The sequence below is a fragment of the Lactuca virosa genome, chromosome 2 (genome assembly GCF_052849685.1).
Source record: "Lactuca virosa cultivar CGN04683 chromosome 2, Lactuca_virosa_CGN04683_v6, whole genome shotgun sequence".
NCBI lineage: Eukaryota > Viridiplantae > Streptophyta > Magnoliopsida > Asterales > Asteraceae > Lactuca > Lactuca virosa.
This window is the reverse complement of record NC_136427.1, coordinates 14,542,845-14,614,933: the sequence shown is the minus strand read 5'-3', so window position 1 is coordinate 14,614,933 and position 72,089 is coordinate 14,542,845. Positions and strand designations below refer to the sequence as shown.

Here is a 72,089-nt window from a genome sequence, read left to right as displayed (position 1 = left end):
ATTCACTTTGAAAAGTTGTTTTCTTATAATTAAGGGAGAGGATTTTATACTTCATTCCAATTCTACAAGCTTAGATTGAGATTTTAATCAACTTTAGTCAAGAATATATATGAATGTTATGCTGGAATGGTTCAACATAAGGAAATTCTATATATGTTGCGTTCTCAAAATTCGTTTATGATTACGGCATCCTCAATTTCACGGCCAGAAAAGACCGATTTGTTTATGCTTTGTTTTTAAAATCAGAGTAATCTTTTATAGAAAACAGATGCGGAATTTGTTCCCAAAACAAAATATGATAAGAATTTATCAAATCATTTCTTTAAAGAAATGTATTTTCATTATATAACAAAATCTCGGGATGTCATGTTCAATACAGACCAAAAGCATAAACGGATCAAAATAGACCTTACAACAGTTATTTATAACTACTGGCCTATAATCCATTATCTCTCGTCATGTCAACCAACTTATGCCCTTGCGCCACTACCTGTAATACAAAGAAACTGAGTGGGTCAGGCTTGGGAGCCTGGTGAGCATATAGGGTTTTCAACCCACAATAATATAATTATTATATTTAATCATCAAACAATCAACCCAATTACCCATCCCCATTATCTTCTTTATTTCTTAAGGTTTTACCCTAAGAATCAAATATCCTTCATTCATCCATTCCTAAGGATTGACCTAAGGAATTGGCACAAAATCCATTGCTACATAAGGCACATCTACCAACTTTATCCTTTAAGCGCCTCTGCCAGGATTACAACATTCACTATTAGGCGCCACTGCCTGGATTACGACATACACTATTAGGCGCATCTGCCAACATTACGACATACACTATTAGGCGCATCTGCCAACATTATCCTTTAAGTGCATCTGCCAGGATTACGACATTCTCTATTTGGCGCATCTGCCGACCTTATCCTATAAGCGCATCTGCCAGGATTATCCTATAAGCGCATCTGCTAGTATTATGACATTTACTATTTAGCGCATATGCTAAGATTATCTATAACATCTTTCATACCACATCACTTATCTACCCATGTTTTACCCGACATATTCGTAGATATAAATTACATATATGGTTTAGTTCATTTAAAAACCTGTATAAAACATTCATTCCAACAACCATCTCAAGTAAACAAACAACGTATAAACACATAGCACGTATTTCATAGCAAATACTTCATATCTATGCGGTAGAAGAAAGTAACTACACACTCACACAAAACATATACTTAATACCTCCAAACAATACTTGTATTAAAATCGTATTTTGAAAGGGACTATACACTCACACATATAAACAACAATATATATAAACACATATCACGTATTTCATAGCAAATACTTAATATTTATGTGTTAGAAGAAAATAACCACACACTCACTTGATCAGAAGATGATCGGGCAGCACTACGGCTCTAAGAGTAGTATTTCTTCGGTGAAACTAGAAGATCTTCACACACCGGGCTTCTCGCGAGCAGAGCTTCGGCTCGGAAACTCTTTTCTTCTCGGGATCTTCGGGCTCCGGGACTTGCTTCGGGTCTCGGGATGATACCGGGGCTTCGGGGGGTTAAAATAGGGCTTAGAGAGGGTATCGGGAGTGGGAGAGAAGAGATAGAGCAACCAAAATCGGCTGACCCACGATTTCTATTTATAGGGTGAATTTTTTGAGTTCACCTCGTGAGTTTCTAATATTCACCTCGTGAACTGGCTCACCTCGTGAGCTCGATACGTCATTGCGTTCGTCACGGCCACGTACCCTGGAAGACGTCCATCATCTGTTCACCTCGTGAGTCACTAATGCTCACCTCGTGAACTGACTCACCTCGTGAGCCACATATGCTCACCTCGTGAGCTCTGACACAGCCTTGGGGTTCACGCCCCGAACTTCAGAAATTCATAACTTTCGCATACGAGCTCCGTTTTCGACGTTCTTTATATCCACACGTAGGTGAGATTATGCTCTACAACTCTCGTTTAGACTTCGTCGGCTAATTTTGACTTTATTTTTAATATATTTTATTATATTATTTTTAGTAGGTCGGGACAGGAAAACTCAGTAAGAAATCCATAACTTCTTCGTCTGACGTCTGTTTTCGTCTGTCTTTTTACCGTTGGACTAATATCAACGAGATCTTCAATTCTCGTTTAGATTGTTTCGGCTAAATCTCGCTCGATCTCATATTCGAACTTCGGGCTGTACACTGCTAAGCCGAAACTTCGAAAAATCATAACTTCCTCATACGAAGTCAGATTTGGGCGTTCTTTTCACGCACGCTCTCGGTTTAACGTATTCTACGACTTTCGTTTAGATCGCTAAGGCCAAATATCGCTCTAACGTAAATTCACTATTTACGTCGCGCTCTATCGTACCGGTTTTGTCGCGAAACTTCGACATGTCATAACTTCTTCGTTATAACTCGGATTTCGGCATTCTTTATATTTTCGGAAACCTTGAGACATATACTACAACTTGGTTAAGATTAATCCTTCTAAATAATCTTCCATCAAAAGTCATTTTTGATGCTTATCGTCTCTAAATTGACTAGCCCGGATCTACGGGCGTTACACATATTGACATATTTTAGAAAAAAGGCAACTCTTGTTCAGAAGTGATGGTCAAAATGGTAATATGGAATTGTTTCCATAGGTGGATGTTATTCTTTGAATCTGTGTAAGATTAGAGAACTTAATGCAAGAAGGATGTTCAAAGGAATGTACTTTGAATTTGAGACTTCGTTTCCATGGAATTGATCTCCATTGGAATTCTTTGTAATGTTTGTTGCCAAGTCTTTGTGACTTTTGGGTATAGTCATTACACGAGGATCAGTGCATATAAGTTTAGAATCTAACATATTACAGTAAATGACAAGAGGATTGGGATTGTGAAATGAGCATCATTGAAATGTTGTCAATCGGTCTGTTTCACAAAGAGAGGACCACATGTAAACATAGTGTGCATATTTGGAGTATGGCATAGCTATTGTTTGGACGAACATAGTGTGCATGCTTGGAGCATGTCATGACTATTGTTTCAATTCAAGTATTAAGTTGATTAATCGAAACATGAATAATGAGTAGGGCTGTAAACGAACTGAACGTTCAGCGAACTGTTCATGAACCGTTCGGCGGGAAGTTCGTTTACGTTCGTTTATTTAATAAACAAACGAACATGAACACAAATTATCGTTCGTTTAGTTAAACGAACGAACATGAACAATGGTCTCGCTCGTTCAATTATGTTCGTGAACGTTCGTTTATGTTGTCTGTTTACGTTCGTTTATGTTCGTTCATATAAGTTCATTTTTTGTTCACATATGTTTAATTGTGTTTGATTACATTAGTGTATTATATGTTAATTTATGTTTATATATCTTCAGTTATGTTTTTTTTTATCTCTGTTCATTTATGTTTGTTTGTTTATGTTCGTTTAGCATGTTCACGAACATAAACGAACGAACATGAACAATGTAATTTGTTAAACGAACGAACATGAACAAGAAAACTCGTTCGTTTATCCGTTCGTGTTCGTTTATTTGTTCGGCTAACTTAAACGAATGAACATGAACAAGCCCCGTTCCTGTTCGTTCGGTTCGTTTACATCCCTAATAATGAGTAATCAATATGGTGCTTAGATAAAAGGTGTTTTTATTTACACTCAAAGTGTTGGGGCCATACAGGATTAGTATTATTTTTGTGTTTCACTTTGCATGCTTTGACTTCCAGAATAACTAGGACATTCTTCCCGAATGACTAAGTTATTCAAACCATCCACAGTCGGTCATATGTTGGAAGTAGATATGAATCAAGATTGTCATGAATTTGGCTTGTATGATTTGTCTAATGTGCATTAGACATAGCAGTGGTTGCTGCAACATTCATGAGTGCTTATAAGGCCTGAGTATTGGATTCAACCCACGCTCATTTGGATTCACTTCATGGATTTTATCACGAGTGAATCCTGAGACGATAATATCTAATATTCTTCAAACCTAGAGATATGAGTTGTTGACTATGAGTTGGTTATACATTTATTGCACGAAAACGCATTGGTAACTCGATGTTATAAAACGTGCCTTTGTGTATGATTCAACAAGTAGTCAGTACAAGCATATGAGTCGAAGTTTATCCATTCCTTTTACCCTCAAAGGGATAAAAACGATATTTGTGGGCCCCTCGATGATTTAGTGATGACAAAATGTAAGTGCTCGGTCGGGCCTGGACTGATTTGATTTGTTCAATTAGTCAGTCGTCATAAATCGGAAATCGGGAAAACAACAAATGGACAGAGAGAATGATTATAATCCATGTCTCAGTCCATATGATATCTAGAATGGAGGACTATATGATCACTTATCTAATGGACGCGTCATTGATTTGTTCAGAGTTCGGCAACAGCTTTTAAGAGCAACGACTGCTGGTCAGGTTATGAAGGCGTACTTGCAATAATGTTATTAGACTTATCCAAGTGGGAGACTGTTGGATTAGTGTCTAAGTCCATAACTATAATTGGCATATTCTTGACCCGACCCGGCATGGTCCATTTGGGTTGTATGGCATCATGCATTTGGATAGACTAAAATGAGAGAAATAACACTTAAGGTTTATTAATATATTATAAGTTCTAATATATTAATAAGATTATTTAATTAGTATTGATCAAGAATTAATCTAGAATTAATTAAGTGATCAAAAGAAGACTAATTAAATATATGGGTTGATTGTGTAAATTATCCATACTTATATAGTGGGCTAATGCTCCATGGATTATCAAGTTGGGCTAAAGCCCATAGGATGCTCCATGGATGCTCCATGGTGTATTTAAACCCATGGATCCAAGGAAATGGAAAGCCATGACAATTAGGGTTTACCCTAATTGTGACTAACTATATAATGATCTTATTATTGAAGAAATCGGGCACTAGAAAAACAAGTGAGGGCAAACCAATTTTAGAAGTGTTCTACTTTCTCTCAAGTTATTCCAAGTGTTCATGATGTTGTGTGAACCATTTGAGGTGTCACACTTGGGGAACTAGGCTCTTGTGCTCCATCGAATCAAGCACCAAACAAGAGGTATGTAATTCTACTAGAATTTATATTATATGTACTTTATATTATGCTAGTTAGAACAATACCTTGGAAAATTGATATTTGCATGTATAATAGAGAAAACATAGATCCAAGGTATTTAGGGTTGCATGTACACCATAGGAGTGTTAGAATGATCAAAACCCAACAGTGGTATCAGAGCCAGGTTTGTTTTCAATTATACTTGATGTTATTTGCAAGAAAAATCGTTTTTTTGGAATCTGACCGTTCACCACGAGGTGGTAAATTTTACCACGAGGTGGTCACTGTTCACCGAAAAAAAATTAGTTTTTGGCCTGTTTTGGATTAGAATCATTACCACAAAGTGTTTTATTCTTAAAACTTGATTTTGATGTTATGGTAATGTTTATTCTTATCCAAATAAATGGTTATTATCAAAATTTCAAGTTTAATATGGTTTATTTATGATTTTTGAAATTGTTGATATGCATGTTCATGAACTTATGAGTTTAGAAGATCATAGGAATTATTTGTAACTTGTTTGTTTGTATAATTCTTTATCTCAATGAAATTGTCTGGACTCCATAACTTGTCCTCAAGTTATGGATTACCAAAAGTTTTTTGTGTTTCCTTGGTTTATGAGTTAGTTTAGATTAAAAAAAATTGTGTTTTATTTGTTTTCAATCCAAATTAATCTAAAAGGAGTTCATAAAATGTGTTTTTGTAACTTTTCCACAAGTTACATAAAAGTTCACATTTATGTATCTTAAACTCATAAAAGGTGTCATAGGTTACACACAATTGAAGAGTCTTTTTCATTAAATTGTTTTATGACTCCATAACTTGTCCTCAGGTTATGGATGTTTAAGAGTCACTTCTTTAAAAGTGTTATTAAAGAATAAGAGGTTACATAAAAGTGAAGAGTCTTCATTTTAATGAACCATTAAACTCATAAGTTATGAAATTAAAAGTCTTGAATAGTTTCAAAACTTGCCCTCAAGTTTCAGAATTTGTAAAGTTACCCCTCATGTATACTTTAATTCCAAATTGAACCTTAGAATTTTAAAACTTTAAAATTCAACACTTATACTATTATTATAATTTTAATTATATAGATATGTATAAGATAAAGTCAGTCTTTCCGTTAGTAGGCCTCATTCACGAAGTCGGTCTATAAGGGGGGTATAAGGTTACTGCCTATAAAATGGCAGTTTAATGGGTATCCACTCTCACCCACCGCTTCCTTGACTGGTGGAGGGTTGTTAGCCGAACGGGTAAGAAAGGACTATAATTCTCCCTTCATTAAAATTATAATGATAAATACTAAGTAACTAAACACTTATTAATTCCCAATCTTAGTTACTTAGGAAAATGTGAAATAGGTGGTAACCCATGAAATTACACTTTGTACCTTACCAAGTCGTTAGTGGAGCGTGTGTGGTTAATCGGCACACTAATAAGGACTAGTAAGAGTGGCAAAGGGTAACTTGACTTTATTATAGATCGGTGAAGCGTGTGTAGTTAACCGTCACATCGATTAGGTGATAAAGTTAAGGGTACCAAGTCAATTTGCATGGTTATTCACAGCTTGTTTGTGATCCTCGGCATCCCAGTCACAAACTTGAGAGGGCACAATCGAGATTCAAACATGCCATTGAAAGTTCAATGTATCTCAAACGATCTAGGAGTTTCATATCCAATTAAAACTTAATTATATTTCGTTTTTCATGGTGGAAATTCGTAAATCGTCATTTACCTACCTTCAACTATTTTATAACTCGGATTACGGCATCCCTCTTCCAGTTATAAATAGGTTGTTGGATCCTAGCCTTAATATTTCATATTGGGTGTTATATTAAGGACTTTAAATAAACTAACTTGAATTTCTCCCTTATAGATGTCTCCTTCAGACAACTATGGTCTTCCCAAATCTTTAGGAACAAGCTATCCTAATGAAGATGATATCCCAAATGGCAATCAAGGTGAAAGATCAATCCCTTTGTTGTGCATTAGTGGGACTGGAAATCATACTTCACTTCCTCCACCTCCTCCAATAAATCTCCCTATCCCACAAGTTTCAAGACTTGATAAGTTCTAAGTCACTCAATCCCTATTGGCAAACAAAGTCTATATGTGCTTAGGTCTTGGAGATTAAGTCACATATTGACAAGTCGGGAGAGTCGGGTGTCGAAGTCTCGAGGTAGCTGGTTGTTGACTTGGTTCTTCAGTCACTCCCTGATGACAGATCACGACATGACCCTTTAATGATCTTATCTATTTGCTTGGTGCTGCTGAATCAGCAATGATTTGGAACACTGGTAAAGCAAATTTGATTAGAAGATCGACTTCCCAAAACTTCATGGACATTGACAATGGTAACACTGGAAATCCAGAAAAACTTTCTCTTCCCAATGGAAAGGGATCGGCCATAGTCAACTCGGTTGACAAAATGGTAAAGAGAAAGGCTAAGTCTGAGATAGTCCCATGTACCATTCCCAAAGAGTCCATATGTGCCTATTGCCAAAGGAAAGGGGCATTGGTTGCAAAGCTGGCGAATTTACTTGAAACCTCATAAGGATGGTAAAGTTAAAAGCTTGACTCTACTTCAGGTAAAGTCCGTTATCTAACTCTATTAAGTCACTTTTGGAGATTCTTAATACATGATGTAATGTAATCACATTTTGATGTTTTGGAAGAATCAAAGGAAGCTTATAGTATGATTATGCTGATTCTGATCGCGAAGTTGGATTTCAATCGCATGGTCCGATGATCAGAATTTTAAGCTGTTGCATAAGAGTTATGATATATATTGCTTAGGAATAGACAACAAAATGTTTTTCATATGTATTTGCATTGTAAGGATATGTTTTTCCGCAAGTTTTTAAAATAAAAAAAATGGTTTTATTTATTTTAAGTATCCTTACAATGGAATTTGGGGAAAAAATTGTTGTTTATATGTTTCCATTGATAAGCAATATTGGTAAATGGGTTTGATTCTTTCATTTGTGGTAGTGTCATAATTTACCAAATAAGGAAAGATTCTCATCACCCGAGTTTCAATTGGATAGAAACTTGGAATCATGCAAGTTGTATTGTGTGATGAATGAGAATTTTCATCTTTGGGAAATTAAGACTAAGACCTTGTTCACATGTATGTGTGAGTCAAGTGAAGGACTAAAGGATTGGGTACACTTGGTTGTGTGCTGGTCAGGTCCACCACAAAGGTTGATAAGATTATTCGTTATGATTTACTAAAGTTTAAGTGTAATTCTGAAACATTGGAAAGGTTTCAATGTATGACAGAACGGATAAGAAGAATCAAATAAGGCAGGAAGATAAAAGTTTCTCCAATCTGAAGAGATGGGAGAGTACTTGAGTATCTTGTTTTATGATTATCTTAGTGATTATGAAACCATATCACAATTGATCCTCTAAAGACACCTTAGTTCATTTGTTTGGCTAAGGAGAGGAATCATGATCAGATTGAATGTAACTGTGTCCATCATTTTGCTGTAGGAAGTAGTGGAACCATGGACAGCCAAGACATCGGAACCTCAAACGAACTAAACCTTACATTCGACAATACTGAATGTTTCAGAGCAATAATCAACATCTTGAGTTCTTCTGGATAAACAGAGACATCACCATCAACTTGATAATTTGTACTTTGGATCTTCATGATGGGTTGAGAAGATACTGTTGGGTTTCGAGCAATACATCATTCCTATGGTGTACATGCAAACCCTAATAGCTTTTGGATCTAGTTTGTCTAATGAAGATGCAATTGAATATCCAAAGCTATAAACCCACAGCTATCATATAAGAACTGAAATAAGGGTTTAGTAATTACCTTTGATTGTTATACAATAATAACAATCAATTCCTTGCTTTGATTGGCTTCAGAAAGCTTAGTGCCTCAAGTGTTGCACCTCTAATGGAGTCACAAACACCACTAAGCAATTAGATGAAGGAGAGAAGAGAGGGGAGGCACCAAAAACGGCTAGAAACCCTAAAGGAACACTTAGCCACGTTTTTGGGGCATAGGGGTCCTTTATATACGTGTAGGCTATTAGGGTTTGCAACTAGGAAACCCTAATCTGACTGCTTAGGCCCTAAGCAGCCCATGGACTCTTTTAACATATCCCTTGGACGAATTCCTTATGGGCTTCCCATAGAATTCGTCCAACCTATATATTATTAGGTGATCCATAGCCCAATTGTAATTATCTTATAATTACAACTCCAGTCCCCTAAGTTTAATTAATCTCTTTTGGTCACAAAATTAATTCTTGACTAATATTAATTAAACAATATGATTTCTCCTTTAATATATTATTCTTATAATATATTAATAAATCATAATTAAACCTTTCTCTCCTTAATTCATCCTACATATTGCTATGGTGAAGGCAACCCAAAAGGACCATGCTCACAATCGGGTCAAGTACATACCAAAATAGTTATGGGCTTAGACACTAATCCAACAGTCTCCCACTTGGATAAGTCTAATAACTATTTTGCATAACTTCAGAACCTGATCAGCAATCGTAGCTTTCAAAAGCCGCTGTCAACTCTGATCTTATCAGATATGCTTGTCCTTTAGATAAGGGATCATATATTTCTCCATTCTACAAGATATCGTATAGACATGAGACATGGATTTAAATCATTCTCTCTGTCTATGTATTGTTTCCCGACATCTGATTTATGACGACTGACAACAGACTACAATTGAACACATCAACTTAGTCCCGGCTTGGCCAAGCGCTTTGGGTGTCATCACTAAATCATCGAGGGGCCCACAGATATCGCTTTTATCCCACTTTGGGTAAAAGGAATGGATAAACTTCGACTCAAATGCTTGCTTGCACCTACTAATCGAATCACACACAACAGTAAGTTTTATAACACCAAGTTACTGGTGCGTTTAGTTATCATCAATGTGCAACCGACCAGCAAATAACAACTTACACGTCTCGGTTTCAAGAATATACAATGTTATCATCTCACTAATCACCTATGATAAATCCATGAAGTGATTCAAGTAAGCGTGGGTTTAATCTAATACTTTAATCTTATCAAAGCACTCATGAACTCTGCAGCAAACTTGTGCTATGTCTAAACACTTTAGACAATCTACAGACAAATTCATGACAGTCTTCCTTCATACCTACTTCCAACGTATGACCGACTGTGGAGGTTTGAATAACCCAGTTATTCTGGAAGTCAAAACATGCAAAGTGAAACGCAATAATAATATTAATCCTATATGGCCCCAAAACTTTTGAGCGTAAATAAAAACACTTTTATTTAAACATCATATTGATTACTCATTATTCATTGCTTACTGTTTCAGAAAATCAACTTATTACTCGAATTATAACCACAATTGTCCCATGCTCCAAGCATGCACACTTTGGTTTCCTATGGTCCATACTTTGTGAAATAGATCAATTGAAAAACTTTTCCAATGAAACTCATTTCACAATCCCCAATCCTTATTATTAGTATAAGAATACCAAATTCTTGCCACATTTAGAATATGTCAGATTCTAACATTTTATGCAATGATTCTTGCGTAATGTCATATCACAAAAGTCACCAAGACCCGACTAATGAAATTACAAGGTATTCTATCGGAAATTGTTACAAGACAATTCCATAGACGTGAAGTCTCACATTCAAAGTACATTCCTTTGAACATCTTTCTCGCATAAAAGTTTCTAATCTAGACATATTTCTTAATATCCAAATCCCATTAATGGAAACATTTCCATATTTGCCATATGACAACTCATTCTTAATAGAATCTTATCTATTCATAATAATGTCAATATAGTCCATCCAGTACTATACTTCCAACTACTCACAAGCGACAAATCCTCAGTGAACCTCAGATCGTCCTTTGATAGTTGTTTAATTATTTTAGTCAAAACCGAATCTAGTCCTTTTTCCCTCTTAATGCCCTAGGCATTTGGAAAATTTTAGAATGGTCAAATATTATAGCATATGCAATCGATCCTATACCCGAAGCGTATTGGACACGATGCATAATGTCTCACATAAAGATGTGATACTTTATCAGCCTTCTGCCATAATATTTTATGTGCCCTGTTCCCACAATTCGAACTATGAAGAGTGATGCCATAATCATAATCGAATTTTAAGAATGCACTATGTATCCTTGACTAAATTTATTAACGTTTCTCGATCTAAGCTTTAGAATTTTGAAACGAAGTATAATATTCTCTCCCTTAATTATAACAAAACAACTTTTCAACCCTTGCAACTTTGCAAAGTGAATCTTTGTTTTCTATAACTAATATTGCTAACTTGCAATACTTACCATAATAATCATGCTCCCACTAACATGATGATTATTTTCTTACCAGCATAACACTTATGCTCCCACTAGCTTTGATCAGAAAACAATTGAACTTCTAGAAAACAATGCTTATTGAATTTCTCAAGTTCATATTTCTAATACCTAATGCTTTGATAAGTTTTTATCTAAGATTTTTAAGCTCATACACCTTTGCCTTAGATAGCTCACATGTGTGTCTAAACAATTCAAAATTTATGTTACTAAGTCCCAAATGTTCAAACTAATTGCCAAATCTCACAATTCGAACTATGAAGAGGGATGTCGTAATCATAATCGAATTTGAGAATACAATTTTCACAATTGCTGTCTTCTTAAAATCTCTCTTAGTGAAAGCATTTCCTCACAATCATTTTCATGAAGGAGGGAGACCTTATGACACTTAGATTCTAAAGTGTATGTGTTCCTATCCATTTGAATTTGTCATGACAATAATCGTAAGACAATGTTCGTGACAAATCTAACTCATATGGACTGAACTTGTTCAATCTCGATTTCCTGCCTCATGGTAGCACGAATGCCCAACATTGCTTCCAGGACGTTGAGTAGTTCACCCTTTCCTATCAATGTACTTTCCATTGATTAGGGTGCCTTGCCTTTATGCAATCAATTCATAGAACTCATATTGCATAGTTGACTTCATCTGGAATGGCGCAGAAACAAAATTATGTCAACACGATAGGTTGCCAACCTCAAGTCGTGTGCTAGTGATTAACTATCGGTTTATTCTTGATTTGTTCTTGAAACTTTTCAAGACAATTGAGACTCCCACTGACCTCTTGACATATATGATTCTCTTGTCAGGAACCTTTCCTAGACAAAACAAATATTTAAGAGTTAGTGTAGTTCTTATCAAGACAAAACACTTTACATAATTGGTCCTAGTTGGTCTTTGTCTTATCCAAGATAGCACAACTTACCAATTTCAAATGTGCAAGAATAAGAAAGGCTTTTCCAAACTCCACATTTGATGAGTGTTATAAACCTACTTAAGACTTGTCACTCAATTCACAATCTTGGAATATAACTCTAAGACTTGATATTGGAACGAACTATGATTGACTTCTTGATTTTATCCATTTCTACAATTCTCGATTCCTCTTCTTAGACATACAAATGCACTAAGACTCACTTGGAGGATCAATTGAGATATGGTTCTTAATCATTAAGACTTACCATAAAACACAATAAAAGGTACTCTCCCTTCTTCTTAGAATAGAGAAACTTTTATCTTTCTGCCTACTTGATTCTTCTTATTCGTTCTGCTATTGATTGAAACTCTTTCAATCAACTCAGAATTATACTTAATCTTATAAGTATAACCATATTTACTAAACTTTAGTAAATCATGACGAATATCTTTATCACTCTTGTGATGGACTTGATCAACGCACAACCTAGTGTACTTGATCTCCTAGTCCTTTTCTTGACACTTTGTCAAAAATAGTCTAATTTCCAAATATGAATTTTCTCATTCATCACGCAACCTAGTTGTATGATTCCAAGTTTATGTCCAATTGAAACTTGGGCGATGAGAATCTTCCCTTATTTGGCAAATTCTCGACATTTCCACAAATAACATAATTAAGAATCAAATCCGTTATTGCTAATAATAGAAACAATTAAACATCAATTTTTCATACACACCATTGCAAGGATAAATAAATAAGACAAAATCAAAATTTATTTTATTGCGGAAAAATTTGTCCTTACAATGCAATTCAACTGAAAAACTATGATATTTCATATTTCTTATCATTCTGTCCTAACTCTAGAGTAGCAGCTCAAAAAATCTGATCTTCGAATCCATGCGATCGAAATCCATTTCTTCATGATCAGATTCAGCACGCTTCTTCCTTAAGCTTCTTTTCTTTTCTTCGATCCTACAAAACATCAAAATGTAATCTTATCACATCATGTATCAAGAATCAAAAAAATAGGAACTTACATAGTTAGTTAGTGGATTTTACCTAAAGTAGAGCCATACGTCTTGACTCTCCCATTTCTTAGATCTCTCAGGTAAACAGGGCAGCTTCATCTCCAATGCCCCTTCTCTTGGCAGTAGAAGCAAATGGACTCTTTTGGAATGGCACAAGGAACTATCTCAGAATTTACCTTTTCTGGATTTCCAATGTCACCATTTTCAATGTCCGTCGAAGTTTGGGAGTTTGATTCACCAGACAAATTTGCTTGATCAGTATGCCAAATCATTGCTGATTCAGCAGCTATAAGCAAATAGGTCAAATCAATGAGGGTCACGTCATGGTCCATCATATAGTACTCTCTGACGAACTCACTATATGATTCAGGAAGCGACTGAAGAACCCAGTCAACAGCCAACTCACCTGAAATCTCGACACCCAACATCCTTAACCTGTCAATGTGTGACTTTATCTCCAAGACGTGTGCACACACAGGTTTCCCATCTTCGTGTTTACTTGCCAATAGGGCTTGAGTGAGCTTGAACTTTTCAAGCCTTTGAACTTGTGGGTTAGGGAGAATAATTGGAGGAGGTGGAGGAAGTGAAGCATGACTCTCATTTCCTTGATCGTATCGTGGAACGTCATCTTCATTTGGAAAGCTTGTTCCAAGGGACATGGGAAGACCATTGTAAGATTTAGACATCTACAAAACGGGAGAAAATTCAAGTTAGTTGATAAGAATCCTTGATGTAACACCCAAATGAAACATCAAGGCTAGGATCCAACACAACATTCTACAACCTAGAAGAGGGATGTCGTAATCTAGTTGCAGAATATTTGAAGGTAGGCAAATGACGATTTACCAACTCCCACCATGAAAAACAAAAATGAAGTTTAAGTTTTAAATGAATTGAAACTCCTAGATCTTTTGAGATTCATTGAACTTTTCAATGGCATGTTTAATCTCGATTATTCCCTTCTATTTGTGACTGGGATGCCGAGGATCACAAATAAGGTGTGAATAACCATGCGAATCTACGTGGTGCACTCAATGTCTCTATCACCTAATGAATGTGCCGGTTAGCCACACACGCTCCATTGATCTATGATAAACATCGAGCCACCCTTTCCCACCAATGTCAATCCCAAATTAGTGTGCCGGTTAGCCACGCACGCTCCACTAACGTTTGACAAGAGTACAAAGTGTAATTCCATGGAATAGCATCATTTTTCACATTTTACCCTAAAGTAACTAAGATTGGGAATTTGTAAAAGCATTTAGTTACTTTGTACTTCATTATACTTATAATGGAAGGTTTCGTCCTATCCTACCCGTTCGGCTAACGACCCTCCACTCGTCAAGAGTGCGGTGGGTAAGAGTGGATACCCATTCAATCGCCATTTTATAGGCAATTTCCTTAAACACCCCTTATAGACCAGCTTCGTGAATGAGCTCTACTAACGGTAAGACTGGCTGTTTACTCATACATATATATAATATTAGACTTTTAATGTTATATATAGTAGAGGGTGTATTTTACACTTTTAAAATACTAGGTGGTCTAATTTAATAAATTATACTTTTAATTTAATTAAATGTAAACCAAAACTTTATGGTTTTATTAAATCTCTTTTAATTATACACCTTAATTAATTAATAAAACCATAAGGGTGTAATTTGAACTTTTTCAAAAAATACTAGGGTTTTAGAATTTAAATATTACATAATTAAACTATTAATCAAAATTTTAAATTCCAAAACTTGAGGGCAAGTTTTGAAACATTTCAAAACATTAGGGTTTAACTATTTAAATTTCAAAAAACAAAACTTTTAAGTTCAAATTTAAACTATAAAACTTACAGGGAGTAATTTGAAACTATTCAAACTTTGTCAAGAACATTCTAGATCAACAATTCAAATAAGGCAATTATATAGTTTTGACCTAGTCTAATTTCTTGCAAGATAATACACCAAATAATTCAAATAATTAAATTTAATCATATAAGGAAGTAATTATTCAATTAATATGAAATTATCTTTTATTTTGGCAAAGATAATCACCCAATATCATAAAAATCCGATTTCTATCAATAAAAAACGTTTTGGTAATTATTCCACAGCAAAAATAGGCAAGAAACCCGAAAAATCCTCCATCTGACCCTTTGACTCGTCGAGTCAGGCTTGGACTCGTCGAGTTCACTTTGGACTCGGCGAGTCAAGTCGAAAAACCTCAAAAAAAACGATTTTCAGCCATAATTCGATCAAATAAGCATCAAATTCACTAACAAACAGCTCTAGGCTCTGATACCACTGTTGGGTTTCGAGCAATACATCATTCCTATGGTGTACATGCAAACCCTAATAGCTTTTGGATCTAGTTTGTCTAATGAACATGCAATTGAATATCCAAAGCTATAAACCCTAGATCTATCATATAAGAACTGAAATAAGGGTTTAGTAATTACCTTTGATTGTTATACAGTAATAACAATCAATTCCTTGCTTTGATTGGCTTCAGAAAGCTTAGTGCCTCAAGTGTTGCACCTCTAATGGAGTCACAAACACCACTAAGCAATTGGATGAAGGAGAGAAGAGAGGGGAGGCACCAAAAACGGCTGGAAACCCTAAAGGAACACTTAGCCACGTTTTTGGGGCATAGGGGTCCTTTATATACATGTAGGCTATTAGGGTTTGCAACTAGGAAACCCTAATCTGACTGCTTAGGCCCTAAGCAGCCCATGGACTCTTTTAACATATCCCTTGGACGAATTCCTTATGGGCTTCCCATAGAATTCGTCCAACCTATATATTATTAGGTGATCCATAGCCCAATTGTAATTATCTTATAATTACAACTCCAGTCCCCTAAGTTTAATTAATCTCTTTTAGTCACAAAATTAATTCTTAATTAATTCTTGACTAATATTAATTAAACAATATGATTTCTCCTTTAATATATTATTCTTATAATATATTAATAAATCATAATTAAACCTTTCTCTCCTTAATTCATCCTACATGTTGCTATGGTGAAGGCAACCCAAAAGGACCATGCTCACAATCGGGTCAAGTACATACCAAAATAGTTATGGACTTAGACACTAATCCAACAGATACGTATTCAGTAGTGTTAGATTGAGGAGCAGCCATTACTAGGGTTTTCTTGAAGGCTTTGAAGACCAGAGAGAAAAAGAGGGCACTGATCGTGTTTGATTAAGTTTGGAAAGCGTAAAGTTGGAATGAATACCCAATTGCCCCTTTTATATGTATCCCTAATTTGAATTTCAAACGGTTACCATCAATAAGCATAACATGTGTCCCTTGAAAATCGCACCATTAGCCGTCATATACGTCATGTCAGAAAAAGTGTGTGGCACGATATTCGACAAATGCGCACAGTTACCAAACCATCACATCAAAAGTCTCTTCGTGAGTACCCAGTAGATAAGGATCAAAACCTTTGGAATGGAGGTTTAGCTCTTTCGTTTTTGGGTTTGAAAACGAAGTCATGTGCCAGACTTTCGAAATCATCAACCTGAGTTGGTAATACTCAGAACCTCAAGGATTTCGTGAGTGCTGTGTGCCAAAGAAAAAGATAAGAAGAAAAATAAGAAAAATGTGGATCTGTGATGTCAAAAACATATTTTCGACATAAAAGTAGATAAATCCCGGGCAAAGATTGCTTCGCTAATCATCAAGAGAGATGATCAACAGCTTGTGTGGTTTCCCGTGAATTACAATCGAATACTTTATGAGAAGTATCGAAGGGCTTCTTTTAGTATGGCTTTGAAGGTAGCTTAAAATTTCGTTACAATGCACACTAAACATAAGTATGACAAGTTGTAAACAAAACTACATGTTTGACCAGTGTAGTCAGTGACAAGTAAGCTTTGAAAATTTTATCAAGTAACGAAGATTAAGAATGATACTCATACTGAAATCATATTCTTGAAACCAAAATTCGACCTAAATCGTGTTGGTTAACAAATGACGTGGGTGTCGAACATTTGATCAAGATTACTATTCAAGAAAAGAATATGATTTTGAGTATCGAAAGCAGGTACTGAAACAAAGGTTTCGTCATTTCTGGAACAAAGTTCCCCGTCAATTCCTTAAGTTGGTTCGACACTTAGGGTTTCACTTTCATCACGGTCTCATGATGTTAGATCATAAACACAGAGTTTTGATATGTCTAGATCGTGATTGGTTTTTACCAGAGATCTCTTGGACATATGTCATTGTGTGTGAATGTGTAAGAATTTTAGGATGAAAAAGATTGGGTAAAAGAAACGAATGTACCTCTGCTTTGATTTTGACCATGCAGTAAACTCTTAACTCATATGAGAAGAGTAAGGTAGCTCATGAATGAATGAGAATATATCCTTATTGGGAAGGAATTCTCAAAATGAGAAAACCATTAAGGCTTCGAAAATCATAGCATTATCGAGGCTTTGGTCAACAGGCTGCAGCATGCTTCTAGGGACATCTTAACTAGTACAAAGTTTTTGAATGTATACCTTCCCTTAAAGTAGCAAGCAAGTATGCCAAAAACTTTCCAATCTCCATGATGTTGAGTATAAACTTAGCGACATCTACACGGTGAGTGTAAAAAATATATATATACAAGATAAAGAAAATATTTTTGGTTTTTTTTTTAGAAAAAGAAAATAACAAAAACAATAAAATCTTTTTGATATTTTTGAATTTTTCAAAATGGAAACACAAACAAAAAAAATTATTTTTGGTATTTTTGGATTTTTCGGCATAAAAGTAACAAAAATAAAACACAAATATTTTTGTTGTTTTTGATTTTTTCGATAGAAAAGTAACGAAATTTTTTTTATACAAACTTAACGAAAATTTGTAATTAAGTGGTTTGTACACAATGTCAAAATCGAAGAGTGTCGAAGCGCTGAACGTGAACAGTAACCTCTGAATGACAAGATGTCTCCTCTGAACGAACACTCAGCACCTCTGAATCAACACTTTTGCACCTTTTTCTCTTGTCATTCTTTCGAAATCAATCCTGGAACCGAATTTCCTTCGATCATTCTGTAGCATCCCAATTTTCAAGTCCAAAAATTTCTTTTTAATTAACGGACTCATAAAAACATTCATAAGAAAATACTGTGAAAACACATCATCTCATAAAACAATGTATCATGTCTGAAAACCTAGGTCGTAAAATAATAACATATCAGAGTACAATCCCAGAAAACTCCATGCGGAAATCATGTGTGTGTGATGCGCTGCTACACTGCCGGCTCCTTCCCCTTAGACGAAGAGGTACCTGAAACCAAAACTAAAACTGTAAGCACAAAGCTTAGTGAGTTCCCCCATCATACCACATACCATACAGACATATCGCATTCATACTGTCGGGCAATTCTGGGGTGCCCGACCTACCCAGTACGGCCATTATGGGGTGCCGACCTACCCGTGTCAAGCCATTCTGGGGTGCTGACCTACCCATGTCAAGCCATTCTGGGGTGCTGACCTACCCTTCGGTCCTATCAACCGAACCTCGGGGACTATTCCACCCCCTACTGCTACTATCACATATATCATAACGTAAACATACTGTCAGACGTTTCTGGGGTGTCCGACTCACCCTTCGGTCCTAACAACCGATCTTGAGGACTATTCCCTCCCTACTACCACTATCACATATAACATATCATGCCAGCATATAATCATATCAGCACATACTGTCAGACATATATGGGGTGTCTGACCTACCCTCCGGTCCTAACAACCGGACTCTACTACTGTCACATATACATATCATGCTAGCATATAACATATCAGGTAGTACCAAACCTAGATGAATATCACAAAGACAATCATCCAACATACAACTCCTACTGGTGGGCTGGCATTGTGGCCGTAGACCCACCGCTACTGGAAGGTAACTCACCTCGAACAAGTAGCTGCTGATAATCTGTGCGGGAAATCTCTGTCTGCTGCTACTCCGGAAATCCTCCGGCTATAATCCCCACAAAACACTTAATCAGAGTCTGATATCTATTCTTAGGGTAAAATGACCATTTACCCCTGACCAAGTCCAAGTCAAAGTCAAAGTCAACTTCCAGTTGACCCGACTCGCCGAGTTGGGCCGCCAACTCGTCGAGTCCCTATCTCTTCAACTGTCCTCATCCACGTCTCTACTCGTCGAGTTTAGCGACGACTCGACGAGTTCCTCTTCGATATGAACATCGAATCAACCTTCATCCGACTCACCGAGTTGTATGAACAACTCGTCGAGTTCACCTTCATCTGATGAACAAGTTCTGACCTTGACTCGCCGAGTTGTATGAACAACTCGTCGAGTTCATCTTCAACCATAAGGAGATTGCCTTGGACTCGCCGAGTCTGTTCTAGCACTCGTCGATTCCCATGAACTCCAGGTCTAAGGCTAAGACCAATACATTGGGTCACTCCTTCGGACCTTCTACAACCTTTCTAACACCCAACTGAGTTCTTTTGACCCTCAACAGTCATGGGACTTTATGTCTTGGACTCGTCGAGTCCCAAGAACGGACTCGCCGAGTCGATAACGTCCACACCCTAAATCCTCGATTTCTGATGTACAACCTTTGACCAAAAGATAGATCCAAGACCCTAAGCTCGATCTATCACGTAAAGTTTCGAACTTTACGTGCATGCATGGGACTTTTGAGCCTAAAAGGCTCTAAAATGGCTCTTATGTTGCATGGGGCCTTCCTTGAGTGCAAAAGCAACCCAAATCTGCCTTGTGACCCCTCCCAAGAATTAGATCCGAAGTCTTGACCCCCAACCATGTTTGCAATCATGGTTGGCTACCTCATATGGCTTAAAAAACCCTAAATCTTCCCCAAAAAGGGATCTAAGAAACAAGCAAGCAAGGTACAGACTTTATACCTTTCAAAGACTGCAAATGATGAACCAAACTCGAATCCTTCAGTCTCCTCTTGATCCTTCTATGCTCTTCCTCCTTCCTTGAGGTCAAAACCCACAAAATTCACTCAAAAGCCTTAGATATTGCACCAAAACACTTAGGGTTTGCTATGGAGGGTTTCTGGGAGCATAAAGGGGCGATGGAGGCTGTATAAGGTTGTTTAAATAGGGTGAAAACCCTCAGATTAGGGTTTTGTCCAGTCAGAGCCTACTCGTCGAGTCCGGGACCCGACTCAACGAGTCCATCACTTAAATCTCGCGTCTCATCCCGCTTCTACTCGGCGAGTTGGGCCTTCAACTCGCCGAGTCCCAGGCCAAAAACGCAACATTACTTAAATAAAATACATACCAGGAACCAGGTGCTACAAATCTCCCCCACTTATTTTAGACTTCGTCCTCGAAGTCTGCTGCTCGATCCTGGAATAGCTCTGGGTAATGCTCCATCATCTCATCCACCGGCTCCCAGGTCCATTCCGAGCCCTTCCGGTGCTGCCATTGCACCTTCACGAGCTCCACCCTCTTTTTCCTCAGATCCTTTGACTTCCGGTCGAGAATCGCTACAGGCCGCTCAATGTAATTCAGGCTGTCATCGACCTGAATATCCTCTAATGGTACCACTGCCGAGTCGTCCACCAAACATTTCTGTAACTGGGAGACGTGAAAAGTGCTATGAATCTGACTGAGTTCGCTGGCAGATCCAACCTATATGCCACCTTACCCACCCGGGCTATAACCCTGAAGGGTCCAATATACCTGGGAACCAACTTGCCCCGCTTCCTGAGTCGGATGATGCCCTTCCATGGCGACACCTTCAGGAGAACCATATCCCCGACCTGAAACTTCAGGTCCGATCGGCGCTTGTCGGCTTAACTTTTCTGCCGACTCTGAGCAGTCTGAAGCCTGCTCCGAACCTGCTGAATCCTCTCTGTTGTCTTGAGCACCACTTCGGTGCTCCCCATGACCCTCTGGCCAACCTCACCCCAACATATCGGGGTTCTGCACTTCCTCCCGTATAACATCTCGAAGGGAGGACAGTCGATACTCGCATGATAGCTATTATCATACGAGAACTTCTCCAACGGAAGGTAGGTATCCCAGCTACCTCCAAAGTCTAAAACACATGCCCGCAGCATATCCTCTAGCGTCTGGATGGTCCGCTCGCTCTGACCATCCGTCTGCGGGTGAAAGGCGGTGCTAAAATGCAGACGAGTACCCAGCTCGTCATGAAACTTATTCCAAAACCTGGAAGTGAACCGCACATCCCTGTCGGAAATCACTGAAACTGGCACTCCGTGCCGAGCTACCACCTCTCGGATATAGATGTCGGCCAACTTTTCGGCCGAAATGCTCCCTTGTATCGGTATGAAATGGGCACTCTTGGTCAACCGATCCATGATTACCCAAATCGAATCCACTCCCCGTGCAGTCTTGGGAAGCTTGGTAATGAAATCCATGGTAATATCTTCCCATTTCCACAAGGGAATATCTAACGGCTGCATCTTGTCGTGTGGCCTCTGGTGCTCGGGCTTGACCTTCCTGCAGGTCAAGCACCGCTCCACATACCATGCTACGTCCCGCTTCATCCAGGGCCACCAATAATCATGACGAAGATCTCTATACATCTTCGTCGCTCCGGGATGGATAGAAAATCTGGATTTTTGTGCCTCCTCCATCAGGATCTGGCGCACGCCTCCATGATAAGGGACCCACACCCTACGGTGAAGAGTCAATAACCCTCGGCTATCATAGTCGAAGGAGGAAACCTGGCCCACTATACGCTCGCTCTTCCGATGTTCCTCCTTCATAGCCTCCTGTTGAGCCTCCCGGATCCGCTCCAACAGTGGAGTCACCACTGTCATCCTCAGACAGATGTCCCTGATTGGTGCTGCCTTGCGGCTAAGCGCATCGGCCACGACATTGGCCTTCCCCGGGTGGTAGAGGATCTCGCAATCATAATCCTTCACCACATCCAGCCACTGATGCTGCCTCATGTTCAGGTTCGGCTGATCCATGAGGTACCTCAAACTCTTGTGGTCTGTGTAAATGGTACAACGAACACCATAGAGGTAATGATGCCAAATCTTGAGGGCAAAAACAATAGCCCCCAGCTCCAAATCATGCGTCGGGTAATTTGTCTCGTGAGGCTTCAGCTGCCTCGAAGCGTATGCAATAACATGCCCTCTCTGCATCAGTACCGCGCCTAAACCTGAGATGGACGCATCACAATATACCACAAAATCCTCCATGCCCACTGGCAGGGCTAAGATTAGCGCCTCGCACAATCTCTGTCTCAGTGTCTCGAATGCGGCCTACTGCTCAGGCCCCCAGCGAAAGACCACAGCTTTCCTCGTCAGCCTGGTCAGGGGCACGGCTATCTTGGAGAAGTCCTGAATGAATCTCTGATAGTAGCCTGCCAATCCCAGAAAGCTCTGAATCTCAGATGGAGACCTCGGGACTTCCCACCTCATCACGGCCTCAACCTTGGCCGGGTCCACCGATATCCCGTTCTGGTTGACAAGGTGCCCGAGAAACTACACCTCGCACAACCAGAACTCACACTTGGAGAACTTAGCATACAAGCTCTCCCTTCTCAGAGTCTCCAGAACCTCTCGTAGATGCTCCTCATGCTGCTCTCGCGTCTTGGAGTAAACCAAGATATCATCAATAAACACTAATACAGACCGGCCTAACATCGGTCTACATACGCGGTTCATGAGGTCCATGAACGCGGCAGGAGCATTGGTGAGCCCGAAACGCATCACTACAAACTCATAGTGGCCATAGCGTGTCCGAAACGCAGTCTTCTATACATCCTCCTCTCTGACCCTCATCTGATGATACCCTGATCGCAAATCAATCTTGGAGAACCAAGATGCTCCCTGTAGCTGGTCAAAGAGGTCATCAATCCTTGGGAGTGGGTAACGGTTCTTCACCGTTACCTTATTCAGCTCCCTATAATCTATACACATCCGATGCGACCCGTCCTTCTTCTTCACAAATAGAATCGGGGCTCCCCAGGGTGAACTGCTCGGTCTAATGAAACCCTTGTCTAACAGCTCCTACAGCTGTGTAGACAACTCCTGCATCTCAGGAGGAGCCAACCGATACGGTGCCTTGGCTATCGGAGCCGCACCAGGGGTTAGTTTAATCTTGAACTCTACCTGCCTCTCCGAAGGTATCCCAGGCAACTCCTCGGGGAATACATCCGCAAACTCTCGTACCACGGGCACATCGCTCACTGTTGCCTTACCCATCTCCAGGGTATCCATCACATAGCCAACAAATCTTGTGCAACCCTGCTGAAGGTAACGCCTAGCTCTCGCTGCTGAACATAAAGTTGGTCCTTGGTGTGGCCTCTCGCCCTGAATCACCAGCTCTCTCCCACTTCGGGTCCTGATCCGCACCAACTGCTGCGCACAGTCAATCACTGCCCCATTGGGGCTTAGCCAATCCATACCGATAATAACCTTGTTCCCCCGTAAAGGTATGGGAACCAGATCTACCAGATAACGCTCCTCAAACAGTCGCAGGACGCAATCTCGGTAGACCTCTGATGCTCGCACTGACCGGTCGTCCGTAATCTCGACCTCTAGAGGGCAATCCAACGTGCCCGACGACTCAGGAAAGTTCTTCCTAAGCGCAAGAGAGACAAACGCTCGGGTAGCACCCGAATCAAACAACACCTGAACTGGGATACCGTTCACATGGAACGAGCCTAAACAGAGCACATACATAACATATCAAAATCACAACAGCATATCATAAAAGCATAAACAAGAAGTCGTACCCGTCACCACATCGGGTGCAGCGCGTGCCTCCTCGGCTATCAACTGAAATTCCCGGCTCCGCACCACTGGAGCCTCTGTCTTGGCCTTCCGGCCATCTGCAACCCGCGCTGTCGCTGAAACCGGCGCCACTGCTGGCGCTACTGTCAACCTCGGGCAATTGGCCTTTTGTAGCCCCTCTGATTGCAATGGAAGAAAATCAGGTCTGTCATCTGTACTGTGGGGGCGGGGGCAGTACAATCCCTGCCAAAGTGCCCCGTCTTGCCGCACTTGTAGCAGCCTGACGATCCTGCTCTACAAGCTCCCTCATGCAGCCTGCCACACTTCCTGCAGCGGCTCTGGCCCGACTGGCCTTTCGACCTAACGTCGGATCCCTTGGGTTTCTTCCTCGAAACCCCTGTAACCTGCTCAGACTCAGCTTTCCTCTTCCTCACATGCTCCAAATCGAGCTCCCTCTCCCGCGCCCTGGCAATCATGGACTCCAAGGTCGGGCAGGCTGAGTAGCTGACATGCTCCCGAATATCAGCCATCAACATATCATGGTAGCGGGTTTTCCGCATCTCCTCATCCCCCGCATACTGGGGTACCAACAATGCTCTCTCCCGGAACTTGGCGGTGATCTCCGCCACAGTCTCCATAGTCTGCCTCATATCCAAAAACTCTCTGGCCAGCTGCTGAAGCTCTACAGCCGGCGCAAACTTAGCTCTGAATCTGGTCACGAAATCTGACCACGTCATAGCCTCGACGGCTGGGGCTCCCAATGAGTCACCAATCGACTCCCACCAGTCTCTAGCTCTATCCCTCAAACATCCCGCAGCAAAGCGGACCTTCGACCCTTCCGGGCAGAAGCTCGTCAACTGCGCAGACTCAATGTCTGCGATCCATCTCCTGGCAGCGATGGGGTCTTTCACCCCGTGATAATCCGGCGCACCACTCCCACGGAAGTCCTTAAAAGACAGTATGTGCGTGCTCGTCTAGCTAGACGCCATATCACTCCTGAATGCCCGGAGGCGATCCTCCATCAGCTCAACAATCCCTTCCTTGATCGACCCGAAAATGACCGGGGTCGACTCAAGAATGCCTCTCGTGATCTCAGAAGCGATGAACTCGCGCAGCCCGTCATCAACCTGCTCGGATCCTGCACCCGAGCCTGATCCTGATCTTGATCCGGAACCTCCTGCTCCATGTCGCGTGGTCACCATGCTGAAAATACACGCATAAATGTCAGGATCATACATACTCTCGAGAGGTCTAACATACTCTCCAAGGTTCCCGGTTCTGTCTCAACCTTCCTTGATTCGAGTACGGATCCTCTGCTTCCAGTAGTACGGGCTCATACTACCTTTCACATCTATCCATACTTTCCTCAAGGACTGTCTCGACTTCACCAGGTCCCTTAACCAATATCCCTTTCAATCTAGTCTCATCCCAGGCTTTCCTGGGGCACTCTCTGACCTACTCTCCGCCATCAGCTGCACTAGGAGTCCCTACTTCCCTTCCCTAACTAGCTTGCGAGTACTGTTAAATATCCGCTCACTAGTTAGTTAAAGTTAGCCAGGACCCCTTAAGCACAAAGCAAGCAGCATTCGTGAATCGAGTAACCGCATCAGGCATAACCTAATCAGGCTATCCTACTGCTGACTAAACAGTCCTAGCATACAGCTCGTACAACAGGCATATAAGGAATCCTTCCTAGATCCTCGGCCCTACTCTAGCATCCAGTTCTCAGAATCATATACATTAGGCATACAAGGCATCCTCCTAGATCCTTAGCCCTAATCTAGCATGAAGTCCTTAGAATCATATATCATATAACTTATTATAACAGGTATGGGTATCTTGGGGAAAACTTACTTGAGCTCGGCTGGTCGCACGCATCACACACCTTGTTCTTTCTCAAAACCCTTTGACTCAGATTTTAGAAAACCATTTTCTTTGTAAAAATCTTTTAAATCCCTCGGTTTGAGTCCAGACACTCCCGAGGGTGTCCGAATCCCTCAAACCAGGGCTCTGATACCAACTTGTAACATCCCAATTTTCAAGTCCAAAAATTTCTTTTTAATTAACGGACTCATAAAAACATTCATAAGAAAATAATGTGAAAACACATCATCTCATAAAACAATGTATCATGTCTGAAAACCCAGGTCGTAAAATAATAACATATCAGAGTACAATCCCAGAAAACTCCATGCGGAAATCATGTGTGTGTGTGTGATACGCTGCTACACTGCCGGCTCCTTCCCCTTAGACGAAGAGGTACCTGAAACCAAAACTAAAACTGTAAACACAAAGCTTAGTGAGTTCCCCCATCATACCCCATACCATACAGACATATCGCATTCATACTGCCGGGCAATTCTGGGGTGCCCGACCTACCCAGTACGGCCATTCTGGGGTGCCGACCTACCCGTGTCAAGCCATTCTGGGGTGCTGACCTACCCATGTCAAGCCATTATGGGGTGCTGACCTACCCTTCGGTCCTATCAACCGAACCTCGGGGACTATTCCACCCCCTACTGCTACTATCACATATATCATAACGTAAACATACTGTCAGACGTTTCTGGGGTGTCCGACTCACCCTTCGGTCCTAACAACTGATCTTGAGGACTATTCCCTCCCTACTACCACTATCACATATAAAATATCATGCCAGCATATAATCATATCAGCACATACTATCAGACATATCTGGGGTGTCTGACCTACCCTCCAGTCCTAACAACCGGACTCTACTATTGTCACATATACATATCATGCTAGCATATAACATATCAGGTAGTAGCAAACCTAGATGAATATCACAAATACAATCATCCAACATACAACTCCTACTGGTGGGCCAGCATTGTGGCCGTAGACCCACCGCTACTGGAAGGTAACTCACCTCGAACAAGTAGTTGCTGATAATCTGTGCGGGAAATCTCTGTCTGCTGCTGCTCCGGAAATCCTCCGGCTATAATCCCCACAAAACACTTAATCAGAGTCTGATATCTATTCTTAGGGTAAAATGACCATTTACCCCTGACCAAGTCCAAGTCAAAGTCAAAGTCAACTTCCAGTTGACCCGACTCGCCGAGTTGGGCCGCCAACTCGTCGAGTCCCTATCTCTTCAACTGTCCTCATCTACGTCTCTACTCGTCGAGTTTAGCGACGACTCGACGAGTTCCTCTTCGATATGAACATCGAATGAACCTTCATCCGACTCGCCGAGTTGTATGAACAACTCGTCGAGTTCACCTTCATCTGATGAACAAGTTCTGACCTTGACTCGTCGAGTTGTATGAACAACTCGTCGAGTTCATCTTCAACCATATGGAGATTGCCTTGGACTCGCCGAGTCTGTTCTAGCACTCGTCGAGTCCGTTCTAGCACTCGTCGAGTCCCATGAACTCCAGGTCTAAGGCTAAGTCCAATACATTGGGTCACTCCTTCGGACCTTCTACAACCTTTCTAACACCCAACTGAGTTCTTTTGACCCTCAATAGTCATGGGACTTTATGCCTTGGACACGTCGAGTCCCAAGAACGGACTCGCCGAGTCGATAACGTCCACACCCTAAGTCCTCGATTTCTGATGTACAACCTTTGACCAAAAGATAGATCCAACCCCCTAAGCTCGATCTAGCACGTAAAGTTTCGAACTTTACGTGCATGCATGGGACTTTTGAGCCTAAAAGGCTCTAAAATGGCTCTTATGTTGCATGGGGCCTTCCTTGAGTGCAAAAGCAACCCAAATCTGCCTTGTGACCCCTCCCAAGACTTAGATCCGAAGTCTTGACCCCCAACCATGTTTGCAATCATGGTTGGCTACCTCATATGGCTTAAAAAGCCCTAAATCTTCCCCAAAAAGGGATCTAAAAAACAAGCAAGCAAGGTACAGAGTTTATACCTTTCAAAGACTGCAAATGATGAACCAAACTCAAATCCTTTAGTCTCCTCTTGATCCTTCTATGCTCTTCCTCCTTCCTTGAGGTCAAAACCCACAAAAATCACTCAAAAGCCTTAGATCTTGCACCAAAACACTTAAGGTTTGCTATGGAGGGTTTCTGGGAGCATAAAGGGGCGATGGAGGCTGTATAAGGTTGTTTAAATAGGGTGCAAACCCTCAGATTAAGGTTTTGTCCAGTCAGAGCCTACTCGTCGAGTCCGGGACCCGACTCGACGAGTCCATCACTTAAATCCCGCGTCTCATCCCGCTTCTACTCGGCGAGTTGGGCCTTCAACTCGCCGAGTCCCAGGCCAAAAATGCAACATTACTTAAATAAAATAAATACCAGGAACCAGGTGCTACACATTCCTAGACCCCCCAAAATTCTCACAATGACTTTTCATCTAAAGGCTATGTGAAAATATCAGCAAGTTGATCAGTGGTTTTCACAAAGTGAACTTCGATATTGCCATCCTCAACATGATCTTTTATAAAGTGATTACAAAGAGCAATGTGCTTGGTTATTAAATGTTGCACAGGATTGTGACAAATGCGTATAGAACTTTGTGAATCACAATACAACGAAATTTTCTTCATGTTGATTGCATAATCACGCAGTTGGCTTTGAATCCAAATGATTTGTGAAGTGCAAGCTGCAGCAGCAACATACTCTGCTTCTGTTGTGGAAATTGAAACACATGTTCGCGTTTTCGATTGCCAGCTTACTAACTTCCCATCCAGTAGTTGACATCCGCCACTTGTGCTTTTTCTATCAAGATTGCAACCTCCTAAATCAGCATCTTAAAATGCTTGTATGAAGAATCCAGTTTTCGAATGATACCACAATGCTAACGAAATTGAGCCTTTGAGATATCGAAAAATATTCTTCACTGCAGTTAAGTGTGGTTCTCTAGGATTCGATTGATATCTATCACAATTACAAACAGAAAACATAATGTCAGGTCGACTTGTCGTAATGTAAAGTAACGAACCTATCATGCTTCTATATAAAGTAAGATCAATAGCTGGTTTATCTAACGAAGGAGAGAGCCTTGTTCCAACCGCCATATGTACTCGTAATTTCGTGCTATTCGTCAACCCAAATTTTTCAAGCAAATTCTTTGTGTATTTTTATTGATTGATAAAAATTCCTTCTCTACTTTGATGAACATTCAATCCCAGAAAGTTGTTTATTTTTCCCATCATGCTCATCTCAAATTGGCTTTTCATCAGATTTTCGAAATCTCTAGACAAAGCAGGGTCAATCGAGCCAAAAATAATATCATCGACATATATTTGAACAAGCATAAGATGATCCCCAACTTTCTTTCGAAATAACATGGGATCAATTGATCCTTGTTTAAATTCTGATTGTTTTTAGAAAGAGGTTAGAGTAGCATACCATGCTCTTGGTGCTTGTTTTAACTCATATACAGCTTTATCTAAGATATAACAATGATTAGGGAATTCTTCGTTAATAAAACTTGGAGGTTGTTTAACATACATAGTTTCTTCAAGTTCCCCATTGAGAAAAGCACATTTGACATCCATCTGATAGACATCAAAATCCTTTTGTGGTGCATAGGCCAAAAATATTCTAACAACCTCGAGTCTTGCGACAGGGGCAAATTCCTCATAGTCTATACCTTCTTGTTGCGAATAACCTTTAACTACAAGCCTAGCTTTGTTTCGAACAACATTGCCATCTTTAACAATTTTATTTTTAAAAATCTACTTTAATCCCACAATCGAAACATCTTTCGGTTTGCGAATCAAACGTCAAACTTTGTTTCGTTCAAATTCAGCAAGTTCAGATTGCATGGAAACAACCCAGTCAGGATGTTCCATCGCAGCCTTGGCTGATTTTGGTTCAATTTTTGAAATAAAGACATTGATCATAAAAACTTTTTGATGAATATTCAGTATCTCGTTTTTAGCACGAAGTTGAGCTCTTGTTAGAACTCCATCTTGAGGATCACCAAGAACTTGTTCATTTGGATGATTTCTTGTCCATTTGTCCAATGGTGGATATGTTGGATCAAAATCCAATGGTGCATCTTCGAACATTTCATCATTCTCTGAACATACAACAGAATTATTATCATTTAGATCATGAAAAGTTTCATATTGACTATTATTCGACATATTTAGCTCCCCCTCGACAATTTCATTTTCAGGTTGCTCCCCCTCAACATCATCATTCATTATCCTATTCTCCCCCTCGAAAGAATGCTCCCCCTCAACATGAGAATTCGAATGCAAGTACTCCCCCCCCCCCCACTTGATCATTTTGCATACTTTCGCTATTTCCAGGAGAATTTGTTGTCGAGTTTAAGTCAACAACATCTTGAGTAACTGTCAAAAAATCAGAATGCTTTGATGATTCAAGAAGTTCATTATCCTGATCATTGACTTTAGCATCAGCAGCCCTATCTGGAAAACCAAAATTTAAATCATAATCAAAATCAGACAAATTAAGGCTTTCAGATTCATCTTTGATTCATTAATTATTGGTTTTTGTTCGAAACACTTTTTAACTTGTTTGATATAATAATCATCGAAAGTAAGATTGAATGTTTCTTCAATTTTCTAAGTTCGTCTATTCAACACTCGATACACAACTGAATTGTGAGAATAACCCAAGAAAATCCCTTCGTCAGCTTTAGACTGAAATTTCGAAAGATTATCCTTGAGATTCATGATAAAACACCTACAACCAAAAACATGAAAGAATTTGACATTAGGTTTTCGGTTATTGATAATTTCATAAGGAGTAATGTTGAATCTTCGATGAATGAACGATCTATTTTGTGTAAAACATGCAGTAGAGACTGCTTCTGCCCAAAGATATTGAGGAAGATTCGCATATTTGAGCATCGTTCTTGCAGCTTCACAAAGAGAACGATTTCGCCTTTCAACAACCCCATTCTGTTGAGGTGTGTAGGGTGAAGAAAAATTATGCAAAATTCCTTTTTCTATTAAAAATGAATCAAGAATATTGTTCTTAAATTTGGTACCATTGTCACTCTTGATTTTTCGAACTTTCTTCTTCAAACTTGTTTCCACCTTCTTGATAAAATCAATCGTTATTAGAGCAACTTCAGATTTTAACCTGAGAAAATAAAACCAAGTAAATCGATAAAAATCATCAAAAATGACTAAAATGTACCGTTTCTTGTTAAGACTTTCAACAGTCGATGGTCCACAAAGATCAATATGAAGAAGTTCCAATGGTTCAATAATTTTCGAATCGATGACAATTGGATATCCTTGACAATGTTGTTTCTCTTGTTCGCAAGATGCACACAAAGTATCATTATGAAATTTTAATACAGGTAAGCCTCGAACAAGATCATTTACCACCAATTTGTTAAGATTTCGAAAGTTCAAATGAGAAAGGCGTCGATGCCAATGCCAGCTAACATCTGATGAAGCTTTCGAAAGTAAGCACACAGAGGGAACGCCAACAATTGGCTTTATGTCGAGAGTGAACATATCTCCTTTTCTTTTCGATATGAACAAAATTTCGTTTGTATTGACATTCGAAATAATGCTTCCTTCTTCATTAAACACCACTTGATTTCCACTGCCCACAACAAGTTGTGAAACACTAATCAAATTATGTTGAAGACCTTCGACATAAGCAACGCGATTAATAGTGAACTTCCCATTAGTTAATTTACCATATCCCTTGACTTGACACTTTTGATTGTTACCAAACTTCACAACTCCAGCATTTTCCAAACTTCGATAATCACGCAAATTCTCTTTCCTTCCAGTCATGGTACGAGAGCAACCACTATCAATATACCATTTTTCATCATATTGCTCGTCACATAGAACCTGCAATCAGTGAAAGAATTTAGGTACCCAAGGTTGTTTGGGTCCTTTATGATTAGTTTGAAACACATTATGAAATGAAGATCCTAAAATCCAATTACGAACTTTAGATTTGACACTATCAATTAAGTCCACTTCATTTGGTAAAGGCTCAGAAATATAACATTTCGAATGTTTAGGACTTTCACTAACTTTCGCCTTTTTCTTCTCAGATTGTGACTTTGTTGCCTTGTCCTTTCAAAACAGGGCGCCATGCTTTGACTGAAGATGTCGATGCTTTCGATGATGAACTGACATTCGACATTTCGTTCAAATACTTTTCATAAGCATTTTTGATTTGTTGTTGAGAGTATTTTCCTGTTTGATAAGACTTCCCTCTGCCTTCAAGCCAGTGATCTATGTTTTTCGCATTTGATTGACCCTTGACATACGAAACTTCGAAAGCTTGTTTCACTGGAGGATTAGGAAAATTTGGTGGTTGAGGTTTGAATTTGACATTTCATTTTGAATGAAATCGATCAAACTTTTGTTTTTCAACCTTTGACTCAAAACGTTGTTGAGTAAGATTTTGATGTTGAAAAGATGATGAATTACTTTTAGATGGAAATGATTTTTAAAAACCATTATTGGAAAACCTTGTTCGATTCATAGAATGAAACTTCTTTAAAGATGGCGAATTTGACAAATTTGAGAATTTCTTTTCATAAGATGTTGGATTATGATTTCGTGACAAAAACTTTGTTTCTAGATTTTTTATTTTTGAAAAATCATTTTGTGAAGTTGATTGAGACAAATGCTTTTTAGACAGAGCGGGATTTTTCTTTCTAACTGAACTTGATGAAGACATTGTCTTATCCTTTGCATACATTGTCTTTTCATTCTTTTTCTTTTGCAAATCATTTTGTTTCTTTCGAGACTCAACAATTTGCCAAAAAAATTTATTTCGTGCTTGTCTCGTTGAAATTCCATTTTCTTTTGAAAAATTGTCAATTTGATCTTTAAATTCTTGTGAGTTTATTTTCACATTTTGTGATTCAACTTCCAATGGTGTTTTAACTTGTTTCGAAATTTTTGATTTTTCTACCCATGTTCGTTGAGGTTTTTGTCTTTGAAAAGCATATGAATTCTTTGTTAGATTATTTTCTACAGTACTTTGATTAGAGAAAAAACCTTCATTCGATGTTTGCTTATTATCTTCTTCTACCAATTTATGAAATTCAGGCTTGATGTTATCAACATTCCCACTAGTAACAAATACTTGATTTGGAAAGACGACATCATCTGAGCACTTGAAATTTGGATACACTATGGTATTTGTTTCGAGATAATGAGCACCTTTTTCTTCCAACACTTTGTCGAATTTCTCTGTTTCACCAAACACCTAATCAACAACAACTCTTGGAATTGCATTTTCTTTCGAAACATCAGCTGTTGCGGTTGTTCCTTTCGAAATTTCATCATCATCCTCCTCATCATCACTACTGTCAGTTTGACTATCTCTGACATTTACATGATCGAAATCACAAACTTTCAAAGTGGAGGCTTGATCAGTGTTAGTCTTAACTAACGAAACATTATATTTTTCTTTGCCTTTATTCAAAGATGTGACATTAATGACAGACAACTGAGAACAATCGATAGACCCTTCTTCCTCAATTTCACTAATTTCGCTAACATTATCAGAATAATCTTCAATATCAGGAAAATTAGATTGAGAATCAGATTTCGAATTCTCAGTTCTTTTCAAAATCTTTATTTGTTCATTCTTGGTTAAGGTTTCATTCACAACGTCAACTAATTCATTAGCATCCAAATATTCATCAATTTTCACAATTCCATAAGCAAACCTATTATCAGGAACTTTATCAAACTCAACTATAGTCTTTTCACAATCATAGGACACACAATCAATCTTTTATCTTTCAAAAGCTAAGAATGGTAATAACTTCCTATGTTGCTCTTTGCTTATATTAAAAGAATGATGTAAAGCAGTTAACTTTGCATATAGTCTCTTAGCTGAATTATAATAAATGTTTCTCTGAGCCAACAATATTCGAACCTCATTATTCAAATTGTCCCTATCACACATGAGATTAGTAATTTGCAAATCAAGATATTCTACTCTCATTTTCTTGGAATCCAACTGCTTCTATGTCTTTAGTAATTGTGTACTAGATTTCTTAGCCTCATTGCTACCAGAGATAACCAAATTATCAAAATAAGCAACAGTATCATCAAAAGCAGTTAATTCAATATCGTAAGCAGTCAAATGAATATTAAAAGATTGAAGTATATAACGTACCTTCGTGGTCATTGGTGATTTGTCTCCACTCTTCGTCATAAAACATCGACTAGTAACATTCTCTCCATCTTCTTCCTCAAACTTTGCATACATCGCCCCATGCGTAGGATTACGCATTTCGTCATCATCAGAGCCTGATGACTACACTTGATACTTTCCTTCATCATCATCCTCTCCTCTTGCCACCAAAGACAACCCTTTTTCTTTTGCACTCACTTCCTCCAGTCGCTCGACATAATATGCTTATTCTTTGATCTTATTTTTCTTCTCCTCTTTCTTTTGAAGCATACAGTCACTTGCCATGTGATTTGTGCCATGAAAATAGTGACACTCGACACCAGAATCGCCTTTTAGCTTCTTTTCCACTTTCGAATCTTCAAACTTTGATTCCTTCTTTTCGAACTTCTTCTCCTCATTCACTTTTCCAGCAAAACTCACTTTTGCTTCACCAGTCCTTGCTTTCGAACCAAATGGCTTTTTATAAAATTTCTTCACTTTGTTATTGAAGTAAAAAGCAATGGCTTCGTCATCCGAGTTAACTATCAAGGCTTCATCATCAGAACTCTCCTTCTCATTTGCTTCTTTCTCAGACACTTTCGAAACTAAAGCTAGTGGTCCACCTAAGCTTATCTTCGATTCTTCAGCCATCTCAAGAACTTCTAACTCATGAGTTTTCAGCAAGTTGTAAAGATCATTCAGAGTTGATGTATCGAAGCTTTGTTGAGTCTTCACCATTAGACTCACATTTCGCCATTCTTTTCATAATCCCATAACAAAAGTGAGATTAAACTTCGTGGTTGACTTGCTTATTCCATTGCGATTGCATTTGTAGATGAGTTCGTTCAAGCGATCATAGTAAAGTTTGATAGATTTGCCTTCCGTTTGTTTAAACTCTTTCAATTCCACCAAACAATGCTTCAAAAAATTCATTTTCGTCTTCTCACTCCCTTGAAACTTCTCTTTGAGAGTATTCCAGATTTCTTTTGCAGATTTGCAACTACGAACGTAGTTATAGACAACCGGAGGAAGAGCACCATGAAGCTCTCTGATACACCTCTTCTCATTCTTCTTCAGCCTCGTTGTTTGCTCATTAACACTTTGAGTTGTTGTAGAGGAACCAATTGCTTGAACATTTACTGGAGGAAGAACATTTCCAGTAATACAATCCCAAAGCTCTTCATCTAGTCCATTCAGATAAATTTCCATGCGGTCAGCCCATTGATCATAATATTCTGGAATAAGCATAGGAATCTTTGTTGAAGATCCCAACAGATGAGAAAAAGACGTCATCGTGTTCATATTGAAGTTCGCCATTGATGTGCGGACGAATTCTCATAAAAACTTCACAAATTTGAGAATTAATGGATGAATTGAATAGAAAAAGCAAGCAGAACACTCGATTAAACAAACTAGTTGCAGAATCGAATCACAACTGAAGATCAAGGATGATGTTCAGTATCAAAGGTACGGAAATTTTTGAATCCAAGACGAGACTCAAAATACGATTGATATTGAATGAAAATCAGATAATTGCAGTATGATTCCTGCTCTGATACGAATTGAAGTGGTTTGATTTATCGAGTAAATAAACGAGATCAAATTTGATATGAAGTAAGAACACCGAGAGTAAATATAATCTTGTTTCAACTCATATTATGCTTTCAGATACAAAGAGATTCAGACAGAAAATATGTCAAAAGTTATATCTAGTCTAAGTATCCTTCCCTATTTATAGGAAAGTGAAAGCACACAAAAAATACAAAGGAGTAAATGACATTATATTACATCACGAACGATCCAAAACTTTCGTCACCTTATAACTAGCTGCGACACTTATAGGATCCTGATCTTTCTCTTTGGATATTTCCTTTATTCTTCCAAGGATTACTTTGAGGTATCCTTTACTTAAGAGGTAGTTGTTCTCCTTCTTGAGAGCTATCCAATCCTTTATTATATGACCAAAGTCTTCATGGTATGCACACCATTTGGATTTGCCTTTCCAAGTGGTGGATTTTTCTCCCTTCCTTGGCCATCTTGCTTTGTCACCAAGATCCTGCATAGAAAATATTATACCTAAAATATCCACAGAAAAGCAATAGCCAGTAATCTTAGCAAATTTTTCTTCCTCTCCTTCATCTTCAAGGGAATTAACCCTACGATGATCAGGTTTGGAATATGGTTTTGTCTTATAGGATCTATGTGCCAATGAGTCGGCTTTTCTATTAGGGTGATCGTATGCGCTTGGTGGGTTGCTCCTTTTCTGGATCTCCTTGTCTTCTTCGAGCTTTATGAATCTTAATGATGTGCTTCAGACCTCATTCATTCTCTTGCATGGGGTCATTACAAGGTCTTCGTAGAAAGGAGAGTCCTTTTTTAAGCTTGTTTTAAAGGCTTCGACTGCAGTCGCCATATCAATGTTGGGGATACTCAGAGCTTCCCTGCCAAACCTACTCATAAAAGTCCTAAGGGATTCCTTAGGATCCTAAATCACTCCATAAAGATCACTAGTCGTCTTTTCGAGTGTTCTGCTACAAGAAAATTGATTGTTGAATAAATTAACTAGGTGATCAAATGAAGTAATAGAGTAAGGAGGAATGTTAAGAAGCCATTTTAAAGTTGATGTCGTGAGGGTCGAACCAAAATCCTTGCACAGGCATGCTTCCTTCAAGTGTGTAGGAATGGGAATGATCTCCGTTCTTTCCCTATACTGTTTCAAATGCTCCTTAGGATCCATGGTCCCATCATAAGGCTTCATGTTGGGCATTTTGAAGCGCATTGGGACTTCGGTATCAGCTATTGCGGGAGCAAATCTTGAGATCCTGTGGCTTGTGGGGGATACTTCTGGTATAGGTTGGACTACTCCAGGCACGCTTGAGATCATTTGTCTTAATTGTTGAAGCTCCTTAGCCATGATCAAGCTTAAACATGTATCAAGGTCCATACAGTTAGTGTTAAAATCATTATTATTCACGAAGTTACCAGGATCCTTTGTGTTTGGCGTAACGAAGGTTTCATCGGGATCGTGAATCACATGAGATCGCTCGTTAGAAGCTGCACCCCAGGCGGGAGCAGATGTCGGTATCAAGGATCCTATCTCCTGGTGATTTCCATAGGATCCTGTATTGTCAAAGTTCGGGATCTTAGGTTTCAAGATCGAGGGTGCTTCTTCTTGGGGTTTATGGATCTCCGCCCTTATTCTCTCCACTTCTTTGAGTATTGTCCTATTGTCCTCCTGATGTTGGGTCACTTGGCTTTCGAATCTCCTCATCATAACAAAGACCTCATTGTTGGAGGTTGCTATAGGGGGATCCAGGGATCCTTGAGTAACAACTGGAGGAGTGCTTTTTTTCTGTGCATCGGAAGTCTTTTGTGACCTCCGAATGGAGGTGGTGGAAGGTTTTTGGAGGAAATGCTAGGAATGGGCGAGGAAGATACGGTTGGTTGTGTAGACATGATTTTCCGAAAGGTTTTGAACACCACGGCCCCACGGTAGGCGCCAAATTGTTTTGGTCAAAAATAAACTAGGTAGAATCTAACCAAATTTTATGACAGGTTGTGATGTTCGTGGTAAATCAAGTAAGAAATGATAATCAAAGTGACACAAGTGAGTTACAAGGAAAGCCCCTTGATCCTTGATAGGAACTCCGGCATAAAACCTTAGGAGGTGATAATAATCATCTACCTTGATGATTTTACTGATATAAAATGTTCATTTACAGAGATGAATGTGTAAATGTAAGTACAAGTATCATGGATGAGCTTCGTGTATCCCTAGTGTGTTATTTACATGTTCTATTTGTAGCCTAATGCTAATAAAAATAAGTCTGATAATTTCGGGATCCTCCAGAATCAGTCTACGAACGTTATTTGACTTGGTATTCCGGGTCTTTTGCCTGGTTGAGATGAGTATCCGTTGAGAATGGATTTTGTCTTGACTCGTTTTGCACATGTGAGAAAAATAGAGAAAATATAGTGGTTATATGTGTTAGAAATATTAGTAATATTGGTCAGGATCTCGAGATATGTTTAAGGATCCTGACGCTTCAGAAGTATTTGAGGATCCTGGATATGAGTCAAGGATCCTGACCCCTAACATAAAGTTAGCATTTTCCTTTCACCACATCAATTTGAAACTCCTAACTTTTCATATTTCTATATAATATACTTTCTAACTTAAATATGTTATTACTTATAAATATTATCATAAATGGAAGACTTCTTGAATTATCAATAACTTTAATATAGTGTTAAATGCATAACCTAAATTAATATATCAAACAAACTTAAAAATATAGTGTAAAATTTAAAACCTAAAGTGAAATATCAAATAAAGTTTTAAAAAAACTCAATGTAAATTTTTGACAAGAGTTTAAAGGAAAATATTAAATATAATAAACTCAAAAGAACATAAATCTAAAAGTAAAATTAATTAAAATATCTCCAAAAACAATTTTTTATAATAACTGAAATTCATTTAAGTTGTTTTAAATTAATTTATAATAATAATAGTTAAAATAATTTAAAGTTATAAATTTAATTATGTTACATCATAAACAATGATTGATAATTTAAATAATCATCATGATGAAATTAAAACGTTGTCAATTTTTTTAAAGTTAATAAATCATTACATTAGTTAAGTAAAAAATATGAGAAATATAACTAATTTTATACACACGTAAAGCGTGAGTTTACCATTAAATGATTTGATTTTAGTAAGTGTTATATTATCTATTGTTCAAATTAATTATAATGTTACATTAACTAAATGTCTAGATGTAATAATAATTATTTTTAGTTAATATAAATGACGTAAATATTTTCAATGACATATGATTACTGTTTTGGTCAAAAATTACACAAGTATAAATCAACCAAATTGAATGAGAGGTTGTGATCTTCGAATTGTGCAATAGAGAAAGGTAAAGAGAATGACACGATTGTTTACAAGGAAAGCCCTTGATCTTTGTTAGGATATACGGCATAAAACCTTGGGAGGTGATAATGATCACCTGCCCTGATGATTTTATTAATATAAAAAAATCATTACAGAGAGTATTTCAATAAGAACAAGTGAAAACGTTCGTAGAGTAAGCTAAGAGTAAATAGAGTGTGTCGTGTGTGAGATGCATGTGTCAATTTAAAGTCTAAACTAGCTAACAAGATGTTCGATATTCTCGGGATCCTCTATGACCAGCTTGAACGTTTTTTGACTTAGTATTCTGGGTCTTTAGTATAGTTGAGACGACTCTCTTCTGCACTTGTGTTAATTAAGAACGAAATATAACCGTTATAAATGTTAGTAATTAATAATAACGATAATAATCAGGATCCTAAGATAGTTGAGGATCCTGAAAATCTGATGAGGTCTGAGGATCCTGAATGCTTTGAGGATCCTGGCCCTAACAATTGCCCCAAAGTTATTCCTGAAAATATAGGAGTTAATTTCGAGAATATTAAAGGGATAAATTAAATTAAATAGGTAAAAGGAGAGAGAGAAAAGTAATTTTCAAAATTAACCCTTAACGGCTAGGTAATTTTTAAATCTAACGGGTGGATAACTAGCCGTTAATGGTCAAATCAACCTCAAATCTTCAATATAAATAGAGGTGATCAGTTCCACAATTCTCTTTACTCGTCTCGATTTTATTTGCTTTCTTTTTACTATCGGTGATTTCGATAAAGGTAACATCCTCTCTGCCTCATCTCTTTTCTACCAAATTTTCGATCATGGGTAAAAAGATAACCCTTTCTCGCAAGAAGATCCTAGGTCTTCCTGAGGACGATTTCATCTATCAAGGAGTCTTGTCTTATGACGAGACGTGCTCCTTCGATGATGGTGATATCGAATCATTGAAGGCTAGTGGTTACTTCCTCCTGAAGCAGTCTTCAGGCCTTATGACCCTTTGATCCAACTAGACTTCATCTCCTCTTCTTGGGTGTGCTTTCCGGAGTATCCCTTTTCTGTTTTAGGCCTTAAATTCCCTTTTTCCGGAGTGGTCACGGAGTTTTTCGAGATCATGAAACTTTCTTTCGTCCAAGTGATGCCTATCATTTGGAGGTTCCTATACTGGGTTGAGTGTCTGAATCAAACACAGGATCTGGGCATGGGTCTAGCTGAATTCGCCCATGTCTATGATCTCTCAACTTTCGGCAATTCTCGCTTCCTGTTCAAGGTCAAGAGTGGCAAGCCTCCTCTTGTGTTAAAAACAAAACACAATGATGGGGCTTGGAAGGGGAGATACTTCTTTGTCAAGCGTGACTGTATTCCTGGCGGAGATCTCTTACCCAAAGATTGGGTTAAGAAGGGTAGGATATCAATACTTCTCCTTGTGATCTTGAAATCTTATTCATATTTTGTTTTTTTGTTACATGATTCAAGCTCGGGGAGCTCGTTGTTGCTTCTAAGGACACAGAGGATAAGATTCTTAATTTTCTTTCTCTCCCGGAGGCAGATAGATCTCTCAGACTTGATCAATCCAGTCTCCAAGAAGGATCTTCCAACACAGCTTCTATGGCTACAGGTATATCTTTCTTTGTTTTTTATTTGAATTGTTGTCTTAGGATATTCGATCTCAACAGGATCCTTGTTTCTTGTGCAGGTTCAAGGACTGTACGCTCTAGTGCTCGCTTCGCTTTGACTAACCTCGACGATGACATGACCAGTGGCTTGGTCAGGATCAAGCAGGAGAAGCCCTCTGCTCTCCCTCCTTCAAAGAAAGCCCAGCTTGACCTGGTTGTGAAGACTCCAGGATCCCGAAACAGGAAGACTTATGAGGCTACAGATTCCAGCCTAGAGAACCTCATCATCGAGGATGCTCTTGGGAAGTTGACCTCATTTTCCGAGGCTGTAAGTTTCCTTTGTATAAGAATTATTTGTTGGGTTTTAGGTACTATTACACTCCTATGGTGCATATACAACCCTAATAGCTTTGGATCTAAGATTTCTCTAGTTATACATGCAACAAAAATTTCCAAAGCATGAAGCCTACAACTAGCATACAATTTGACATATGAATCATCAAAGTAAGTTAGAAGATTACCTCTGTGTTGTAGCTTGTAGGAATTGTTCTTTCAAGAGCCTAGCACTTCAAGTGTGATCCCTCAAATGTCTTATAACAAACCAAGAACAAAAGGAGGAACTTGAGATAGAGGTTTGGAGACACAAAAATCGTGCAAGGCTTCTTAGAATCACTAGTGCACGATTTTTGGTTTAGGGATTACATTTATATAGTGTAGAATCCAAGAGTTAAACCCTAATCCACTTCCTTGGGCCTTAATCCGATAATCCATATGATAAGCCCTTTGGACTAACTCTTCATGGAGTCTTACATGAACTTAGTCCATTACTAATCAATATGGATCATTAGCCCAAACTATATATATAACTGATTTACACAATTAGTCCCCGTTAATTTAATTAGTCTCTTTTGATCACGAAATTAATTCCAAATTAATTATTGATCAATACTAATTAAATAATAAAATTTCTCAATTAATATATTATACTTATAATATATTAATAAAGCACATTAACCTCTTTCTCAAATATCCATCCTATCAAATTGTTCCAGAGTGTTACAACCCAAATGGACCATGCTGTATCGGGTCAAGTACATACCAATTATAGTTATGGGCTTAGACACATAATCCGACATTATTTATGTTAGTTTATCATACCTGTTTCTTCTTCTGCTGATGTTTGCGTTTCTTTTAGGTCTCCACTCATGTTTCTTAGTTCACCAATGATCTCAGGATCCGTGCTGAGAAAGCTAAGTCTGCTCTAAAAGAGCAGGAGAAAATATGGAGGACCACCAATGAGGATCTTCTCTGGAGGGTTTGAGCAAACAGGAGGCTGGGAAGGAGGAGGAGCATTCTATAGAGCTTGAGGAGGTGATTATCCATGTGAAGGCAAGTGTTGCGGAGGATCTTGAGCATTCAGGATCCTGGAATGAAGTAGGATGGCGCGAGGCACTAGCCAAACTAACTGGAAAGTCTGTCACCACTGCTGAGGATCCTGCAGCACAGCCAAAAGTGGAGAAGAAGGAGAAGAAGGCTGATGAGGACCAGGCTAAGGTCTAGGCCTTTTAGTTGGTTAGGGTAGTGTAGTTTCTTGATGTAACCATTTGACTCCAGTAGGACTGTTGTTAGGGCCATGATCCTTACGATATTCAGGATCCTCAAATATCCAGGATCCTTAGCTACATCAAGATCTCGGCTAATTACCGTTATTATTTTTATTAATATTTATAACGGTCATATTTTGTCTATAACTAACACGTGTGCAGAAGTAGTCAAGGGAAGACCAATTCTCAATGAAGAGTCATCTCAACTATGCTAAAGACCCGAAATACTTGTTCAAATAATGTTCATGAAGTTGGTCATAAGAGGATCCCAGAAATATCGTACATCTTGTTGGCTAGTTTAGACTATAAATTGACACTTGTAATCTGCACAAGAGACACTGTTCTTTAGTATGAGCTTACTCTACGAAATTATTTATTCATTCTTACTAAGAAATCACTGTAATCTTTATTTTATATCAATAAAATCATCAAGGAAGATGATCATTATCACCTCCCAAGGTTTTATGCCGGAGATCCTAGCAAGGATCAAGGGCTTTCCTTGTAAACCATTGTGTCACTTTCTTTTACCATTTGCTATTACACAATCTGAACATCACAGCCTCTCATTCAATTTGGTTGATTAGTACTTGTGTAATTTTTTACCAAAACAATTTGGCACCCACAGTGGGGCTGTGGTGTTCAAAATCCTCGAAAAAATCATGTCTACACAACCGATCCTATCTTCATCCTCTGCTCCTTACATTCCAACCAAAAACCTACCACCTCCTCTGAGTAGGCCCCCTGCTAAGAGGAAAATGCCTGACACTTCCAAGAAAAACACCCCTCCGGTCACTAACCAAGGAAGTTTGGGATCCTCAGGACTCCAGGATTCAACTGCCTCGGTCACTACTGTAGAACTCTTCGCTATTATGAGGAAAATGACGCAACAGGTGACCCACCAGCAGGAGGAGAATAGAGCTTTGATCAAAGAAGTGGAAGGGATGCAGGCGGAATTCCAGAAGTCCCAGGGAACAACGCCCACGGTTGTATAACCAAGGATCCTAAACTCTGGCGATACAAGATCCTCAGAGAATCACTAGAAGAACACAGTTCCTGCCACTGTGGCGTTGCCCTGGGGGAAAACTATAGACAACCGAGCATCTATGATCAATGATCTCAATGAGCACTTCAATACTCCTAGAAACCTTGATTCTAATAACTCCTTAAACAACAATACTATTAATACTAACTGTACTAATATTGATGCAGGAATAAATCCAAACATGGCCAGGGAACTTCAGCAACTAAGGCAGATTATCTCAAGTGTACCTGGAGTGGTCCAACCCATACCGGAAGCATCTCCTACAAGTCACAGGATCTCGATATTTGCTCCCGCGATAGCTGATACCGAAGTTCCTAAGCGCTTCCAAACTCCCAGCATGAAGTTATACGATGGAACTACAGATCCTGAAGAGCATATAGCCCAATATACAGAAAGGATGGAGATCATTCCTATCCCATGGCACTTGAAGGAAGCTTGCCTATGTAAAGGCTTTGGTTCGACCCTTACAGGATCAGCCCTCAAATGGTTGCTAAACGTTCCCCCATACTCTATTACTTCATTCGCACACTTAGTCAATATCATTAATAACCAGTTTTCTTGCAGCAGAACCTTCGAAAAGATCACCAGCGATCCCTACCGAGTGATTCAGGATCCTAATGAGAAACTTAGGGACTTCGTTAACATGTTTTTCAAGGAAGCTTTGAGCATCCCCAACATCGACATGGACTCCGCTGTAGAAGCCTTCAAAATGGGACTTAGGAAGGATTCACCCTTCTATGAAGACCTTCTGATAACCCCATGCAAAATATTGGATGAAGTCAGGTGTCGGGCGTTGAGTTTCATAAGGCTCAAAGAGGATAGAGAAATTCAAAAGAGAAGCAACCCTTCGAGTCAATATGAGAATCCTAACAGAAAGGCTGAATCCTCGACCCCTTGAAGACGAAGCCCTATTCCAAATCGGATCATCATAGGGTTAATGCCCTTGAAGACGAAGGGGAAGAGGAGGAGCTTCCTAAGATCACTAACTATTGTTTTTTTGTGGATGTTTCAGGTATAATTCATGTTATGCAGGATCTTGGAGACAAAGTGAGATGGAAAAAGAGGGACAACAAGTCCACCGCTTGGAAAGACAAGTCCAAAATGTGTGCTTACCACGAAGACTTTGGCGACATGACGAAGGACTGCATAGCCCTAAGAAAACAAATCAGCTACCTCCTTAGTAAAGGACACCTCAAAGAGATCCTCGGGAGAAAAAGATAAAAATCCAAGGAGAACAACGAGGATAATCGCAGGATCCCAGAGAAACCAGGATCCCCACCCTCTGATGCTAAGATAATTAACGTCATATCGGGTGGATCTAAACATCTGTGGTACTTCTTATTCTTAGGTGCAAAGACACGCCAAAGTCTCTGAAACCGAGAAGGAAGACAGGCCACGGAGAAATACCAAGGTCACCAATGAGAAGGAAATCACGTTCGACGAGACGGACAGGGAAGGAATTCAGGATCCTCACCATGACGGACTCGTAATAACGTTGTATATGGCCAACCATTTCGTCAGAAGGATCCTCGTTGACGGAGGATCCTCGGTCAATATCATACTCCTAGACGCACTAAAGAGGATGAACATCCTAGAATCAGAGATAGTCAAGAAATCCTCAGTCCTCATAGGATGTAGCGGGGAAACGAAACACGCGATTGGAGAGATAAAGCTACCAATATACATAGAAGGGGTAAACTCTATACAAAATTTCTATATTATTGACACCCTCTCTTCTTATAATGTGATACTAGGTAGGCCATGGATCCATGAGATGAAAGCAGTGCCATCAACTTATCATCAGTGCGTGAAAATGCCTACTCCAGGGGGGACAGTAAAGATCATGGGAGATCAACAAGAGTTGAAGGAATGCTATAAAACCTATATGAAATCTACGACCTAACCTCGGCAAGCATAGCAATTAAGACAGGGGCACGGCATATTCTAGAAACAAAGGACCAGGACGTGAAGGAAGTGCCCCTGGGTATTGAGGATCCTGAAGCCAAAGTTCTTATAGGATCCTCAATGCCTGACTATATCGAACAAGATCTACTGAACTTCCTAAGAACCAGAAGCAAGACATGCATATGGAAACACGAAGATATGACAGGTATAGACAATAGTATTATTACTCATAAACTTAATATTGATCCTTCTTTCAGACTAATACACCAAAAGAGAAGGAAGTTTGCACCTGAAAGGAACCAGATCATTCAAGAAGAGGCAGAGAAGCTCCTCAAGACAAGGATGATCAAGTAAGTGAAGTTCCTAAGATGGCTAGCTAATGTGATTTTCGTACAAAAGAAAAACGGAAAATAGCGAGTGTGTGTAGATTACACGGATCTTAACAAGCCTTATCCTAAGGTTCCTTTCCCTCTACCGCATATTGAATCTATGATAGATGTGACGGCTGGCCATGAATTCTTGACTTTCATGGATGCTTCAGCAGGATTCCAACAAATCCAAATGGAACCATCAGACCAAGAGGATACTGCATTCATAACACCAACAGGTATATATTGTTACACCGCAATGCCTTTTGGTCTTAAAAATGCAGGTGCAACGTATCAAAGGTTGGTGAATCAGATGTTCAAAGACAAGCTGGGGGACACCATGGAAGTTTATATTAACGACATGGTAGTGAAGTCAATGAAAGCTGAAGATCACCTTAGAGACCTTAAGGAAGCATTTGACATCCTAAACGAATACAATATAAAGCTGAACCCACTCAAATGTCACTTTGGAATGAAGTCAGGCAAGTTCCTTGGATACATGGTAACCAAGAGAGGGATAGAAGCAAGCCTGGAACAAATTAAAGCAATCATGGAGCTAAGATCCCCATCTTCAACAAAAGACATCCAAAGGCTAACCGGAAGAGTACCAGCACTCAACAGGTTCATTACAAGATCCTCATAAAGGTGCAAGCCCTTCTATGATATCTTAACGGAGATCAGCATCCTATCTACTATGTAAGTAACAGTCTCTTGGATCCTAAGACCAAATACTCTCACCTCAAAAAATTAATTCTTGCCTTACTAACCGCTTCTACTAAACTAAGACATTATTCTGAAACACATACTATACACGTAAAAACTAACTATCCTCTTAAGAATGTCATGAGAAAACCAGAAATGTCAGGAAGGATGGAAAAATGGTCGGTGAAGTTGAGCACATTTGACATCAGATACGAACCAAGATCTGCCATAAAATCACAAGCATTAACAGACTTTGTGGCTGACTTTAGTGATGATCTACAAAACAAAGTAGATAGGGAAGCCAAGCAACTCCTAGAAGATGAACACCTGGGAAAATAGACGTTGTTCACAGATGGAGCTTCAAATCAGAAAGGAACAGGCCTATAGATCATACTAAAGTCGCCAAAGGGGGGCATCATACCCCAGGTAGTTAGTTGTGAATTCAACACTACCAACAACGAAGCAGAATACAAAGCACTCATCATGGGACCAGAATTAGCTAAGGACCTTCAAATCAAGGATCTTCAGGTATTTGTTGATTCTTTATTACTAACCAATTACTACAATGGATCTTATGCGGTGAAAGGTGAAAAATTAGCATTATACCTAGAGATCCTCAAAAAAATTGCCTCTGGTTTCGAAAACTTTAACCTAACCCAAGTTCCCAGAGAGGAAAACACAGAAGCATATGCATTAGCCAATTTAGGATCCTCCTTTAGAATCCCACCGGAGACGAAAATTCTTATAACACAAATAATAATCCCAGCCATAGAAACCCTCTCCGACAAATCAGAAGATCTTAAACATCCGACAAGCGTAGCAGCTATTGAAGATCTTGACCCTATGATCCTTTCTTAAAGGGATCCCAACGAACAGGGTCCTCAAAGAAATCCGTGATCATGGACCCAACCCATTATGGAGTATCTCAAAAATGGCACAATCACAACAGAAGAAAAAAGCAAAGAAGAATTCAGAATGAGAGTCTCAAGATTCGTTTTAATCCGAGGTAAACTTTACAAAAACATCTATGGTAGGTCCATACCTTATATGCATGGAGGATCCCGAAACTGTAGAAGTCTTAAAGGATATACACGAAGGAGATTGTGGCAATCACACCGGGGGCAGATCCTTATGCTCCAAAATACTAAGAACAGGATAATACTGGCCAACCATGAAGAAAGACTCCTTTCTACATGCTCAAAAGTGTGATGTTTGCCAAAGACACAGCAACATCCTGCATCAACCGGCAGAACCTCTACGTCCTATTATCTCCCCATGGCCATTCATGAAATGGGGGATGGATATAGTAGGAAAATTACCAGTGGCCCCAGGAGGAAAAGTCTTCATGCTGGTGATGACTGATTACTTCTCCAAATAGATCGAAGCTGAAGCTTTCGTTCAGGTAAGAGACAAAGAGGTAGTATCATTTATTAAACGTAATATCTTGACCAGGTTTGGGATCCCGGCAGATATCATATGCGACAATGGATCCCAATTTATTAGAAAAATGATAAGAGATTTTTCACAAGCTGGGGGATCAAAATGATAATGTCCACTCATGTTCATCCCTAAGCTAATGGTCAAGCGGAGTCCAGCAACAAAATCATAGTTAACAATTTGAAGAAAATGCTGGACAAAAAGAATGGAAGATGGGCAGAAGAACTTCCTTTCGTTTTGTGGGCATATAGAACCACTTCCAAAGTGGCTACAGGTCAGACCCCCTCTTCTTTGGTGTTTGGGACAGAAGCAGTAATCCCTACTGAAGTAGTGATCCCGACGGCAAGATACTTGCTGCAAGACCAAGAGAATAACGATAGGATCCTAGCACAGGATCTTGACACTATTGAAGAGCTTAGAGATCTTGCCAAAATACGCATTGCTACTCATCAACAAAGAATCACCAAGGCTTACAATAGGAATATAAGGTTCAGAAGGTTTCAAATAGGAGACTTGGTATTAAGGAAAACATTTCAAAACACCAAGGATCCTAGTGTAGGAAAATCGGCTCCCAAATGGGAAGGAACGTATCTTATAGATGCTGAAGCATGAAAAGGAGCATATTGGCTAGCAACACTCGAAGGAGACGTTCTGCCAAGATCCTGGAATGCTATACACCTTAAAGTACACTACATGTAAGTAGGGTCGATTGATCCACAACGAATCCAAGGTACACATGTTCTTTACCTTAAAAAGATTTGTTACTGATTTTCTCCTCGAATACGCTACTACCTTAAGCATCAGAGGGGCCTTAGCTAGACTAACACCCACCCCTAGCTAACGTTTGCTATGCAGAAGAACGTACGGCTAAGGATCCTCAACACTGAAGATCTTGAAGTATCAGGATCCTCAAATTCGAACGCCCTAAAACACAAGGATCTTAACACCTGAAGATCTCAATACTTGGTAAACTCCATTATATTTAACAATGCAATCTCTAAACTATCATATACATAAGCTAAAGACTGATCATCTCTCCCACGCTTAAGGGTACTTAACCCCCTCTAAGGTTCAAAGATCTAATTACCTCTTTCACACGAACTAAGGTTTATACACCTCACCTACACGCATGATATCTAACTGTGGGATACGGGTAAGAGGATCATTTCACGATTTAGTGGCTTGGAAACCCTCTTATCTTTGAACATAAGTTGAGATCCTTAAGGTTTATAACATTTTCATGTTATCCAAAAATCGGGATCCTACCCCAGTAACTACTTAAGGCTTATAACATTTTCATGTTATCAAATATTGGGATTTCGCCCCAGGAATTACATAAGGTCTATAACATCTTCATGTTATCACACATTGGAAATTTTCCCCAAAGAATACAGTCGAATTGTAACATTTTCATGTTATCTATCCGATGAATTGGGATTCTCCCCAGAATATAACATTAACATGTTATCTAATTTGTCAAAGTCTATAATCTAAACAGGTTATCCTAAGGGGAAATTTCCCTTATGAGATCTAATATCCTTATTAGGATCTCTGACAGTAAGGATCCTTGCCCTTAAGGATCGTCATCGGCCTTTGTTGGTAAAGAACCTCATTCTCAGGAGTGAACCTACGTTCTCTCCTAAGTTGGAATTTACCCTCAGTAAAATTTAAAATTCAAAGACTCATGAAGCTCAAAGAGGAACTCGGAGACAATCAGGTTCCATCTTTCCTTAACTTTGAAGTTTAAAAATTAAGGATCCTAAACCAACCGCTGACCTATGAACTTTCGTCACTTCGGAGTCATTCGCTATTTTGATAGTTTTGAAGAAGTTTCGAAAGCATATTAAAAACTCTTAAGAATTGCAAGTTAATCATTAAACTTCTAAAAGAAACTTTTAGATTACTTAACAAAGTCGGTTATGGTTATTTTTCAACTAATCCTTATCAAGCCATTTTGTTTTAAGAATTATTCACTTTTTCAGGATCCTAACCATGCAAAGACTTTAGTGTTGTATTATGCAGGAAACGTAGAAAGACGAAAGAAAGATCAACCATTATATTCAAAATAAAAAGGCATACAGCCTTACAAGAGTCATGCGTCAAAAGGTTATGCTACCCTAATCACCTAAAAGGCCTAGATCTTATCCTGGTCATCATCGGCCTTCTTCTCTTCCCCCCCCCCCCCGGGTCAGTCGCAGTACAGCATCCTGACTGACGGTAGGAGGCTTGCCAGTTAATTTGGCCAGTGCCTCGCGCCAACCAACCACGCCCCAGGATCCTACATTTTTAAGATCCTTAGCAAGACGGATCTTGGCCTCCCAAACGGCCACCGCAGCACTGACCTTTACGTCGGAGATCACCTCCTCCATCTCGTGTACATGCTCCTCCTTTCTCTAAGCCTTTTCCTTAATAAGCAGCTCCACCCTCCTCAGAAGATCCTCGTTGGTCGTCTTCCACATCTTCTCATGTCCCTAAAGCGCTTATTCGGCCCTCTCCTCCCAGATCCTTAGATCAGCGGAAACATGATCAGAGACCTATAATATATACATACACACACACACACACACATATATATATATATATATATATATATATATATATATATATATATATATATATATATATATATATGTATATATATATATATATGTATATATATAGTAAGTCAGCGAAAAACAAAATGAATAATGGAGCGAGAATGAAATCAACACTTACAGCTTGAGAGAAAGAGACCAACTTCTGGAGCGCTTCCTTAGCTCCAAGGCTCTCCAAAGATAAACCTGTGGATTCAGCAGTTTTCCTCTTCCGAGATCCCAGAGTTTTCACTGTCAAATCCACTGTCGACCTTTTAGGAGGAAAAGAGGACGAACTCTTCTCCTTCTTCACCACCAGCTGATCTCCTGACATAGCCGTATCAAGATCAACAAGAGTGAAGCGAGCACTGGAGCGAGTGACCTTGGATTCTGTATACGGAAAAAGATTATTGAATATCCTCATCACAAACAAGAAAAAATTAAGGATCCTTACCCGTCGACATGAGTTCAGTAGCAGAGGAGCTTTCTTGCGGGACGGCTTGATCAAATCGGAAGGATCTCTCGACTTCAGGCAAGGCCAACAACTTCTCAATCTTCTCTTCAGAATCCTTAGCGACGGGAACAAGCTCCTCGAACTTGAAGGCTGCAAAGAAACAAACAAAATAAGATAAAAATTACAGGATCATAATGTAAAGCATTGAAATCCTACCCTTCTTAGCCCAATCTTTGGGCAAAAGATCCCCATTGGGAACAAATTCATGCCTCACAAAGAGGTATCTCCCTTTCCAAGCCCCGTCATTGTGCTTGGTTTTCAAGATTAGAGAAGATTTGAGGGTTTTGACCTTGAGAAGGAAACAAGAATTCCCAAAGGTTGTGAGATCGTATACGCAGGCCAACTCAGAAAGGCCTATGTCAAGACCTTTTGATTGATTTATCTGGTCGACCCAATATAGGATCCTCCAGAAAATTGGCATGGCCTGGATATACGAAATACTAGTCACCCTAAAAAATTCGGAGATGATCCTAGGGAAAGGGTATCTCAAGCCTAAGGATAAAGGATACTCAGGAAAGCACACCCAAGTGGGAGAGACGAAATCGGGCTGAATCAGAGGGTCGAAGGGCCTGAAAACAGCACTGGGAGGAAAGGCCACATTGAGTTTTAGAGATTCAATGTCATAATCGCGAAAAGAGCATGTCTCCTTATAAGAGAGGATCCCTTGGTCAATAAAGTCATCATCGGGAAGGGCCAAGATGCTTTTACGAGAGACGGCCATTTTTGACCCATGGTAGAAAGAATAAAAGCCTGGAAGAAAACTTACCTTCTAATCGCAAGATGGCACGAAAAAAGCAATGAAGAACGGATAGGAGGTTATGAAACGGATCCCTCATATTTACACTGGACCAATAAATATGATTTGACTGCTAACGGCTAGTAAACTATCTGTTGGGATTTAAATTACCTAGCCGTTATGGGTTAAACTGAAAATTACTATTCTCTCTCCTTTTACCTATTTACTTTAAGTTATTCCTTTAATATTTACAAAACTAACCCCGATATTTTCAGGAATAACTTGGGGGCAATTGTTAGGGTCAGGATCCTTATGATATTCAGGATCCTCAAATATCCAGGATCCTCAGCTACATCAGGGTCCCGGCTAATTTCCGTTATTATTTCTATTAATATTTATAACGGTCATATTTTGTCTATAACTAACACGTGTGCAGAAGTAGTCAAGGGAAGACCAATTCTCAATGAATAATCATCTCAACTATGTTAAAGACCCGGAATACTTGGTCAAATAACGTTTATGAAGGTAGTCATAAGATGATCCCGGAAATATCAGACATCTTGTTGGCTAGTTTAGACTATAAATTGACACTTGTAATTTGCACACGAGACACTTTTCTTTAGTCTCAGCTTACTCTGCGAAATTCTTTATTCATTCTTACTAAGAACTCACTGTAATCTTTACTTTATATCAATAAAATCATCAAGGAAGGTGATCATTATCACCTCCCAAGGTTTTATGTTGGAGATCCTAGCAAGGATCAAGGGCTTTCCTTGTAAACCATTGTATCACTTTCTTTTACCTTTTTCTATTACACAATCTGAACATCACAGCCTCTCACTCAATTTGGTTGATTAGTACTTGTGTAATTTTTGACCAAAACAACTGTAATCCTTTTATTTTGAATACAATGGTTAATCTTTCCTTTATCTTTCTATGTTTCCTTTACCTGCATAATATGATATTAAGATCTTTGCGTAGTTAGGATACTAAAAATAGTAAATAATTTTCAAGATAAATTTCTTTTGACAAATAATAGATAAAATGATTTGATAAGGATTGAATTAGTTAAACAACTAAAAGTAATAACTTAAAATAATAAGAACTGACTTTGTTAAGCAATTTAAAATGTTAAAAGTTTCTTTAAAAATTTGATGACTGACTTGTAATCCTTAAGAGTTTCAAATAAATTTTATAATAAAATAAGTGTAAAAGAATTTGTTAAGAACTAATTTTGGTAAATCTAAGTGCTTTAAAACTTCTTTAAAGATATCAATTTAAAATAGTAAATGACTCTGAAGTGATGAAAGTTTATAAATCAACAATTGGTTTAGGATCCTGAAAAGTTTAAGATCCTTAATTTTACTTAAAAAATTTTAAAGTTAAGAACAAGGAAAGATGAAACCTGATTGTATTCGAGTTTTTCCTTAAGCTTCATAAGTTTTTCAATCTTAGAATTTACTGAGGATAAATCTCAACTTAGGAAAGAACTTAGGATCGTTGTTGACTTCTGATGATAAGATTCTTACTGATGAGGATCCTTATCGATAAGGATCCTTAATGATGAGGATCCTTAAGGATGAGATCATACGGAGGAATTCCTTTCTTAGGATAACCTGTTTAGGTTATAGACTTTGACAAAATTCTTGGGTAGCACCATAAGTTCAATTGATAACACGTTAATGTTATATACTGGGGAGGATCCCAACTTGTGACATATTTCATGGGAAAGATCCCTACTTATGATAACATGAAAATGTTATGATTCGTGTGTATTTTATAGGGAAAGATCCCAAAGTGTGATAACATGAAAATGTTATAAACCTTAAGGATCTTAACTTATGTTCAAAGATAAGAGGGTTTCCAAGCCACTTCATCGTGAAATCATGCCCTTATTCGTATCTCATAGTTAGATAGTGTGCGTTCAAGCGAGGTGTATAAACCTTAGTTCGTGTGAAAGAGGTAATTAACTCTTTAAACCTTAGAGGGGATTAAGTACCCTTAAGCGTAGGAGAGATGATCAGTCTCTAGCTTGTGTATATGATAGTTTAAAGATCATACCATTGATATAATGGAATTGTCCAAGTGTTAATATGATGAGATCTTCGTGTGTCAAGATCCTTATGTTTCAGGATCTTCGACCTTGAGGATCATTATGTTTCAGGATCATTGCTTATGGAGATCCTTAGTTGTATGTTGTTCTGCATAGAAAACGTTAGCTAGGGTGGGTGTTAGTCTAGATAACACCCCTCCGATGCTTAAGTTAGTAATGTATTCGAGGGGAGAAAATAAGTAATGATGAAAAGTTTAAGGTAAAGAACATGTGCACCTCGGTTTTGTTGAAGATCAATTGATCTTATTTACATATAGTATACTTTGAGATGTATAGCATTCCAGGATCTTGGCAAAATGTCTCCTTCGAGTGTTGCTAGCTAATATGATCCTTTTCTTGCTTCAGCATCTATGAGATATGGTCCTTCCCACTTAGGAGCTAATTTACCTGGACTAGGATCCTTGGTGTTTTGGAATGTTTTCCTTAATACTAAGTCTCTTATTTAGAATCTTCTGAATTTTATGTCCTTGTTGTAAGCCTTGGTGATCCTTTTTTGATGAGCAGCAATGCGTGTCTTGGCAAGATCTCTGAGTTCGTCAACAGTGTCAAGATCCTGGGCTAGGATCCTGTCATTGTTTTCTTGATTTTGGAAGAGGAATATCTTGCTTTTGGGATCACTACTTCGGCAGGAATCATTGCTTCTATCCCAAACACCAAGGAGTAAGGGGTCTGACATGTGGCTACTTTGGAAGTAGTCCTATCTGCCCATAGGACGAAAGGAAGCTCTTCTTCCCATCTTCCTTTCTTTTCATCTAGCCTTTTCTTCAAGTTGTTTACTATGATATTGTTGCTAGATTCTGCTTGACCATTAGCTTAGGCGTGAACAGGAGTGGACATTATCATTTTGATTCCCCAACTCGTGCAAAAGTCTCTTGTCCTCTTGCTTATGAATTGGGATCCATTGTCACATATGATTTCAGCAGGGATCCCGAACCTGGTCAAGATATTACGTTTAATAAACTACCTCTTTATCTCTAACCTGAATGAAGGCTTCAGCTTCGATCCACTTCGAGAAGTAATCAGTCATCACCAACATGAAGACTTTTCCTCCTGGAGCTATTGGTAATTTTCCTACTATATCCATTCCATATATCATGAATGGCCATGGAGAGATAATAGCATGTAGAGGTTCCGCCGATTGAAGTAGGATGTTGCAATGTCTTTGGAAAGCACCACACTTTTGAGCATGTAGAAAAGAATCTCTCTTCATGGTTGTCCAGTAGTATCTTATTCTCAATACCTTGGAGCATAAGGATTTGCCCCCGGTGTGATTGCAACAGTCTCCTTCATGTATGTCCTTCAAGACTTTTGCAGCTTCAGGATCTTCCAAGCATCTGAGGTATGGACCTTCCAAAGACTTTTTATAGAGTTTACCTTGGATTATTATGAATCTTGAGACTCTTGTTCTGAATGCTCTTTCGCTTTTTTCTTCTATTGGGAACGTGCCATTTTGGAGATACTCCATAATGGGTTGGATCCATGATTTGTGGACTTCTTCGAGGATCCTGTTCGTCGGGATCCCTTTGAGGAGGGATCTGAGGGTCAGGATCTCTGATGGCTGCTACACTTATTGGTTCTTCATGATCATCGAGTTTGTTGGAAAGGGCTTCTATAGTTGGAGTTATTACGTGGGTTATAGGGATCTTCATTTATGGTGGGATCCTTAGGGAGGATCCTAAGTTTGCTAATATATCTGTTTCTGTGTTTTCTTCTCTGGGAACTTGGGTTAGGCTAAAGTTTTCAAAATTAGAGGCTCATTTTTTTAGTATCTCGAGGTATAATGCTAATCTTTCACCTTTCACTGTATAAGATCCATTGAAGTGATTAGTTAATAATAAAGAATCAACAAATACCTAAAGATCCTTGATTTGAAGATCCTTAGCCAATTGTATTCCATGATGAGTGCTTCATATTCCGCTTCGTTGTTGGTTGCGTTGAATTCGCAACTAATTTCCTGGGGTAGGATGTCCCCCTGTGGCGATTTTAGTATGATCCCTAGCCCGGTTCCTTTTTGATTTGAAGCTCCGTCCGTGAATAGTGTCTATTTTCCCAAATGTTCATCTTCTAGGAGTTTTTTAGCTTCAATGTCTACTTTGTTTTGTAGATCATCACTAAAGCCAGCCACAAAGTCTGCTAATGTTTGTGACTTTATGGCGGATCTTGGCTCATATTTGATGTCAAACGTGCTTAACTTCACGGACCATTTTACCATCCTTCCTGGCATCTCTGGTTTTCTCATCACATTTTTAATAGGATAATTAGTTTTCACATGTATAGTATGTGTCTCGAAATAATGTCTTAACTTAGTAGAAGCAGTTACCAATGCAAGAATTGATTTTTCGAGATGAGAATACCTGGTCTCAGGATCCAGAAGACTTTTACTTACATAGTAGATAGGATGTTGGTCTCCGTTAAGATCCTTGGCTAGGACAGCACTTACCGCACTTGAGGATACCGAGAGGTAGAGGAGAAGTGGTTCTCCATCTATAGGCTTCACCAGCAGTGGCGCGGAACTTAAGTATCTTTTGAGTTCCTTAAAAGCTTCTTCGTGTTCTTTGGTCCATTCAAACTTCTTGTTCTTATTCAAGATATCATAGAAGGGCTTACACCTTTCTCAGGATCTTAAAATGAACCTGCTGAGTGATGCTACTCTTCCGGTTAGCTTTTGGATGTTTTTGTTGAAGATGGAGATTTCAGCTTGATGATTGCTTTGATCTGCTCCAGGCTTGCTTCTATTCCTCTCTTAGTTACCATATACCCAAGGAACTTGCCTGAATTCATCCCAAAGTGGCGTTAAGATGGATTCAACTTCATCTGGTATTCGTCTAGAATGTCGAAGGCTACTTTGAGATCCCTGAGATGATCTTCAGCATTCATGGACTTCACCACCATGTTGTCAATGTAGACCTCCATGGTGTCCCTGTAACATCCCGATTTCTAGGAATGAGATTTAGGGGTTTGTAAACTTCATAAAGTCTACTCGATGAGTTGGAGGCCCCAACTCATCGTGTAGAAACCAAGAAGGGTCGTGTATTCCGGAGAACCTACTCAACGAGTTGGAGGACCCAACTCGACAAGTTGGAGCTGATTATGAAAACCCTAATTTTAGGGTTTGCAACCTATTTAAAGATCCTTATGTCCTCTCTCCATCCTACCTTACCACCTTATCGTTTAGAATCAAACCTTAATTGAGCTAACCTTCCATTTTGAGTGTGTGTAAGGCTAAAGAGTGTGTATTTGGTGCATTTCTTGAAGATTTAATAGCTTGGAGTGAGAAGGAGGTTGTAGATCGAGCATCTACTTCGTTTTGGCAACCAATATGAGGTGTAAAGCTAATACCTTGACCTCTTCATGCTTAGATCTTCTATTATGAACGTTTATGGTCATTTTTGGGGTATAATGGAGTCACTCTTGGGTTTGAGCTTGTCACAAGGACATGGTTCAGATCTGGACTCCTCTAGGCCTCCTTAGGCCTAAAGACTTGGACTTTATCAATCTATGGCCATCCTCCATACCCTAAACTTCTTATCAAGCTTGGTTTTAGCATTTTAGTCTCTTGAGGCTTTTCATGCACGTAAATTTGGTAACTTTACATGGTAACTACACCCTAGGAGGCTAGATCTACAGTTTGGAGCCTTGGTTTCGCTTAAAAGCGTCTGAATGAGAAAAGGGTTGAAGGAACTCGACGAGTTGCTTCGCCAACTCGACGAGTTGGTTAGGGTTTTCCTGATCTTTTGGACACTACATGTACTCGACGAGTTGTTTGGCAACTCGGCGAGTTCACTCGATTTTTCATGATTTTTCTGAGTTCTGAAGGAACTCGACGAGTTGCTATATGCAATCGACGAGTTGCGTCAACATGGACTGTTGACCTTGACCGTTGACTTTGACTTTGACCAAGGGTTGACCAAGTTTGACTTCTGAGGGTACTTTGGTAATTTGGGATTTTGATAGAATTAGTCATATGGTGGTTAAAGGCGGTTAAGTTCGTAGCTGTGATTCCGGAGTTGGATATTGTCGCTACAACACTACTGTGAGGTGAGTTCTCCTCACTATACTCAAGGGTCTAAGTAACCAAGTCCGGCCCTTTGGATTCTTATCCTGATTATCTTATAGTTGTGTAATGTTAGAATCAGTTAGATTGGTATCCTGGTAGATAGGACGACGCTATGCGTAGTGATCTACTAGTTCTGCTTGACTGTCTGTAGACTGTTATGTGCTTACTTGATATATGTGCACATGTTTGATTGGTAGTTGAGGGTATTCTATCCTGAGGATGATTGGACCCCTAGTATGTCGTCTCGGTAGACTGTTATATGATTATCTGATGTATGTGCACATGTTTGATTGTTAGTCGAGAGTATTCCATCCCGAGGATGATTGGACTCATAGTATGTGGGCATTCCAACCCGATGGTTGTGGGCCGAGAGTATTGCATCCTGAGGATGATTGGACTCATAGTATGTGGGCATTCCAACCTGATGGTTGTGCGCCAAGAGTACTCCATCCCGAGGATGATTGGACTCATAGTATGTGGGCATTCCAACCCGATGGTTGTGGGCCGAGAGTATTCCATCTTGAGGATGATTGGACTCATAATATGTTGGCGTTCCAACCCGATAGTTGAGGGCCTGGGGTATTCCAACCCGATGGTTGAGTGGACCCATAGTATATTGGCATTCCAACCCGATGGTTAAGTGGACCCATAGTATGTTGGCATTCCAACCCGATGGTTGAGGGTCTGGGGTATTCCAACCCGATGGTTGAGTGGACCCGTAGTATGTTATTTGTTATTATATGTGTATTGTTGTGTATGGGTATTTTGGGGGTAACTCACTAAGCCTTCGAGCTTACCTTTATGGATTATTGCTTCATGTACTTCAGAGGACCGCGGGAAGGCGAAGTCGTGACGTACACATCCTCACATGTTATGATTTTGATTTCTAGGAAAACTCTGATATTTGTTATTTTGAAAACAATTTGTAAACAATGATGATCTGGACGTTTTTGCAAACAATTTATGAATCTGGGTTGGTTTTAAAAAGTTTAAATTTTTCATGAATTTTATGGATGTTACTAGTTGGTATCAGAGCCTTGGTTTGAGTGAATTGGTGGAACACACGTGTGAATCCAGTCTCAAACTAAGGAAAAGTTTTCAAAATAATTTCCAAAATAATTTTTCAAAATGGTTTTCAGAATAAGTAAAGAGATGTGATGTATACGATCAGCCGGAGGCAGTAAGTGTGACAACCCGAAATTTCTTTTTGTGCAACTCATTCAAAATCAATCAAGTCAGATTTGTTTCTGCTATCGTTTATCATTGTTTTGGGTCTATTTGGGTATTCTAAGCTCAGTGCAATCAAGGTTTGGGTCCAAGAACGAGATATTCTAAGTCATAGCATAGCATTCGGGCCAAACACCCCTTCGAGAGGAGTGTACGGCCGCAAACATGAGTTGACGGCCGTACACCCCCACCCACCCCTCATGGCCGAAAACTCCTCCCTATATATGGAGTACTTGGCCTTCATTCACCACTTTACACACTTCAAGTCTAGAGCTCTGTCTCTCTCTCTCTACCTTCATCGAGTTTTTCCTCCAAGATCTTTAAGATGTAAGTGTTTCCCACCTTGATTTGTTACTACATTCCTTATTCTAGTGGTGAATCCATGTTTCATCTCATAAATTTCATCATTTACTAGATCTTCATCTTTCACCAAGAACACCAAGAACACACACTAGTTCTTGGTGGCTAAAAACCCTCTTCAAGCTTCCTAATAGTAAGTAACTGCTTCCTATGCTTGTTATCTACTAGAAATGCTTGCTTTTCACCAAGAAATCGACCCAATAAGCATGAACACGAAGGGTTTACGGCCGTAAACCCATGAGTCGTAACCTCTTGGGCCGTAAACCCATGGACCGTAAACTCTTGGGCCGTAAACCCATGGGTCGTAAACTCTTGGGCCGTAAACCCATGGGCCGTAAACTCTTGGGCTGTAAACCCATGGGCCGTAAACTCTTTGGCCGTAAACTCCTGGGCGGCAAACCCATGGCCGTACACACCTTTATGTGGCCGCAAACTTCCCTCTTTTAATCGCATATGGTTTTAACACTTAGTTCAAGTGTTTCCAAGTCCCTAGAGTGGTTTCCTATCATGTCTAGTCGTGAAATACCCTAAATTGAATCATATATGTGTTATTACATTTTAAATAGGATCCAATTGTGTTCGAGGCTTCATTTGACACTCATCATCTCTTATCGATCCTTCATACAAACCACTGACTCGAGGTGAGTTCATATCCCTACATTTTTCCGAGTTTTTAAGGTTTTCAGGGGGGAATACAAGTAAAAGCACAAGTAATCTTGTGTTCAAATATATTATTTTGATTAATATATTTCCATTATCAATATACATCGAATATAGAAATCAGTTTTACAAAACGTGTTAGGATACAAACCTTGCAAAAGCAGTTTTCAAAACTAAGGAAATGAACTTATGAATCATGAAACAAAAGATATTATTATGTAAAGGATTCCTGTTAATAACAAAAAGGGTTTTCCTGTATTATTATACGTAAAGTCGTTAATCTAATTGGAGACACGTCCTTGGGCGCTTACAAAATTAACTAAGTGGAGGACTACCCCTTATGAACCAGAGTCTCCTGGAGGGAGAGCGTGATTTTTGTCTATAGATCTATACGGGACTGACTATCCCGCACCTTGCTGCTAGCTACAGTAGGACCGGCAGGTCTACGGGTGACAAAGTCATAAAGAATACTGGTGCCCGATTCGCGCCATATCAAGTTAATGTATGGTCATAAAGCTCGCAATGTAGATAACAACGATGTATTTACGTAATAATAAAATCGAACGAACTAACTTTAGAGTTAATAACTAAGTGATCACAGAAAGGTATTAGTAATACTTTCAGGATTCAGATCACCACATTTTCAATTAGTTTTATTTATGTAATAAGACTAATATACATCACTGGGAGTAGCCAGGGTTTTCAAAAGGAACAATGCTTAAACAATATAAGTATGGTAGATACTTGTACTTTCCGATTTAGAACGAGTAATTCAATAGCTTTCACATAGGGGAAATGTAGGATTTCCCAGGGTAAACATCAGTATCTTATAACCAGATGGTCTATTAATCAACTAATGTATATCCATATTTCTTCCATAACTCCTTGGTTTATGTGTGACTAGTATGAACAAAGAAGTCACTAGAAGAAATGGGTTTAATCATGCTTTTCATAAGAAAATATGGGATTTTCTTGAGGAACATTTTCAACAGATATCAACGAATCATTTTACTTAAAGTTTATACATTTATTACACCAGATAGTATAAGGTTTTCTGGGAAAGATACCACACTTTACAAAAGAACCGAGAACCGTTTTTCTAAAACAAAATGCTTATGAACTCACCAGCTGTATGCTGATACTCTTTCAAAACTTACTTGTATTCTCAGGGCTCTAGTAGACAGGTACATCCCCGAAGCTTTTGAGAAGACTGCCTATTACCGTACTGCGTCTCCTGTTGTTTTCTGTATCTACTTGATGTTTGAATTTGAAATGTTTAAAATACTTATGTAAAACTTATACTTATTAATGCAATGGTTGGCTGTACTTTGATTACTATAATGCATGTGTTGTGATACTTACATGACATCCTCCGCCCCCGAATGTTTCCGTCGTTCCGGTTTGGGGGTGTGACAGTAAGTAGACCCAAAATACCATACAGTTATCTGATATTGTGATATGTTAGAACAACATGCTAGTTATAGGCCAGGGATCTTCAGGAATTGCATGATAGAATTGTCTGATTGTATGACGCCTGATAGCCTAAGGTTTTTCTTTATATGAAATTGACATCATTAATGTAGTTTCTTAGTGTATGCATCATAGTTGTACATAATTAAGATCTTATAGCCTGAGAATGTTTGGTTTGGCCTTATTTCCTGTTCTTGTTTGATGAAGGGCTTAGGGTAGGATCAGATATTCAAATTTCTATAGGGTTCACCGTAATGTATGACTAGCATACACAAGTGTTGTAGGGTTGGTGGAAGTTTCATGGATGTGTTGTGTGGGGTCAGTCGACCAGTCAGGAGATGTTTAGCCTTTCCTCTAGGGAGTGAGGATTGAGTACATAGTTATGCTTGCAAGTATTGTTAGGGCGTTGTGATGAACCTTGAGACAAATATGGGTAGGTGTGGAAGGTAGTATGGGCCCGTACTACTGAAAGCATAGGACCCATACGCGTATCAAGGAGGTCACAACCCCTAGGGTATTGTTGGTAGTTGGTTCTCCGTTGTTATACGGAATGTCTAATATCTTCCTGGTATATTTACAGTATGGTGACTACCAGGCGATTTGAGACCGGATCCGGGTCAGGATCGGGAGCTGGTAGCCAGGATAGGCCAGCATTGACAGAGGATCGTGTCAGTGGAGATCATCTGTGAGGAGGTGGTTGAGATTGTTCGGGGTCAGATTCCGGAGATGTTTGGGTCTATCAAGACCGCGATGATTGAGTACTTTAATGACAGATACGCAACCATTGTTGAGACTGTTGTTGCTGCAGCCTTGGCAGATGTGGTGGCTGCGGGTGTTCGGCCAATGCGGGTGTTTCAGTATCGGGACTTCGATAACACGAAGCCCCCGACTTTCAATGGAGTTTAGGACCCGATTGTAGCCATAAGGTAGCTGTTTGATGTGGAGGGATGTTTCTTCACTTGTTCCTACCCTGATGACCAGAAGGTCAGGTGTGCTCTAAACCTGTTGAGGTCCAGAGCGAAGGATTGGTGGAGGTTGATTACGGGATTGTACTCTGATGAGAATAGAGCTACAGTGTCATGGGATCAGTTCAGGGAGATGTTCCGCACTCGCTACATCCCGCGGGTTGAGCGGGAGAGGTTGGCTCAAGAGTTCTTGGAGTTGAGACAGGGATCAGAGTCGGTGATGGAGATCACCTAGATGTTTACTGAGAGGGCGATGTTTTGCCCTGAGTTTACCTCTGAGCAGGCTTAGATGACCCGATACCTCAGCATGCTCAAGACGGACATCAGACAGTTTGTTTCTACCCAGAAGTGTGAGACTTTATTGGAGTTACAGGAGGCTGCTGATTCCAGGCAGGGGAGTTAGAGGGGTCGCACTTGCGAGAAGTGAAGCAAGGTGCATGATGAGGGTTGTCGATCTTCTTCAGGATGCCACAAGTGTGGCAAGGAGGGTCACATCGCAAAGGATTGTAGGCAGCAGACTCCAGCTTCTAGTGTCAGACTTTGTTACCATTGTGAGCAGGCGGGCCATATGAAGGCCCAATGTTCCCTGCTAGCTACCAGGCCAGCACCAGCTCCAGTTCCAGCTAGACTGAGGATTACTGACGGGGGTCAGGGTAGAGCAGAGCCCCCGAGGGCTCAGGGACGTGCCTTCCAGTTCACTACTGAGGAGGCCAGGTCAGCACCTGACATAGGGACTGGTATGTCTTTTATCTTATCCTAGTGTTTATGATTGTGTTGTGAACTTTCTTATGCCTTCTGAAAGACGTTAGGACATAGGAGGGTCAGGGGAATTTATTATTGAGGGATTGTAGATGGTTAGGATCCAGAGATGCATTCGACAATGAGAAGTTAGGGCAGAGAATCGCCATTCCAGGGTAAGTAGTTGTAATTTGGAAGTTTAGAAGTATTCAGCTAGGATTCAGATTTCTCGTGAAGTTCGGTTGCTTCGTGTCGGGAGGATTATTTTGCGTAGGTTATTCATTCCATGGTTAATTATGGTAATACCTGGTTAGGACGGTTAAGTCGTGTATTGGTTTCGCCACCAGTGGGTAGTGGTTAGGGTTCTAGGTGGGGGAGAATTGAGAATTCTCAGATGGAGCGTCAGCCATTGAAGGTTTTGTCTGTTGTTGTTCGGATAACGGTTTCCAAAGTGGTTGGGCGATCAAACATGAGGTCAAGGGTTTCCCCAAGTACGTGCATGGAGGTGATTTTTCGAGTGTATCTGTAGGTGTTCAAGGTAGCATTGGGGTTTGGTTCGACTTACGTGTATGGTTAGGTCGGGATTATAGTCTGTGAATTGGCTTAAGCGTTCGAACCCCAAGTGGGGGAGAGCTGGCTATTTATGGACAGGACACTAGGATGAGTTCAGAGTTTTGCTCAATAGACCTAGGGCGGACAGGATAAGCCAAAGGCCCGGAGAATGGTCCAGAAAGGCTGAAGGCCCAGAGAGGCGGTCCAGACATGTTGAAGGTTCTGAGAGTGGTCCAGATAGGCTGAAGGCCCGGTGAGGCGGTCCAGTCATGCTGAAGACTCTGGATGTATTATGTTAGATCTATGTTCGGGTATTGAGTATGTTGCTATGTTGTAGCAATCAGTAGGTCTATCTCCTAGTATGGAACATGTTGCTCTGTGATAATAACCTGCAAAACTGTTTATTATATGTGCTTGTTGGTTATCACCTATGGAGTGCCCTTAGGGATTGTCGGCGGTCATGTAGAAGAGCCTGAAAACTCTTGGGCAGCAACTTGTTCTACAAGTGAATCATGCATAATAGGGTTTCAGCATTGTGGTGCTTGTTTGGTGCTGTGAAGGATGTTAATTAGGCCCTTTGGGGCAATGGAGGAAGTTGAGTATCCTCAGGCACGGACTGTTGGGAAACTGATGTGACGACAACAATGTCGATAGGTTATCGGGAGCATTCCAGTCATGAGCTGAGGGCCAGGGAGGGCATACCAGACTCATGTTGTGGGCTCAGAAGCAATCCAGACCTATGTTGAGGACCACATAAGGTTATTCCAGTCATAGGTTGTGGGCTTGTGATCGTAATTGTTCATTTCTCTTGCTGGAGCGCTTCCGGAATGGATGCATTGTTGAGGTTTGGGCGAGTCGTACTCGGTTGCGATGAATCAGAAGATTTTGGGCGAAATACAAGGGTTGGTCCTTGGATCTCAAGTTATGAGTTAGACCCAACTTATGTATATAGTGGTATTCCAATCTAGGGTATTCCATCTCGAGAATGACCGGACCCGATGATTGATTGGACCAGACGTGTTTGGTATTCCAACCCGAGGGTTGATTAGGTCAAACATGCGCGTGATACGAGGGTATTCCATCTCAAGGATGACTGGACCCATCGTAAGCATGGCTGGTATTCCATCCTGAGGCTGATTGGACCAGGTATGAGTGTTCGCGCTTGTCAGTTGGTTGTTTTATGTATGTTGGTTCGGGAGCTAAAGGAAGTATTATCCTGTCAGCACAAGAAGGGTTCATCTCCCAGTTGCCTCCCGTTGTTCGTTTTGTCTCTAGAAATTTGGTCGTTGAATGAGCTTTCTCTTGAAATAATATATAATCTCTTTTCCAGCAAAGAATTATCGGCAGCCGCGTATGATCTATGATTATGTTTCTAGAGAGAACTTCATGTTTTCAGGGTGTGATCCGCTTCAGGAAGAAGGGAAGTTGGGTCTCCGATATATCGGGCCATTTCGGGTTTTTGCCAAGGTTGGCAAGGCGGCGTATCGACTGGATCTTCCGAAGGAGCTCAGTCAAATTCATAGCACCTTTCATGTTTCGCGGTTGCAACAGTGCGTGTCGGACGGGGATGTCGTGGCATCATTGGGGGATATATAGGTCGATGAGCGCCTGAAATACGTCGAAAGGATGGTGGCCATCTTGGAAATAAATGTAAAGGCCCTACCCAACAAGGAGATACCGTTTGTAAAGGTACAGTGGCAGCATCGCAGGGGATCCGAGTAGACTTGGGGAGCCGGAGGCTGATATGCAAGAGCATTATCCGGAATTATTCACCGCCGCAGGCTTCGAGGACGAGGCCTAGTTCAAGTGGGGGAGAGTTGTAACATCTCGATTTCCAGGAATGAGATTTAGGGATTTGTGCACCTTAGAAAGTCTACTCAACGATTTGGAGGCCCCAACTCGTCGTGGAGAAACCAAGAAAGGCCACGTATTCCGAAGAACCTACTCGACGAGTTGGAGGACCCAACTCGACGAGTTGGAGCTGATTATGAAAACCTTATTTTAGGGTTTGCACCCTATTTAAAGATCCTTAAGTCCTCTCTCCAGCCTCCCTTACCACCTTATCATCCAGAATCAAAAACTAATCGAGCTAACCTTCCATTTTGAGTGTGTGTAAGGCTAAAAAGTGAGTATTTGGTGCATTTCTTGAAGATTTAAGAGCTTGGAGTGAGAAGGAGGCTGTAGATCCAGCATCTACTTCGTTTTGGCAACCAATCTAAGGTATAAAGCTAATACCTTGACCTCTTCATGCTTAGATCTTCTATTATGAACGTTTATGGTCATTTTTAGGGCATAATGGAGTCACTCTCGGGTTTGAGCTTGTCACAATGACATGGTTCAGATTTGGACTCCTCTAGGCCTCCTTAGGCCTAAAGACTCGGACTTTGTCACAAATCGAAATTTTAAACCTAACAAAGCCTAAACCCTAACCTAGCACAAGTGAATCTACATTGCACTCCTTGTGGTTGTGTGTCCGCTATGGCCTTGAGGGCTTGTTTACAAGCTAACAACTAAGCATGGTTTGAAACCTAAGTTAGTTTAGGTTAGTAAAATTCAAGTTTTAGCAAAAGATTAAAGTTTAAAACATAAATAAACACCCTATATTGGTGAATTCGGTCATGGAAAGCCGTTAAAGGGTGAAATCGGCTTTTGGAATATTTTCCCTAAGGTGTTTTCGGCCATAAAATTCATCAAAGAAGAAATTCGGTCTTGGCATGACTGAATTCTCCCCAAAATGGCCCATTAAGGACCGAACACACACATACTTTAGCCACTTAAGACCGATTTCTCATTCCTATATATGTATATATATATATATATATATATATATATATATATATATATATATATATATATATATACTCAGCTGAACACACAATTCATTTCTCACAATTCAAACCGAATTCCTTGCCAATTTTGCTCTCAAAACTCATCAGAGAACCTTCATATCTTCATGAAACTTTGCCCAGATCTTCTTAGTTTCACCAACAACACCAAGAACATTCATCAATATCTTCAAATCTTCAAGCCTTAACCGAAAACACTAGCCTCCACCGAAAACACACCCTTTATCACTGAAAACGCATAGAATCCATTCTAATTAATTTCTAAGGCTATTGTAAGCATTTGTCAAACACTTAAGTGTTGTCTAACCCTTTAATTAGTTATTCATATATTTAAATTAATATCTTATTAATTTAAATACGATATTGTGTATAAATATTATTAGGATACAACTACTGTCACGTATTCTAACACGAGGATCATTCGCAATCACTTCGAGTCCGACCAAGCACACGCTCTAGAGGTGAGTTCATACCCCTACGTTTTCAATATTTTTCAATGTTTTTAGGGGGTAATACAAGTAAGACACAAAAAAATTTTGTGTTAACATTCAAAATCTTTTAAACAGTTTTAAGGCCATCAACCTATTTCAACAAGACTTGAATCATTTTTAAAGTATTTCAAACTACTACAAGTGTTTTATACTTTATTTCCAAAATACATGTTGAGTATCTTCAGGCCCGGAGTGTTGGGCAACTAATGTGACGACAACAATGTCGATAGGTTATCGGGAGCATTCCAGTCATGAGCTGAGGGCCAGGGAGGACATACCATACTCATGTTGCTGGCTCAGAAGCAATCCAGACCTATGTTGAGGACCACGTAACGTTATTCCAGTCATAGGCTGTGGGCTTGTGATCGTAATGGTTCATTTCTCTTGCTGGAGCGCTTTCGGAATGGATGCATTGTTGAGGTTTGGGCGAGTCGTACTCAGTTGCGATGAATTAGAAGATTTTGGGAGAAATACAAGGGTTGGTCCTTGGATCTCAAGTTATGAGTTAGACCCGACTTATGTATATAGTGGTATTCCAATCTAGGGTATTCCATCTCGAGGATGACCGGTGTAACACCCCAAATTTCAATTGTTCAATGAAGGGCCAAAAGTGTAAATTTAGGAAAGGGACTCAACGAGTAGGTCCGCTTACTCGCCGAGTCGGAGCGGGATTCTATCGCGGTTTAAGTGACCAACTCGCCGAGTCAGCGGCTTGGACTTGACGAGTTGGTGCTGGAATGAGAAAACCCTAATGCCGAGGGTTGCACACTATTTAAAGGACTTTATGTCCTTCTCCCAGCCTCCTATTCCCCAAAGAGTTCCAGAAAATCCTAATTTCGTGTAAGAATTCATTGTGGAGGAGATTGGAGCTTGGAAGAGGAATTTGGTGGAAGGAGCTTGAGAAATTAGAGGCTAGCATCAAGGGGCTTGTGTAGATTTGGGATCTACATCAGTTTGGGCACATCTCAGAGGTAAGGAGCCATTATCTTAAGCTATTTCCTTTTTTGGGTTCATCCTTGGTGGTTGATTTGGAGTTCCTTAGCTTGTTTGAGACCTATTTCGGGTTTGGAGTTTAGATCTGAGGTTGCTACTTCAGATCTAGGCTTGTGACGGTCCTTAATGTCATAAAGCTCCTGTCCAAGAGTTATTGGTGAAGCCTTTTTGTCATAAACCCTAGCCCTAGAGTGTTTTGGGCTTATATCTCCTTGGTTTCACGTAAAGTTTGCAACTTTATGTAAGGGTTAGGCTGTGGAAGAGTGGATCTATTGATTGGAGCCCCTGCATGGCTCGAAAAGCCTCTGTATGGATTGAGAACTGGAGAGACTCGGCGAGTCACATGGGTGTACTCGACGAGTTGTATGAACATGTGCATGGACTCGGCGAGTTGGAAGAACAACTCGGCGAGTCTGTTGAAGATTGCCTTGGACTCGGCGAGTCTGTTCTTGGACTCGGCGAGTCAGGTCGCAGAACCCCTAACCTCTTCTGGTTAAGACGGAGATCAGTGAGTCGAGGGGTGACTCAGTGAGTTGGACAGGATGGGACTCGGAGATCGTTGGACTCGACGAGTCTTGGGGGTGACTCGGCGAGTTGAGTCGTGTTATGGGAGTTTTCTGAGTATAAGAACTCGACGATTCGACGGGTTGACTCGGCGAGTAGAGTCAACCAGGAAGGTTGACTTTGACTAAGGACTTTGACTTTGACCAAGAGTTGACTAGTTTGACTCCCAAGGGTATTTTGGTAATTTTGGTATTGGTTCTTTGGTAGTGTGCTGTGGTGAAGTTCGTGTCGGTGGTCGGAGCAGCTTGGTCGTATCTCTTCAGTCGGCAATTACAGGTGAGTTATCCTCACTATATCGACGGGGTCTACCGCACCAAGGCCGGCCCTTTATCGGATGGAAATTCGGGTATTATTTTATATGTTATTGCTTTGCTAGATCTGCATCCTGGTATTTAGGGTAATGTTATGTTACTGACCTGGTTAAGGTCGGTACCCGGTATATAGGGTAATGTTATGTTAGTGACCGGTTAGGTCGGAATCCTGGTTAGGATGTTGATATGCTATGTGATCTGTTGGACTGTTTGTCTGGTTAAGGATTTGTTATGTGATTAATTGTTTTATGTGCACATGGTTGTTGACGGGGGTTGGGTTGAGGCGGGTCCTGCTTTGTGCTGTAGGCCAACATACCCCGGGCGGACCGGATATTCCGAAGGCCAAGCGAGCGGTCCGGATAGGCTGAAGGCCCCAAGAGGGCGGACCAGACGTGCCGAGGCTCGGAGAGTGGACCAGGCCGACTGAAGGCCCGGTGTGGGCGGACCAATCATACTGTAGACTCAGAGAGTGGACCAGGTGGATTGAAGGCCCGGTGCGGGCGGACCAATCACACTGTAGACTCGATGTACATGGCTAGACTCGGAGGTTGGACCAGGTGGACTGAAGGCCCGGTGTGGGCGGACCAGTCACACCGTAGACCCGATGTGCATGGTTGTTCTCTATTGTGATATGATATGAGTATGGTTATATGTGGTTGGTATTTTGGGGGTAACTCACTAAGCTTTCGGGCTTACAGTTTCAGTGTATTGTTTCAGGTACTTCAGGAGACCGTGGCAAGGCGAAGGCGTGATCGTACCGCTCATCATGTTTTATGATTTATGTGATATGGTTCTGGGGAATGCTCTGATGTTCAAACTATTTTGAAAACGAGATGTATGAACTTAATGGTTTTTTGAATGAATTAAAATGTTTTAATTTGGCTCAATTTTTATGGGTGTTACAAGTTGGTATCAGAGCCTTGGTTTGAGTGAATTAGAGGAACATTCGTGGGAATCCAGTCTCAAATCAAGGAGGGATTTTCAAAATGGTTTTCAAAAGGTTTTCAAAATAAGTAAAGGAGGATGCAGAGGGTACGATCAACCAGAGCCAGTAAGTAGACCCCAAAATACCAAACAAGTTATTTGATTATGTGATATGTTAGAACAGCATGCTAGTACTAGGCTAGGGAATTTCAGGAATTGCATGATAGAATTTCCTGGTTAGGTGACGCCTACTAGCCTAGGGTTTTCCTTATGAGATATTCAGCTTTCCTCTAGGAGTGAGGATTGAGCGCTCGCCGTGTGTGTGTATATGGTTAGAGTGTTGTAGTGATACTTGAGACATATATGGGTAGGTGTGGAAGGTAGTATGGGCCCGTACTACTGAAAGCACAGGACCCATACGCGTATCAAGGAAGTCACAACTCTCTAGAGTATCGGTTATGAGATAGTTACCCGGGCGTGTATGTAATGTGTCTAAGGGTCTTGTTGGTGTATTGCAGTATGGCGATTACGAGACGTGTCGGGGCAGGATCCGGTTCGGGATCAGGATCAGGAGAGGGTGGTCAGGATGGACCAGTACCACCCGAGGTCATTGGTCAGATGAGTACGGACGAGTTGGACGCCAGGATTCGTGAGATCCTGCATGATGAGGTTGCTGCCATGTTTCGGGCTGAGTTGCCAGAGATGTTTGGGTCGATCAAGACCGCCATGGTTGAGTACTTTGATGAGCGATATGCAGCTCTTGCGGAGACGGCTGCCGCGGCAGCTACAGTGGCTGTAGCAGCGGCAGGGGGAGGACCCGGTCGAGGTTTTCAGTATCGGGACTTCGATAATACGAAGCCCCCTACCTTTGATGGAGTTTAGGATCCTATCATTTCTATGAGATGGTTGTCAGACGTGTAGGGTTGTTTCTTCACGTGTTCATGCCCTGCGGATCAGAGGGTGAGGTGTGCTCTGAACCTTTTGAGGCTCGGGGCGAAGGATTGGTGGAGGTTGACTACGGGATCTTATTCTGATGCGCAGCGGGCTGCGGTTACTTGGGATCAGTTCCGGGAGATGTTCAGTACTCGTTATGTTCCGCAGGTTGAGAGAGAGAGGTTGGCTCAGGAGTTCCTGGAGCTGAAGCAGGATTCAGAGTCGGTGACGGAGATCACCAGGATGTTTACTGAGAGGGCGATGTTTTGCCTGGAGTTCGCGTCGGAGCAGGCTCAGATGTCCCGGTATCTGAGTATGCTCAAGAGGGATATCCGGCAGTTTATGTCCACGCAGAGGTGTGATACCTTGTTAGAGTTGCAGGAGGCCGCCAGGCGGCGTGAGTTGGAGATTGAGTTGCAGTTGCGAGAGCAGAGGCAGGCCCCGGTGCAGTCGCAGCCGGCGCCGAAACGGTTCAAAACCGTTGACTCCAGGATTGGGGGTCAGAGCAGCAACACTTGTGAGAAGTGTGGGAAGGGTCATACCGGAGTTTGTAGGTCCGGTGGTGCATGCCGCAAGTGCGGGAGAGAGGAGCATTATGCGAGGGATTGTCGTCAGTCAGCCCCGGTGCAGGATATGAGGATTTGTTGTCATTGCCATCGGGTTTTACACTTAAGGGCCAACTGCCCACAGTTTGCTGCATGATCGGTGCAGGCTCCAGCACCGGCCACTTTGAGGATTACTGGCGGGGGTCAGGGTGGAGCGGAGCCTCCGAGGGCTCAGGGACGCGCATTCCAGCTTACAGCAGAGGAGGTCAGGGCAGAGCCAGATGCAGCTGCGGGTATGTTTCCATCTTGTTATCTTGTTATTTGTGTGGTATTGTAAATCTGTCTGCATTGTTCCGCATGTTTCGTAGTATGATTGAGGACCTTAGTACTTAGGAGTTGTAGTTGGTTAGCGTTCAGGAGGATTCTTGGTCGAAAGATAAGGTTTATGATCTCGTTGCTAGAAATAGCAACTGCGATGCGAGAAGTGTTCAGTTGAGATTCGAACTTCCTTGGAGTTCGGGTGTGCGATGGCGGAAGGGTTATTCGGTGAAGGTTACTCACTCCCGAGGGAGTCAGTTCATGGTTAAGAGGGAATATATGGAGTAAGGGCGATTGAGCTATGCCGGTTTTGGGCATCGGTGGTTAGTAGTCGATGCACAAAGTGGGGGAGAATTGGAAAATTCTCCGGTGGAACAACATGCATCCAAGGATGGTTAGCTGTTTGGATTTCAGCAGTGTTTTGCTGATGGTGTGGATCGGTGAGAGCAAGTGG

The 72,089-nt window shown here is 40.1% G+C and overlaps 1 protein-coding gene across 1 annotated transcript; it reads left to right on the top strand.

The window, feature by feature from the left end:
• The first annotated feature begins 47,934 nt into the window (after positions 1–47,934).
• Positions 47,935–49,814, top strand: LOC145157256 (uncharacterized). The gene is made up of 2 exons (XM_079076321.1): positions 47,935–48,261; positions 49,728–49,814. The coding sequence occupies exons 1-2, from the start codon at positions 47,935–47,937 to the stop codon at positions 49,812–49,814; spliced, it is 414 nt and encodes a 137-aa protein (XP_078932447.1).
• Positions 49,815–72,089: the final 22,275 nt, after the last annotated feature.

Bases quoted from the DNA above. Each gene is read 5' to 3' on its own strand.
- LOC145157256 (XM_079076321.1), top strand. From the start codon at position 47,935: ATGCTGGACAAAAAGAATGGAAGATGGGCAGAAGAACTTCCTTTCGTT. The intron at 48,262-49,727 runs GTATTAAGGAAA...TCACTTTTTCAG, and splicing joins GGTTTCAAATAGGAGACTTG to GATCCTAACCATGCAAAGAC.